The sequence below is a fragment of the Miscanthus floridulus genome, chromosome 8 (genome assembly GCF_019320115.1).
Source record: "Miscanthus floridulus cultivar M001 chromosome 8, ASM1932011v1, whole genome shotgun sequence".
In the NCBI taxonomy this organism is placed as follows: Eukaryota; Viridiplantae; Streptophyta; class Magnoliopsida; order Poales; family Poaceae; genus Miscanthus; species Miscanthus floridulus.
Window position 1 is genome coordinate 22,205,593 of NC_089587.1, and position 71,943 is coordinate 22,277,535.

A 71,943-nucleotide genomic window follows, 5' to 3' on the forward strand; every position below is an offset into this window, starting at 1 on the left:
CCCCTTCTCCTCTAGTTGAGTAAGGCCAAATCCCCTCACCCCCTATGGGAAGTCGTGCCTCCCCTTATATTTCAAGGAGGACACGGTGTACAAGTTGGTTCCTGTTCTAGTCCATGGTCTATACACCAGGTGTATGCGTCCTCTGCTGCGGCGTTGCTGGATGTCATCTTGTCATCTAGGAGGGGGCCGACAACTCCACAACTACTCCCTAACGTCGTTGCCACAGTCTAGCGCTTGACCGTTAGGGGCTGCCTGCTGTTGTGTGGCCTTTCCCACGTGAGCCTTCTCGAGGCTTCCTTGGCGAGCTTGGGGAGTTTTTTGTTCTGATATGTCACGCCCATTGCGTGACCCTACCAAGAGAGTGGCCAACAGAGCCTTGCGGCCGTTGAATGAGCAGATGGTGTAGCATTTCCATACCTATTAGGATCTAGGCACCCGATAGTTCCCTAGACCAACTTCTAGCCAGGTGTCGAGTTCATAAACCTGGGGTCCCTCATGGACCGGCTTCCCAACAAGGGCTCGGCCTAGCAGGCAACATTGCAAACAAACACGCAACTCATGGGCCGGCCCAATTACCTAAACTATAGGCTAGAAGGGCAATCCAATCACCGATCAGAAGGTCTGGCCGAGGAGGAACGACGCCCATTTCTGACTCCGGCCCACCTCTCCGACCGAAAGGCCTGGCCAAAGCACTACTTCTGACTCCGACCCGTGCCTCTGACTGGGGATGCACCAAACCCCTGCTCACTGCTCTTCTCCAACTGGTGCATTCAGAGCTAACTAGGACTAACCGACCGGGGACGCCCGCTCGGTAAGGACCAGAGAATGGATGGAGAAAGTAAAGCAGGGCGCACAAGTCAAACCGCAATACCAGGGACCGTACCCTGCGCACCTGCCAGGCACTACCCTGCGACCCTCCTGGCACGATAGAACCCAACCAGTGTTGTAGGCGCCAACATTTTCCCCTACAGTATTGTGGGCGCCATTAACTCCCATATGGTAAGGCTCTCCCCACATGCCTCTGGGCATCAACAGTATTGTGGGCGCCGGCATTAACCGTACCAGGCGAACATGGTAAAACCCCTTGCATGTCTCTAGGTATTAACAGTGTGGCAGGCGCCGACGTCTGCCATACCCGAAGAGAACAACACAACCTCTCACGTGCATCTGACATTCAACAGTATTGTGGGCGCCTACCATCATCCTATACCCACCGGCGTGGGCAACAAGGCTTAGTAGCATACATACTCTCTCCCTCTCACTTGTAAGGCCATCCTCTTCATCTATAAAAGGGGATGCGCTCTCTCCCAACAAAGAGAAGATTCATTCAGATCGATCAAGTTCACTAGTACACAATAGCAGAACCACCAGGTTCAAACCTCGAGCACACGCCCGAACACTTAGCACATAGCGAAGCTCCCGTCGCTCTTGGTCCCTCTGACCAGAGTCCGACCGGACCTCTTGTACCCCCATCTTTTTCCTTCTTGTTTGTAACCCCACTGCAAACTTCGAGCACCTGGGCTCAGGAATAAAGTCATCGACCGACTCAAACTGGACGTAAGGCACGTTGCCTAAACTAGTATAAACCATGTGTCATTGAGTGCTAGGCCACCTCCGATCATGATGTATGGCAAAACTATAAATATTTACGTGTTGGTCACTTTTTGCACAGACACCAGGTTTTGGGACGTTGGTTGTTGCCTAGGTGCTGGCCCGAGCATCGGGTAGGCGCTAGGGTAGAGGTCAAGCTAGGGCTGTCATTGTCTGGTAGCCTGGGGCTGTCACTGAGCCCCCAAGTGTTGAGCAGCAGCTAGGGGCATGCTCGGCTTGCCCTGACTACTCCAAAGGGTATGCACAAGATGGGTATAGCCCCCGAGCGATCCATGGAATCGGTCGGGGGAAGGGTCCATCGATCAGCTTCCTCTTCCCCGGGGACTTAACATACCCCTATGTTAGACTCTCATCAACATCCAAATTTAGGGACTAACAAGTTTACCAAGTAATATTGCAACTTTTAGCCCCTTGGAAGATTTAAATGATGGCTTGGACTAAATGGCACCCCTCAATTTGAAATTTGAAAGGCGTTCAATCTCAAGTGGTTTAAAATTTGATTTATGTTTTGATATGAGTTTGCGTTTCGTAGCAATAAAGTGGGATGCAATTCTAGCTAGGTGGTCTAAAGAAGATAGAGTGCTCAAGTACATAAATAAAATCATATGAGAGACACTCAACCACTATGAAAGCATCTAGTCCCTAGTGGGTTTCGGTGATTAATGATGACATAAGATTATTGTGACTAATGTGTGTTTTGTGTAGGCAATTTAAGTTAGGTCATGATAATGGTGATTGTTTGGGCAATCAATGGTTTTCATGCCCCTATCGATGGAAATCATTTTGATTTTCAAAGGTTGGACGACAAGGTTAAGGACGGACTAGTTCTAAGTGTCGATTGGTGTTGGAGAGACTTAGAGTAGTTTAGGACTTTGTTTTTCCTTTGGCCATACTACTAAGGGGGTATGAACTAGTAGGTTGACCTAGATGAGTCTAATGTGTTAGGTGTGGTGCACACTTGTCAAACTTAACACTAGGTAGCTCAGCATTGGCCCAAAGTTCAAGTGGAACAAATCCTATTCACAAAGAATTTGAATTGAAAGTGAAGAAGGGTTTGAAACATGCTCTGGACTGAGGTTCGGAGGGCACGTGGCAGGCCCCAGGAGCTTCTCAGGCGTAGGTAAGCTTCGGACCATGACTTTATGAGCATCTGAACTCTAGTGACTGGGTCCAGTTGCCTAGGGCTATCTCTAGAGCATCCGTACCCAGGGAACAGTGCTAGTCCGGACCGACTTAGAGCTGGGTCCAGAGCTTTACAAAAACATTCCAGAGAGGATATTTGGCTCTAGACCTGGGTCGGAGGGGGCGTCTGAACTATGGCCTAGGGTCTAGACCGATAACATTCAGTTCTAGCAGCAGTACTTGCACTCTAGGGTATGTTAGAGTCGCATCGAGGTGAGTTAGTCCGGACCCCTTGTGAGTCCGGTCCAGAGTTCACGCAAAAAGTGGGAATTGGCCCGCAACAGCTATGTGGTTGAGTGGGGTGTGTAAATACATCTTCTACTTGTCCAATTCCTCTCTCTTGCTCATTTGTTCAGCTGAGAAACACATTTGAAGTTCAAGGGAGTGCAAGAGCCTAGTGGGGTGATTGAGATTTGATAATCCAAGATTAAGGACCTCATTAGTGCATAGGGAGTAGCAAGTGTGCATCCACCTTCCTCATTAGGCTTGTCATGGTCAACTGAGAGTTTGTGGTTGTTAGTCTTGGTGATCACCATCACCTAAACGACTCGGTGGTGATTAGGAGCTTGGTGATCATCCGGTGGAGCTCATGGATGACCCAACTCATGGTGTGAGCGGTTGTGGGTGATACACCGCGACAGAGTGTCAAAGAATCAACCCATAGAGAGCAAGCTACACCCATGCGCTGGTGCTCCAACGAGGACTAGTGGGGAGTGGTGACTCTCCGATACCTCAGGAAAACATCACTGTGTTCCTTTCCCTCTCTTTACTTTGAGCATTTACTTTTAAGCAATTCAATTTATGTCTTTACATTCTTAGAATTGCCATGCTAGAGTAAGATTGGAACCTAGGGTACAAAACTTTTGTGCAACAGAACAATAGACAACACTTCTAGGCACAAGAGGTGAAATAGGCTAAGCGATAGAACTTAATTGTTGCGAGAAATTTTAGGTTAGCCCAATTCACTTCCCTCTTGGACATCTTGATCCTTTCAATTGGTATCGGAGCCCATGCTCCTTGAATTAGGCTTAACCGCCTAGAGCAAGATATCCCATGGGGATGGACCCCCTCCCTATTGGAAAATCCGCATGGAGTCATATCTTGAGGCCATAGATGTTGGTGTGCTTAGATCCACTTCACAAGGATTCCCAAAACCTAAGGATCCCAAAAATCTTACTCTAAGTGAGCAAGACCACGAGAAGTGGAATGCTAAGGCCAAAAACACCCTCTTTAGAGGCCTTTGCAAGGATGACTTTAACCATGTGCAGAACCATAAGAACGCCCATGCACTATGGTCGGGCATTTGTGCGCTCCATGAGGGAACTAAGAGTGAGCATGAGGAATGCTATCACCTTGTAATGAAAAAGCTAAATTCATTTGAGATGCTTCCCCATGAAAGTGCTAATGAAATGTATTCTTGCTTGAATGTTCTTGTAGAGGAAGTCAATGGGCTTGGACTCACTCAAATGCAACCATCCGTTGTTGTGAGAACAATCTTGAGTGTCCTCCCCATTGACAAGTATGGGCATATTGTGACGGTGTTTCATCAAGGTGATCTTTCCACCGCTACTCCAACTCAAATATTGGGAAAGATCAATGTACATGAGATGTACAAGCACATCACTCCTCAAGAGGGATCTTCTTCCTCAAAGAAGAAAGATTTGGCATTCAAGGCTAGCCAAGAGAAGAAGTGCAAATCAAGAGTCAAGGAAATTGCTCATGATAGTTCAGGTGATGATGAAATTGATGATGCAAGTCTTGCTCTCATGGTGAGAAGTACCGCCAAGATGCTCAAAAAGCTAAACAAGAATGGCGTCAAGTTTGATGGAAAGAAGAAGGAATTCTTCACTAGTAGAAAGAGGAAGCCCATCTCCAAAATGGATTGCTTCAATTGTTGTGATCTTGGTCATCTAGCTCATCAATATCCTAAACCCAAGAAAGACAAGTACAAGAAGAAGAACAAGGACAAAAAAATGACTCAAGTGATGATAATGAGAAGAAGAAAAACAAGCCATATAAGAAGGATGGGAAGAAGAAAGAATGCCACAAGAAGAAGAATGGCACGGCTTATATGGTTGGTGATTGGCTCATGGATATTGAATCATCAAGTGGCTCATCCGGTGATGAAAGTGATAATGACGGCACTTAGGGCTAATTTCTAGAGTTTCCCTCATCAGAAGTTCTGACGGCCATCTTGAGTTTCGACACTCAGAACTCCCAACAGGCATCGGAAGTCCCGACGTACCCTTAGTCAGCCCTAGGTTGAGGCCTTCAAAAGTTGGCTCCTAACTTCCGACCGTCGAAAGTTTCGACATGCGTCAGAAGTTCCGACGGTCCTTTGTGCACAGCCTGTCAGCATGTCCGTATTGTTACCCATATAAAAACTTGGCTGTCAAAAGTTCTGACGTAAATCGTCAAAAGTTTCGACAGACCTCTGAACTGACATTTTTGAGCTAGATCTATATATATCTCTTCTCCTCTATTTTGACTGTTACCCACTCATTCATTCACGACCAATCTTTAGACAGAACATCCTCCAAGCATTCAAAGCCTCCCTCTCTTCTCCTCTTTGCTCCTAGCTTGAAATCTTGCAAGAGTTTGAGTTGAGAGAAGGGATTTTGTGAGAGAATCATCAAAAGCAAGCTTGAGCACTTAATTTTTTCGTCAAGCCGGTTGGATTTGCATTTGTTAATCTTGGGGTTGTGCCCCTAGCCGGCTCAACATCGCCCAGGAGCTCTTGATCTGTGGGAGAACCTTGAGAAGTTTGTATTACCCTTGATTTTCTCATGAAGAACTCGAGTTGACCTTTGTGGTTACTTGGGAGAGGCAAGGAGGTGGAAGATACTCCGACCTTTATGGTTAGGTTGACAATGAGTACGTAGGTACTCCATAGTGGGGTCGCCAAACCTCGGGATAAATATTTGTGTCCCGCGTGCTTCTTGTTGTTTTGATTGCTTGGAATTATTTGTTCTTTGTTGTCTCTTCCTCTCTCTCAATGTCATTCTTAGGGTTTGGCCCCGATCTACCATTTGGAGGTGTTCCGAGGCCAAAGAAGTGGTTCAACATCTTCATCTATCTACTAGGAAGTGGGGTAAAAAGAAGATCCAAACTTGAAGTGCATTTTCTCTCCCGTTTCCTACTTTTCGTGGGTGTCAGAACTTTCGACGGGTTTGCGTTGGAACTTTCGACAGCCGTCAAGTTCCGGGCCAAACTGTCGGAACTTCCGACAAGTGCTGATCTGATGTTTCAAAGATTTTTTCAGATATGCCTATTCACCCCCCCCCCTGCCCCTAGGCATTGTAGACCCTTTCAGAAAATATGGACAATTTCAATAAAATCTTCAAGCAAGTAAAGATGTCTACATCTTCTATCATTTGGCTATGCTTCTACTAATAATTGGTTTATTGGTATACAACTCACTTCTGATAATCTGCTACTATGTTTATCATTATTCATGAAGAGTTCAACTATACATGTTTATGACTGAATTATTGAAAAATATCACCACATAAATGAGTACATATTTTTAGATCTGCTTTCAAAGTACTGCCCCGTCCCAAAAAGGTTATTGTTTTAGAAATGAATCGTCTTTTTAGGACAGAGGAAGTATCCTCTTAGAACCATCCTTTTTTTCAGGCTACGGAAAATCCTACAGAAATCTCAAGACATAAATCATCACCTTTTTTAAGTTTAATGATTTTAATCATTTTGTTGTTAGTAGTAAGATATATATATTTAAAATTCTTGCACGACAAAGAATACATCTTTCTTTTCTATGAGTTCATGGCGTATTCGCTTGATATCCGGACACAGTACCTGGCCAGCTAGATGATCCTGGCCACCTGAAGACGCTGCCAGTCATGTAAAACTTCACCACACACTCAACTAAACAACCTTTTTGTGAAGGGACATAACTAGTTTTATCTCTTTTTGTTTCAATGTGCCTCAAACATATTTGGACCTAGAATAGGTCAGCAACAGGAACCGTGAGGATGGTCATGGCTTGGCCCTAGCCTCGGCATGCATCGCAAGCCTACTCCGCATTAACTCATCTCGTCCACGTCTGTTCAGTACTGCTTAGTGAGATTAGCATCCAGTCCCACTCCACTAAGCACCTGTTGCAATCTCCAAAACACGCACCAGCCTTGCGCTAGAATCTTATAGTATTTCATCACATAAGTGACTCATCTATTTTGTATCTTCCTCTCCGAGTTACTATTTTATTGTTGTACAACTCATGACTGGCTCGTAGAAAATGCAATAACTCTTTCCCCTTAAAGTGCACCCATCTCAATAATAGTGGCTTTGGAGATAGATTAAAAAAAAGTGGCTTTAGAGATAAAATATTCAAGCAAGTACAAACATATACATCTTCTATCCTGTCCTACACTAACTCTCTAAGCATATCTTGCGCTCTCCAGAACACACACCGCCTTCAGGAGATCCTATAGAGATCTCAAGACATAAGTCAACATGTTTTTTAGACATAGACAAATGTTTTTAAATATTTTATTACTAATAGTAAGATATACTTAAATTCTAGCACGACTGACACTACATCTTTCTTTTCCACAAGTTTAGGGCATATATTTTTTTTTTCATGCCTTGGGAGGCAGTTCCTGGCTAGGTAGATGATTCTGGGCTTCTGGCCGCCTCCTGGTCCAAGCAACTTCAGCATGCGCTTAACCAATTTGTTGATGTACAACTCGTGAGCGGTTGGTTGAAACTGCAATAGCTCTTTCCTCTCAAAGTGCGTCTCAATAACAAAATAGTTTTAGAAAATTTAGACACATTCAATAAAATCTTATGCATCTTCTATTCTTTGGCTATGCTTCTATTAATAATCCGTTTATTGGTATACAACTGTCTACTGATAATATGTTATTACAATAACCATTATTCGTGAAGGGTTCAACAAGAAAATCAGACTCGATTATGCATGTTTATGACTGAATCATAAAACAACATCTCCACATAAATGACTAGAAATTTTTAGATCTCCTTTCAAAGTAGCCACTTAAAACTATCCTATTTTTTAAGAGTTACATGAAATCTTATAGATATCTCAAGACATAAATAAGCATGATTTTTATATAAATGATTTTAAATATTTTATTGTTACTAGTAAGATATATTCACGTTATAGCACGACTGCCAATGCATCTTTCTTTCTATTAGATTAAGATATGTTTGCTTCATGCCCTAGGAGGTAGTACCTAGACAGACCAATGATCCTGGCTGCCAGAAGATGCCGGTTGGTTCAGTCAATTGCACCGCGTGCTCAACCAAGGAGTTTCTTAGTGAAGCAACGTAACTAGTTTGAGAAATTTTACAATGGTCGGAAAAAAACATGAACCATCCATACAGCTAGATCGAACGGTGGAAACATAGGAGGTACTTATGTGAAAGCACTTAGTGCTATCAAAATGGTGGGGACGGTACCAAAGTAGGTAGGACCAGTACCAAAATTCATGAGCCAATTCCTAAATTTTTGTTTTACTAGGTAGTGTGCCCGTGCGTTGCTACGGGACAGTAAAACTTTTGTATTAAAAACATAAGGATCGCATAATAAAATAACAATACCTTGAAAATATTAAAGTGACATTTAATCCAAAAAGCAAAATTTGTGAAATTAACATCGTCACGGAGTGCGTGGCGTCGTAGGCTCACCGACTCGGTAAGGGCCGAGCAACAACCTTGCTCATACCTATAACAATCCAAAACTTAATGCATTAACCATGAATTTATGAGTAATCAAGTATGTTTTAGAGAAAGAAGAATCGATGTGGTAAAGATAGAAAGGATAAATAGATCAACAGAACTATCAGAATTGTCATGAACTCTTTAAGGTTTTTCCTAAGCAGCTAGTTCTCAGTTTACTATACAATGTCAAATGATTTGTGCATCCACCGGATAGCAATCTGGACACTAATAGACTTCGATCATATTAGAGAAGTTGCCAATGCCAGACCTTAATCTTTGTCCAAAAAAATACAAAAGATATGCCCTATAGCAATCGTCACCTATGTGGCCGGTGTACAGTGGTCACCAATGGTACTTCTCTTTATCCTTGGTCGCTCTTGGAGGCTGCAACTTCACGTCACCATTGAAATTGTAACATTCAACATTCAAGAAGAGAAGCACTACTGCAACATTCAAGCGGGGTATCAGCATGCTGCAAAAAATCATTGAATCACAAGGAATCTGATAGAGCAGGGAAAGCTTGCACGGGTTAGACGAGAAGAGAAGCACTGGACGTGATGGGCTGTTATGTGGGCTGAGCATGCCAGAGCTGTAGTTGTTGCTTGCCCGACTGGAGCCACGAAAGGGGGAGCCGCCCCTGTGATGCCGATGGAAAGGGGAAGGTTGAAGTAGCTAGATCAGGGGCCGCACCGCCGCCAGGGGCTGCCGAGCACGCGGGTTTGGCCAGGCTGTCGTCGGGGGCCGCGGAGCTCGATGGCCTAGCCGCACCTTGTCGAGCTAGGGAGGAGGAAAGGGAGTACCTTGTCGATCTGCTCGCTCCTCATCCCGCTCGATCTGCTTGCCCCTCATCTCGCTTAAGGCTCCTCCTGCCTGCCGACCGGATCTGAGGGGGCACTGCCACCGCCGGTGCCGCTACGGGGTGGCCACGCCATCGCCCCTACACCTTACCGCGCCTGTCTTGGGAGTCGCCGCAGGTGTCGGTGGCGCGGTGGGACAGGCCAGACCTAATGGCAGAACGTAGAACCCTGACGTCTGATACTGAACCTTCCCAGCCAGTAAAAACATAAATGAAGTTGAGGTCAAAGTCACATGCAAACATCACATTTTGAGAAAGAGTTCCTTTTCTATTCCGATACGGTGCTGCTTTACTTGCACTGATTGTGATTGGAACATGAGTCCCATCTATCGCTCCTAAGCAGTTCTACAAGGGAGAGAAGATGTGCTATTTGTAACTAGTATATATGTAAGAAAAATGTAAGAATTTTGAAATAGTACATACATTTGTTATATGTACCTGAAAGTAAGGTGCAAAATGTGGATTGGTCGATATTTTCCAATGGGTCTCAGATGATGGGGGCTTCACAAAATCAAAAGCCAATAAAGAGATTGCATCAAAGGCTACTGCGATATGTCTATGTATTGTCTCTCCACTGTGCTGAAACCTATAACACAATGTAGTAAAACTTGCATTTCGCGTAAGCATGTACATGAACATTGCTAGTTGTTCTTCTACAGTAACCCCTCTTGTACTCTTTAAAAGCTCTCTTGAACTAAGGTAATCTGCAAGTGCTTTAAAAATCCATGGCTCCATACGCAAATTATGATAAGAACGATGTGGATGGCCCTCAAGAAGTTCACGTGTATATTCTAAACCACTAAGCTTTGAAGTGTAACATGTAGTTCTTGTTCTAGTTCTGATAGAAGCTAAATATAGCGTCGAAAAAACAAGCATCATCATTTCATCATCTTCTTCTTTCTCAGATACAGTTTCATCCCTTTTATTATAATCCATATCCACTAACTGGACATATCTATCTGAATTACCTAACGAACCAGGCCATGAGAATTGAGAAAAGGGAACATTGCAAAGCAAAGCATGACCAAACAGTCTATATGTAGCACACTGCACACTTCCTCTGAAGTTATACACGTGAATGCAAAAACAACAAGAATGCAGCCTGCAGTGTTATCCTAGGCTAGTGCGGCTCTACACAAAATGCACAAGTACTTCCTCCGTTTCTGTTTTCAAATATATGACGTTTATAACAAGCTAATTACTTCATAATATATATCTAAAAAATAAAAATGGAGGGCAGGAGGGGACAGTGAGCTACTTCATAATATATGTATCTTAGATATGTCGTGTGCACTTGCACTCTAGATCAGTTTCTTTTCCTTCCACCTCTTCTAATCGCATATACGTATATGCAGTCATGCACGCACACTGTAGATGGCTTGCACACACGTTGCTTCAATTTGTTCTTCTCATGAGAAGCTGCATGCTTCTGTCAGGACCAAAATACTCGGCGTCCATACGGATACCTGCCGAAGTCGACAATGTTTGATCGAAGTTCACATGTTCTTAATGCAGCAGCTACAAATCTAGCGTACGGTAGCAATGCCATGGGAGCAGCTTCAGCATACATATCATCTACCAAACATATCTAAGATACATGTCTAATGCATAATCAGCAAAATCGATTGCTCCCAATTATTCAACCGTGCATTGGGGAAACATACAGAGCTGCCATGGAAACATACAAAGCTGAATTATTCAACTTCAATTTGGTTTCAATTTCAACCGTGCCATTTCACTCCTCATTCAGATAGGTTTCACACATAATCGGCAAGTGCAGGCAAAGAAGCATGTGCAAAACATCCAGATTAGCTCCTCATTCAAATAGGTTTCACACATCCACCATCCGACGCAAGAAGAAGAGATGGGGATTAGGAGAGAAAGGTACCTGTTGTGCGGCCGTCCTAGCCCCAATGCGATGCAGCCAGGGCCCACCGTGCTCGTGCATCTGGCCACGCTGAGGCCGAGCTCGCAAAGCTTTGTTGGAGATGGGAGGCCGCCGTGAGAGGGAGCGCCACCGGCAAGGGAGGAGCGCCGCCGTCACCGGCGAGGAAGGAGCGCCACCACCGCCGGCGAGGGAGGAGCGTCGCCGCGACCGGGAGGGATGAGCGCCGTCGGGCGTCGGGTCACGAGAGAGACGAGGGGGATTTTTCTTTTTTATTAGCCACGGTATCGCAGGGGTCAGGGTGGGCAAACGGACGAACCAAAAACAAATATCGCAGGGTCGATGCATGATTATTGTTTTCTTCTATGCATGTGGCCTCAGGTGATTGATTTGTTTCCTTCAAAGCAGGCGGTGATCCTTTGAAGAACATCAACGTACCTTCCTTCTAGAGCAGCATGATTTCGATGCATGATTATTGTTTTCTTCCATGCACGTGGCATCAGGTGATCGATTTGTTTCCTTCAAAGCAGACAGGGATCTTTCGAAGAACATCAACATACCTCCCTTCTAGAGCAGCATGATTTTGATGCATGATTATTATTTCCTTCCATGCATGTGGCCTTAGGTGATCGATTTGTTTCCTTCAAAGCAGACGGGTATCGCAGGCGTGGACAGACGGACGAACCAAAACAAATGTCGTACCAAAAAATGTCCACGTTTTGTTCTTTTTTTTTTTGTTGCAGGAGACTTAATTTCCTCGGTTAAGGGTAAATCCATAATTTCCATCTGTTCTTGGAAAGCAATCTCTAGTTTTCCCATCGCGCCTGCTCGGAGCTCCCGGTCCGCCGGTGCCGCGCCGACGGCCGCTGCTTGCGCCGCTGCCGCAACCGCTCCAGCATCTCACCTCATCCCTGCTGTTCGTAGGCTCGCCATCCGCATCCGCCCTGCCACAACACTGGACGGGTCCCCCACCCCTAACGCTCTCCCTGCTGCCGGCATGCGCACGCGCATCGGCTCATGCTTCGACGGCCGCATGGTGGCGCAGCAGCCGACATGCCCGCCCCTGGCCCCCGCACACCTGCAATGCTCCGCCAGGAACGCCATAAAGGTGAAGCATGCGCACATCCTGGGAAGTCTGGCCACCAAAAACTACTAGCAACAAAAAGATCCGGCCAACCATGCACCAACTACGCTTCTGCAGCTGCTGGCAGCTGCTGCCTTGTTGGGGCGAGCAGAATGAGGCTGTGGCGGCGGGGTTGCCAGGGCGAGTGTACAGACGTCGGCGCGTCACGGCGGCTGCGTCTGCGCCGAGCGGAACAAGCCCCAGGACACCTCGTCCCTAGCAGCTAGCGTTAGAAGGCGAAAAGGTCAATTACCATTATGCCCTAAACAATAGTAATTTTTTATATAAATAACCTTTCACAATTAAATGTCCAAAAAAATAGGAAAGACAAAAGTACCAAGAGGTACCATGGTACTTTCCCAACCATAGTAAAAGAGCTCAGCTAGTTGAACCTCTTTTGTTTCAACCTGCAACAAACATATATGCCTAGAAAAGGTCAACAATAGGAGCTGTGGGGATGGACATGGCTCGGCCCTAGCCTCGATCCGCGTTATGTGTCTACTCCACGTTACCACATCTTGCAACGTACGTCCAGTAGTGCCTAATGAATCACTAATATCCTACGTCATACCAACTCTCCAAGCATCTGTTGTGCTCTCTCAACCACACACTAGCCTCACGTTCCCCTTCAATCTCATAGTATTTCCTCACATAAGTGACTCATCTATTTTGTATTTTCTCATCTGAGTCACTAATTTATTGATGTACAGCTCATGGGTGCCTGGAAGAAACTGCAACAGCTCTTTCCTCGCAAAGCGCGTCCTTCTCAACAACAAAGTAGCTTTAGAAAATTTAGATACTATCGATAAAATCTTCTAGCAAGCAAAGAGATATACATCTTTTATCTTTTGGCTATATTTCCATTAATAATTAGTTTATTGATATACAACTCAGAACTAGAAATATGGCACTACATTAATCATTATTTATGAAGGGTTCAACAAGAAAATTACCTCACTATGTATGTTCATGACAGAATCATAAAACAAATATCGCCATATAAATAACTATAAATTTTTTAGTTCTCCTTTGCAAGTAGCCACTACTAAATACCATCCTTTCTCATACGAGTTACAGGACATCCAGTTAAAAACGGTAACACAAAAATAAGCAGATCTCGATTTTAAACATTTGGTTTATACTAATGAGAATTTATTTAAATTCTAGGAAAATTGGTTAATCTAGTATTTTTTCTCACAAGTTCAGTGATGGAAGGAGATAGTAACTCGCTGAAGTGCCTAACCATTTTTGTCTAGACATCAAACAAACACATGTGGACCTAGGACAAAGCCAAAAATAAGAACAGTGTGGATGGACACGGCCTGCCCCAGCCTCGACCCGCGTTGTGTGCCTACTCCACACTACCACGTCTCGTCAGTGTCCGTCTAGTAGTGCCTAGTTAATCACTGACATCCTGCACCAAACCAACCCTCCAAGGATCTATTGCGCTCTGTCAAACACAAACTAGCCTCGTGTTCCCCTTGAATCTCATAATATTTCCTCATATATGTGACTCATCTATATTGTATCTTCCCCTCGGTGTCATTAATTTATTGATGTACAACTCATGAGTGCCTGGCAGAAATTGCAACAACTCTTTCCTCGCAAAGCATGTGCTTCTCAATAATAAAGTAGCTTTAGAAAATATGGATGCTTTCGATAAAATCTTCAAGCAAGCAAAGAGATATACATCTTTTATCTTTTGGCAATATTTCTATTAATAATTAGTTTATTGATATACAACTCAGAACTAGTAATATGGCACTACATTAATCATTATTTATGGAAGGGTTCAACAAGAAAATTACCTCACTATGTATGTTCATGACAGAATCATAAAACGAATATCGCCATATAAATAACTACAATGTTTTAATTCTCCATTGTAAGTAGCCACTTAATGCCATCCTATTTTATACGAGTTATAGGACATCCATTTAAAATTGTAACACAAAAATAAGTAGATCTCGATTTAAACATGTTGTTTATACTAATATGAATGTATTTAAATTCTAGAAAAAATGCTTAATCTAGCTTTCTTTCTCACAAGTTCAGTGATGGAAAGAGATAATAACTAGCCGAAGTGCCTAATCATTTTTGTCTTGACGAGCAACAAACATGTGTGGACCTAGGACAAAGCCAGAAATAGGCACCACGCGAACGGACACTGCCTGGCCCTGGCCCTCGACCCGCATTGTGTGCCTACTCCGCATTACCACATCTCGTCAGCATCCATACAGTAGTGCCACCGAATCACTAACATTCCTGCGCCATACCAACTCTCCAAGCATCTACTACGCACTCTCAAACATACAGTAGCCTTGCGTTCGCCTTGAATCTCATAGTACTTCCTTACATAAGTGAGTCATCTATTTTGTATCTTCTCCTCTGAGTCACTAATTTATTGATGTATAGCTCATGAGTGCCAGGTAGAAACTGCAACAACTCTTTGCTCGCAAAGCGCGTCCTTCTCAACAACAAAGTAGTTTTAGAAAAATTGGATGCTTTTGATAAAATCTTCAAGCAAGCAAAGAGATATACATCTTTTATCTTTTGGCTATATTTCCATTAATAATTAGTTTATTGATATACAACTCACAACTAGTAATATGGCACTACTTTAATCATTATTTATGAAGGGTTCAACAGGAAAATTACTTTACTATGTATGTTCATGACACAATCATAGAACAAATATGGCCATATAAATAACTACAAATTTATAGTTCTCCTTTGTAAGTAGCCACTTAATACCATCCTATTAGGAGTTACAGGACATCCATTAAAAAAGTGTAACACAAAAATAAGCGGATCTCAATTTTAAGCATTTTGTTTATACTAATAAGAATGTATTTAAATTGTAGGAAAATTGGTCATAATCCAGCTTTGTTTCTCGCAAGTTCAGTGATGGAAGGAGATAATAAGTGCCTAACCATTTTTGTCTTGACGTGCAACAAACCTGTGTGGACCTAGGACAAAGCCAGAAACAGGCACCGAGCGGAGGGACACGGCCTAGCCCCGGCCCTCAACCCGCATTGTGTGCCTACTTCACATTACAACATCTTGTCAATGTCCGTCTAGTAATGCCTAGTGAATCACTAACATCTTGCGCCAAACCTACTCTCCAAGCATCTGTTGCGCTCTCTCAAACACACCACGTCCCCCTGAATCTCATAATATTTCCTCACATAAGTGACTCATCTATTTTATATCTTCCCTTCCTGAGTCACTAATTTATTGATGTATAGCTCATGGGTGCCTGGTAGAAAGTGCAACAGCTCTTTCCTTGCAAAGCGTGTCCTTCTCGACAACAAAGTAGCTTAAGAAAATTTGGATGCTTTCAATAAAATCTTCATGCAAGTAAAGAGATATACATCTTTTATATTTTGGCTATATTTTCATTAATAATTAGTTTATTGATATACAACTCACAACTAGTAATATGACACTACATTAATCATTATTTATGAAGGGTTCAACAAGAAAATTACCACACTATGTATGTTCATGACAGAATCATAAAACATATATCGCCATATAAATAACTACAAATTTTTAGTTCTACTTTGTAAGTAGCCACTTAAGACCATTCTATTTTATACGTTACAGGACATCCGGTTGAAAACCGTAACACAAAAAAAGCAGATCTCGATTTTAAACATTTTGTTTATACAAATAATAATGTTTTTAAATTCTAGAAAAATTAGTCATAATCCAGCTTTCTTTCTCACAAGTTCAGTGATGGAAGGAGATAATAACCAACCTAAGTGCCTAACCATTTTTGTCTTGACATGCAACAAACATGTGTGGACCTAGGACAAAGCCAAGGCACCGCTTGGAGGGACACGGCAAGGCCCCGGCCCTCGATCCGTGTTGTGTGCCTACTCCATATTACCACATCTCGTCAGCCTCCGTCCAGTAGTGCCTAGTGAATCACTAACATCTGCGCCAAACCAACTCTCCAAGCATCTGCTGCGCTCTCTGAAAACACACTAACCTCCCGTTCCCCTTGAATTTCATAGTATTACCTCACATGACTGACTCATCTATTTTGTATGTTCCCCTCTTGAGTCACTAATTTATTGATGTACAACACATGAGTGCTAGGTAGAAAATGCAATAGCTCTTTCCTCGCAAATCGTATCCTTCTCAACAACAAAGTATAGCTTTAGAAAATTTGGATGCTTTCGATAAAATCTTCAAGCAAGCAAAAGAGATATACACCTTTTATATTTTAGCTATATATTTCCATTAATAATTAGTTTATCGATATGCAACTTACAGCTAGTAATATGGCACTACATTAATCATTATTTATGAAGGGTTCAACAAGGTTATTACCTCACTATGTATGTTTTCATGAGAGAATCATAAAACAAATATCGCCATATAAATAACTACAAATTTTTAGTTCTCCTTTGCAAGTAGCCACTTCTAAATATCATCCTATTTTATACGAGTTACAGGACATCCAGTTAAAAACTGTAACAAAAAAATAAGCGGATCTCAATTTTAAACATTTGGTTTATACTATATAATAATTTATTTAAATTCTAGGAAAATTGGTTAACCCAGCATTCTTTCTCACAAGTTCAGTGATGGAAGGAGATAGTAACTAGCCGAAGTGCCTAACCATTTTTGTCTGGACGTCCAACAAACATGTGTGGACCTAGGACAAAGCCAAAAACAGGAACAACGTGGATGGACACGGCCTGGCCCTGGCCCTCGACCCACGTTGTGAGCCTACTCCGCACTACCACGTCTCGTCAGCGTCTGTCCAGTAGTGCCTAGTGAATCACTAACATCCTGCGCCAAACCAACCCTGCAAGCATCTATTGCGCTCTCTCAAACACAAACTAGCCTCGTGTTCCCTTTGAATCTCATAGTATTTCCTCATATAAGTGACTCATCTATATTGTATCTTCCTCTCGGTGTCACTAATTTATTGATGTACAACTTATGAGTGCCTGGCATAAACTGCAACACTCTTTCCTCGCAAAGCGCGTGCTTCTCAACAACAAAATAGCTTTAGAAAATATGGATGCTTTCAATAAAATCTTCAAGAGCAAAGAGATATACATCTTTTATCTTTTGGCTATATTTTCATTAATAATTAGTTTATTGATATACAACTCAGAACTAGTAATATGGCACTACATTAATCATTATTTATGGAAGGGTTCAACAAGAAAATTACCTCACTATGTATGCTCATGACAGAATCATAAAACAAATATCGCCATATAAATAACTACAAATTTTTAGTTCTCCTTCGTAAGTAGCCACTTAATACCATCCTACTTTATATGAGTTACAGGACATCCTGTAAAAAACTATAACACAAAAATAAGTAGATCTTGATTTTAAACATTTTGTTTATACAAATAATAATGTATTTAAATTCTAGGAAAATTGGTCATAATCTAGCTTTTTTCTCACCGGTTTAGATGGAAGGAGATAATAACGAGCCTAAGTGCCTAACCATTTTTGTCTTGACGTGCAACAAACCTGTGTGGACCTAGGACAAAGCCAGAAATAGGCACCGCGCGGAGGGACATGGCCCGGCCTCGGCCCTCGACCCGCGTTGTGTGCCTACTCCACATTACCATATCTCGTCACCGTCCATCTAGTAGTGCCTAGTGAATCACTAACATCCCGCGCCAAACCAACTCTCCAAGCATCTGCTGTGATCTCTCAAACACACACTAGCCTCACGTTCCCCTTGAATCTCATTGTATTTTCTCACATAAGTGACTCAATCTATTTTGTATCTTCTCCTCCTGAGTCACTAATTTATTGATGTACAGCTCATGAGTGCCTAGTAGAAACTGCAACAGCTCTTTCCTCACAAAGCACGTCCTTCTCAACAACAAAATATCTTTAGAAAATTTGGATACTATCGATAAAATCTTCAAGCAAGCAAAGAGATATACATCTTTTATCTTTTGGCTATATTTCCATTAAGAAATTAGTTTATTGATATACAACTCGCAACTAGTAATATGGCACTACATTAATCATTATTTATGAAGGGTTCAACAAGAAAATTACCTCACTATGTATGTTCATGACGGAATCATAAAACAAATATAGCTATATAAATAACTACAAATTTTTAGTTCTCCTTTATAAGCAGCCACTACTTAATACCATCCTATTTTATACGCAGGACATCGAGTTAAAAAATTAACACAAAAATAAGCAGATTTTGATTTTAAACATTTTGTTTATAATAATAAGAATGTATTTAAATTCTATGAAATTTGGTTGATCTAGCTTTCTTTCTCATAAGTTCAGCGATCGAAGGAGATAATAACCAGCCTAAGTGCCTAACCATTTTTGTCTTGACGTGCAACAAACCTATGTGGACCTGGATAAAGCCAGACACAAGCACCGCGCAGAGGGACACGGCTCGGCCCCGGCCCTTGACCCGCGTTATGTGCGTACTCCGCATTACCACATCTCATCAGCGCCCGTCCAGTAGTGCTTAGTTAATCACTAACATCCTGCGCCGTACCAAACTCTCCAAGCATCTACTGGGCTCTCTCAAACACGCACTACACATTCCCCTTGAATATCATAGTATTACCTCACATAAGTGAGTCATCTATTTTGATCTTCCCCTCCGAGTCACAAATTTATTGATGTATAGCTCATGGGCGCCCGGTAGAAACAACAACAGCTCTTTCCTCGCAAGCATGTCCTTCTCAAACACAAAGTAGCTTTAGAAAAGTTGGTGGGTTTCGATAAAATCTTCAAGCAAGCGAAGAGATATACATCTTTTATCTTTTGGCTATATTTCCATTAATAATTAGTTTATTGATATACAACTCACAAATAGTAATATGGCACTACATTAATCATTAGGGAGAATTGGTTCTGTAGCATCAAAAGATCACAAGAATCGGAAAATATCACCGAAAAAGCTCCGTCACGTGAAATACCATCGAAAGATGTAAGCGTTAACCGAAATTAGCATTTCATCACGTTCAGTCAATTTTGGGGTAACGGCCGTCATCTCCACCCGCACGAGCATGCGTTGTGATGCGCCCTTCTTCCTCCTCCGTCCATTTGCTGCCCCATGCTCTCCAGTTGTGAGCAGTGTCACCTCACCGCGCCGCCATCCGCACGCCCACGAGCACCGTGCTGCACCGCCATCCACATGTCATCCGCGAGGAGCTGGAGGTCGCCATAGTCGAGGAACCACGTGGTATGCTGCACGCGCTACTCGCTCCAGCTCCTCCAACCCCATCCTTCCTTCCTCGAGTCTCTAGCGCCTTCTTGAAGAAGGCCGCCCTCACGCACACGTCCGCCAGCGCCCCCAGCAGCTCCTCGTCGGCCTCCTCCAGGCACCGCTCCTTCACCTCGTTCCAGAGCACCAGCGCCTCCCCTGGCTTGCGCGCCATCGCGATGCCCTTCGCCAGGCTGCCGTACGTCACCACCTCCGGCTGCACGCCGCGTTCCTTCATCCTCTACCACCTGCTTCGCCGTCTCCACCAGCCCTAGCTGGCAGTACCCCTCCACGAGCATGTTCCACGCCGCCCTGTCCATCGTCACCCTGGGGTCCCGCTCCATCTCCTCGAACACCTTGTGCGCCACCTTGGGCTGCCCCGACACAGCGAACGCCTTCATCAGCGTCGTGTAGCTCACCGTGGACAGCGCGATGCTCCATGACCGCATCTCATTGAAGAAGGCTAGCGCGCCCGCGCTGTCGTCGCTGAGCACGCACCCGTCCATGAGGGTGTTGTATGTCACCACGCCGGGCTAGATGCCGGCGTCCGTCACCATCTCCTAAAAGAGCTCCCTGGCCTTGCCGATCTGTAGCTGCTGGCAGTACCCCTTGAGTAGGACGTTGTAGGTGACACAGTTGGCTGGAACTCCGGCGACGGCCATCTCGCCTAGCACGCGCGTGCGCGCGCGCCACATCGCCCGCACCGACAAGCGTTGATATCACCGTCGTGTAAGTCACATGGTCTGGCCGGCTTGCGGGTACCGTCAGCGCCTCTTGCCGCATCGCGCGCAGCACGGCCACGACATCGTCGACGCGGCCTGCGTTCATGTATCCCTTCATCAACGTGGTGTACACCCTGGCGTTGGGCGGATAAGCCTTGGGGAGCAGCGGCACCTTATCTGAGCCCTGTCCCTGTTTGGCCCCGGCAACAATGTCGTCCAGCAGCGCGGCACCCTCCTCGACGTCAGTCGCACCGGCGCAATCCATAGCGACAACCCTGAGCAGTGAGCATATGTCTTTGCGCTCTTCCCACATCGCCTGCGCGATCCTCTCCGCTGCGGTGATGTCACCGAAGCCGACGAACGAGGCGACGAGGGAGTGGAAAGTGGTGGCGCAAGGGGCGAGGCCGGAGGAGAGCATGCACTCAAGCACGCGCGCGACGAGGTCCTTTCGGCTGGCGCGCGTGCACATCTTGATGATGACATTGTAGGTGAGCGCATCGGCGGCGGCGCTCCATTCGCTCATTGCATCGAACAGCTACCGGAATCGACGGCAGTCCTCGGCGTCGGCGCAGGTGCTGAGCACTGCGTTGAATGCGGCCGCGTCGGGGAGGCAGGAGGGGTAGACGAGCTCTAGTGGCGCGCGGTGGAGGTGGCGGAGGACGACATCGAAGAGGCGGAGCGCCTTGGTGGGCGGCGTGAGGCGGGCGACGGCGGTGGTGTACGCGCGTCGGTCAGGGGGGGGAGGCCCTAACGGAGCATGTAGAGGAGGAGGGAGTGGGCGAGGCGGGCGTCGCGGGAGCGGGCGGCGGCCGCGGCCGCGGCCGTGAGGGAGAGGGAGTTGGCGTGAGGAGGTCGAGGGAGCCGCGGGCGCGGAGGATCTCGAGGGCGCCGCGGGCTTGGGAGAACGTATTGGGGCCGTTGGAATTGAAGGAGAGCTGCACGAGGAGGCGAGAGGCCGTGGTGGGGGAGGAAGGGAGGGCAGAAGGCTTCGAGGAGAAGAGTCTGTAGGCGGCATCGGTGTCGTGGGCGCGGAGGAGCGTCAGGAGGGTGTCATCGGAGGTGCCATCTTCGTCATAGTCAGGCGTGTGGGTGAGTGGCGGGGTGGAACGGGAAGTAGCTGGGGATAGGGCGGCTGGCGGATGGAGCCTCTGGTGCTGGTTGTCGGAGGGGGAAGAAGGCGAGGAACATGAGCATGAGCAAGAGCAGGTGGCGCCACCGGGGAAGGAGGGATGGGGTTGGAGGAGTTGGAGCGAGTAGCGCGTGCAGCATAGCATCCCTAGAGTACCACGTGGTTCCTCGACTCCGGCGACCTCCAGCTCCTCGCGGACAACATGTGGATGGCGGTGCGGCACGGTGCTCGCGGGCGTGCGGACGGTGGCGCGGTGAGGCGACACTGCTCACAGCTGACGAGCATGGGCAACAAATGGACGGAGGAGGAAGAAGGGCGCATCACAGCGCATGCTCGTGCGGGTGGAGATGACGGTGGTTACCCTAAAATTGACTGAACGTGACGGAATGTTAATTTCGGTTAACGCTTACATCTTTCGATGGTATTTCACGTGACGGAGCTTTTTCAGTGGTATTTTCTGATTCTTGTGATCTTTTGATGCTACCGAACCAATTCTCCCTAATCATTATTTATGAAGGGCTCAACAAGAAAATTACCTCACTGTGCATGTTCATGACAGAATCATAAAAACAAATATTGCCATACAAATAACTACAAATTTTTAGTTCTCCTTTGTAAGTAGTCACTTAATACCATCCTATTTTATACGAGTCACGTGACATCCAGTTAAAAATTGTCACACAAAAATAAGCAGATCTTGATTTTAAGCATTTTGTTTATACTAATAATAATGTAATTAAATTCTAGAAAAATTGGTTAATACAGCTTTCTTTCTCACAAGTTCAGTGATGGAAGGAGAATAGGAAATAATAACCCGTCCAAGGGCCTAACCATCTTTGTCTTGACATGCAACGAACCTGCACCTAGGACAAAGCCAGAAAAACAGGCGCCGCGCGGACCCGGCCCGGCCCCGGCCCTCGACCCTCGGCATGCCCCTCGCGTGCCTCTGCTCCGCGTCACCGCATCCCGTCCAGCCAAAAGAGCCGCGTGAGTCACTGACGTGCAGCCCCACACCAACCCTCCTGGCATCCGCTGCGCTCTCCCGAACACGCACAGCACCAGGCTGGCTCCTCCAGTCACGCACGCACTGTCCTTTCCCTTCCGTTTCCTCCGGGCACCTGGAGGGCGCTGCGCTCCCGTCCGAATCGCCCCCCTTCCTTAACCCCAGCGTCGCTTTGCTCGTGCAGCTCTCTCTCGCCGTTCTCGCTCCAAACCCCCCCGCTCCCCTCACGCTCCCCACCCACCTCCTCCTCTCGAGGCCATGCCGAGCGCCCTCAACCTGGCCTGAGCGCGAGCCCGATCCCCATTCCGGTATGGATCGCCCGCCGCATCTCGTCATCGACCTCAACGAGGCCCCGTCGCCGCCGCCGAGCGACACCCCGCCGGCGCAGGCCCCGTCGCCGCCGCGGCAGTTGGCTCCGCCGGTCCAAGCCCCGCTGCCGCTGCCTCCGCCACCGCCGCCGCAGCAGCTTCCTCCTCTGCTGCCGCCGCAGCTGCCCCTGGGTGCGCCCAACCAACAGGCGCGGCTCCAGCAGGAGGCGCTCGATGTGGTGCTTCGGTTCCACCGCCCCCTCGAGCTGAGGAATACTCCCTTTGGGCCCATAGGGAACGTGCCCGCCGGTTTGCTCCCTTGTCTTGGGCTGCCGCTGCTCCCTCTGCCGCCGCCGGCGCCTCACCCGGGGGAGGCGGGCTGTGGCAACCCGCTGCCCCCCTGCTCGTCCTGCGGCCTCCCGGAGATTCTGGGGGGAACCTTGGTCTGCGACGCGTGTGAAAGGGGGTTCCATCCCAGCTGCGTCCGCGTCTGGCCGCCTCTCCTCCCCCCGCCCCCGCCACCCGGCCCCCCTGGCGCGCGGCGGCCCCGCGCCGCTGCGAACGAGGACTGGATCTGCCCTGAGTGCGAGAGGCGTGGCGCTCGCTCCACCCGCTGGAAGCTGGGTGCAGTTGAGCTTGACATCAACGCTGCTCCGCCGGAGGACCCCGTCGCAGTCATCGCCAACGACATCCGCAGGCAGTTACTTGAGCTCTTTTTAATTATTACTATTATTGATTATATCGATAGTATATTATTGGCCATCGAACTCCTTATTCTTACTGGCTATGAGTCTGAGTAACCTGCTGCTTGCAAAACGCTGGCATTAAGCAATCGATGATGGTAAGAGTGATGAACAGCAGAGCAGGGGATAATGCGTTGAGCCTTGTTATTACTTATTCTGTTTGACTCTATGTTTGTTTTGGTGCTTGCTATTGTTATAGTCTTACAGAGTTACAGCTAGTTTGTTAGTCGCTGTGCTACAGTTTCGTTAACGGTATGTTGCCTTAGATTTTTTTTTTCACTGCTCTGTTCTAACTGTATTGCATTATTGTAGCATTGTATTTTCCTTCTGGCGTAGGATGTTTCTTGTATTTGTGTGTACCCTTTCTTGTATATTAGGTCCTTTGGGACCACAACACAGCGCTGCGTGATCAAACATAGACAATATAGGTTGCTTTCGTCTATGCAGCAAGGATACGGATACAACTATCAGTATTGGTCGGATATGGATACGCACCGATACGTGGATACGTTTAACTATTTTTCATATTAGTATTCTAAAAGCAGTAACACACTAGCAGGAACTTGAAATTCCCTGCATTCTTGCAATTGTGCTGTTCTGCCAAGTGCCCAGCCTACCCATCCAATTCTCGAAGTCCAAACTTCCAAAATCCAAATGAGAATATATAAAATTATAAGCGATTAGTGCAGAAGTAGGGCTTGTCAAATCAAGGGATGAGGCTTTAGAGGGACACGGCTCGGCCCCGGCCCTTGACCCGCGTTATGTGCGTACTCCGCATTACCACATCTCATCAGCGCCCGTCCAGTAGTGCTTAGTTAATCACTAACATCCTGCGCCGTACCAAACTCTCCAAGCATCTACTGGGCTCTCTCAAACACGCACTACACATTCCCCTTGAATATCATAGTATTACCTCACATAAGTGAGTCATCTATTTTGATCTTCCCCTCCGAGTCACAAATTTATTGATGTATAGCTCATGGGCGCCCGGTAGAAACAACAACAGCTCTTTCCTCGCAAGCATGTCCTTCTCAAACACAAAGTAGCTTTAGAAAAGTTGGTGGGTTTCGATAAAATCTTCAAGCAAGCGAAGAGATATACATCTTTTATCTTTTGGCTATATTTCCATTAATAATTAGTTTATTGATATACAACTCACAAATAGTAATATGGCACTACATTAATCATTAGGGAGAATTGGTTCTGTAGCATCAAAAGATCACAAGAATCGGAAAATATCACCGAAAAAGCTCCGTCACGTGAAATACCATCGAAAGATGTAAGCGTTAACCGAAATTAGCATTTCATCACGTTCAGTCAATTTTGGGGTAACGGCCGTCATCTCCACCCGCACGAGCATGCGTTGTGATGCGCCCTTCTTCCTCCTCCGTCCATTTGCTGCCCCATGCTCTCCAGTTGTGAGCAGTGTCACCTCACCGCGCCGCCATCCGCACGCCCACGAGCACCGTGCTGCACCGCCATCCACATGTCATCCGCGAGGAGCTGGAGGTCGCCATAGTCGAGGAACCACGTGGTATGCTGCACGCGCTACTCGCTCCAGCTCCTCCAACCCCATCCTTCCTTCCTCGAGTCTCTAGCGCCTTCTTGAAGAAGGCCGCCCTCACGCACACGTCCGCCAGCGCCCCCAGCAGCTCCTCGTCGGCCTCCTCCAGGCACCGCTCCTTCACCTCGTTCCAGAGCACCAGCGCCTCCCCTGGCTTGCGCGCCATCGCGATGCCCTTCGCCAGGCTGCCGTACGTCACCACCTCCGGCTGCACGCCGCGTTCCTTCATCCTCTACCACCTGCTTCGCCGTCTCCACCAGCCCTAGCTGGCAGTACCCCTCCACGAGCATGTTCCACGCCGCCCTGTCCATCGTCACCCTGGGGTCCCGCTCCATCTCCTCGAACACCTTGTGCGCCACCTTGGGCTGCCCCGACACAGCGAACGCCTTCATCAGCGTCGTGTAGCTCACCGTGGACAGCGCGATGCTCCATGACCGCATCTCATTGAAGAAGGCTAGCGCGCCCGCGCTGTCGTCGCTGAGCACGCACCCGTCCATGAGGGTGTTGTATGTCACCACGCCGGGCTAGATGCCGGCGTCCGTCACCATCTCCTAAAAGAGCTCCCTGGCCTTGCCGATCTGTAGCTGCTGGCAGTACCCCTTGAGTAGGACGTTGTAGGTGACACAGTTGGCTGGAACTCCGGCGACGGCCATCTCGCCTAGCACGCGCGTGCGCGCGCGCCACATCGCCCGCACCGACAAGCGTTGATATCACCGTCGTGTAAGTCACATGGTCTGGCCGGCTTGCGGGTACCGTCAGCGCCTCTTGCCGCATCGCGCGCAGCACGGCCACGACATCGTCGACGCGGCCTGCGTTCATGTATCCCTTCATCAACGTGGTGTACACCCTGGCGTTGGGCGGATAAGCCTTGGGGAGCAGCGGCACCTTATCTGAGCCCTGTCCCTGTTTGGCCCCGGCAACAATGTCGTCCAGCAGCGCGGCACCCTCCTCGACGTCAGTCGCACCGGCGCAATCCATAGCGACAACCCTGAGCAGTGAGCATATGTCTTTGCGCTCTTCCCACATCGCCTGCGCGATCCTCTCCGCTGCGGTGATGTCACCGAAGCCGACGAACGAGGCGACGAGGGAGTGGAAAGTGGTGGCGCAAGGGGCGAGGCCGGAGGAGAGCATGCACTCAAGCACGCGCGCGACGAGGTCCTTTCGGCTGGCGCGCGTGCACATCTTGATGATGACATTGTAGGTGAGCGCATCGGCGGCGGCGCTCCATTCGCTCATTGCATCGAACAGCTACCGGAATCGACGGCAGTCCTCGGCGTCGGCGCAGGTGCTGAGCACTGCGTTGAATGCGGCCGCGTCGGGGAGGCAGGAGGGGTAGACGAGCTCTAGTGGCGCGCGGTGGAGGTGGCGGAGGACGACATCGAAGAGGCGGAGCGCCTTGGTGGGCGGCGTGAGGCGGGCGACGGCGGTGGTGTACGCGCGTCGGTCAGGGGGGGGAGGCCCTAACGGAGCATGTAGAGGAGGAGGGAGTGGGCGAGGCGGGCGTCGCGGGAGCGGGCGGCGGCCGCGGCCGCGGCCGTGAGGGAGAGGGAGTTGGCGTGAGGAGGTCGAGGGAGCCGCGGGCGCGGAGGATCTCGAGGGCGCCGCGGGCTTGGGAGAACGTATTGGGGCCGTTGGAATTGAAGGAGAGCTGCACGAGGAGGCGAGAGGCCGTGGTGGGGGAGGAAGGGAGGGCAGAAGGCTTCGAGGAGAAGAGTCTGTAGGCGGCATCGGTGTCGTGGGCGCGGAGGAGCGTCAGGAGGGTGTCATCGGAGGTGCCATCTTCGTCATAGTCAGGCGTGTGGGTGAGTGGCGGGGTGGAACGGGAAGTAGCTGGGGATAGGGCGGCTGGCGGATGGAGCCTCTGGTGCTGGTTGTCGGAGGGGGAAGAAGGCGAGGAACATGAGCATGAGCAAGAGCAGGTGGCGCCACCGGGGAAGGAGGGATGGGGTTGGAGGAGTTGGAGCGAGTAGCGCGTGCAGCATAGCATCCCTAGAGTACCACGTGGTTCCTCGACTCCGGCGACCTCCAGCTCCTCGCGGACAACATGTGGATGGCGGTGCGGCACGGTGCTCGCGGGCGTGCGGACGGTGGCGCGGTGAGGCGACACTGCTCACAGCTGACGAGCATGGGCAACAAATGGACGGAGGAGGAAGAAGGGCGCATCACAGCGCATGCTCGTGCGGGTGGAGATGACGGTGGTTACCCTAAAATTGACTGAACGTGACGGAATGTTAATTTCGGTTAACGCTTACATCTTTCGATGGTATTTCACGTGACGGAGCTTTTTCAGTGGTATTTTCTGATTCTTGTGATCTTTTGATGCTACCGAACCAATTCTCCCTAATCATTATTTATGAAGGGCTCAACAAGAAAATTACCTCACTGTGCATGTTCATGACAGAATCATAAAAACAAATATTGCCATACAAATAACTACAAATTTTTAGTTCTCCTTTGTAAGTAGTCACTTAATACCATCCTATTTTATACGAGTCACGTGACATCCAGTTAAAAATTGTCACACAAAAATAAGCAGATCTTGATTTTAAGCATTTTGTTTATACTAATAATAATGTAATTAAATTCTAGAAAAATTGGTTAATACAGCTTTCTTTCTCACAAGTTCAGTGATGGAAGGAGAATAGGAAATAATAACCCGTCCAAGGGCCTAACCATCTTTGTCTTGACATGCAACGAACCTGCACCTAGGACAAAGCCAGAAAAACAGGCGCCGCGCGGACCCGGCCCGGCCCCGGCCCTCGACCCTCGGCATGCCCCTCGCGTGCCTCTGCTCCGCGTCACCGCATCCCGTCCAGCCAAAAGAGCCGCGTGAGTCACTGACGTGCAGCCCCACACCAACCCTCCTGGCATCCGCTGCGCTCTCCCGAACACGCACAGCACCAGGCTGGCTCCTCCAGTCACGCACGCACTGTCCTTTCCCTTCCGTTTCCTCCGGGCACCTGGAGGGCGCTGCGCTCCCGTCCGAATCGCCCCCCTTCCTTAACCCCAGCGTCGCTTTGCTCGTGCAGCTCTCTCTCGCCGTTCTCGCTCCAAACCCCCCCGCTCCCCTCACGCTCCCCACCCACCTCCTCCTCTCGAGGCCATGCCGAGCGCCCTCAACCTGGCCTGAGCGCGAGCCCGATCCCCATTCCGGTATGGATCGCCCGCCGCATCTCGTCATCGACCTCAACGAGGCCCCGTCGCCGCCGCCGAGCGACACCCCGCCGGCGCAGGCCCCGTCGCCGCCGCGGCAGTTGGCTCCGCCGGTCCAAGCCCCGCTGCCGCTGCCTCCGCCACCGCCGCCGCAGCAGCTTCCTCCTCTGCTGCCGCCGCAGCTGCCCCTGGGTGCGCCCAACCAACAGGCGCGGCTCCAGCAGGAGGCGCTCGATGTGGTGCTTCGGTTCCACCGCCCCCTCGAGCTGAGGAATACTCCCTTTGGGCCCATAGGGAACGTGCCCGCCGGTTTGCTCCCTTGTCTTGGGCTGCCGCTGCTCCCTCTGCCGCCGCCGGCGCCTCACCCGGGGGAGGCGGGCTGTGGCAACCCGCTGCCCCCCTGCTCGTCCTGCGGCCTCCCGGAGATTCTGGGGGGAACCTTGGTCTGCGACGCGTGTGAAAGGGGGTTCCATCCCAGCTGCGTCCGCGTCTGGCCGCCTCTCCTCCCCCCGCCCCCGCCACCCGGCCCCCCTGGCGCGCGGCGGCCCCGCGCCGCTGCGAACGAGGACTGGATCTGCCCTGAGTGCGAGAGGCGTGGCGCTCGCTCCACCCGCTGGAAGCTGGGTGCAGTTGAGCTTGACATCAACGCTGCTCCGCCGGAGGACCCCGTCGCAGTCATCGCCAACGACATCCGCAGGCAGTTACTTGAGCTCTTTTTAATTATTACTATTATTGATTATATCGATAGTATATTATTGGCCATCGAACTCCTTATTCTTACTGGCTATGAGTCTGAGTAACCTGCTGCTTGCAAAACGCTGGCATTAAGCAATCGATGATGGTAAGAGTGATGAACAGCAGAGCAGGGGATAATGCGTTGAGCCTTGTTATTACTTATTCTGTTTGACTCTATGTTTGTTTTGGTGCTTGCTATTGTTATAGTCTTACAGAGTTACAGCTAGTTTGTTAGTCGCTGTGCTACAGTTTCGTTAACGGTATGTTGCCTTAGATTTTTTTTTTCACTGCTCTGTTCTAACTGTATTGCATTATTGTAGCATTGTATTTTCCTTCTGGCGTAGGATGTTTCTTGTATTTGTGTGTACCCTTTCTTGTATATTAGGTCCTTTGGGACCACAACACAGCGCTGCGTGATCAAACATAGACAATATAGGTTGCTTTCGTCTATGCAGCAAGGATACGGATACAACTATCAGTATTGGTCGGATATGGATACGCACCGATACGTGGATACGTTTAACTATTTTTCATATTAGTATTCTAAAAGCAGTAACACACTAGCAGGAACTTGAAATTCCCTGCATTCTTGCAATTGTGCTGTTCTGCCAAGTGCCCAGCCTACCCATCCAATTCTCGAAGTCCAAACTTCCAAAATCCAAATGAGAATATATAAAATTATAAGCGATTAGTGCAGAAGTAGGGCTTGTCAAATCAAGGGATGAGGCTTTAGGCTTGGAGGAGATGGGTAAATCACTGATCCAATTCCTTTCCCCTTTGACGAGACTAATTTGACACTGCGTTGAATCAAAGAGTCTGTAGATGATTTAACATGGGGAATGGGGTAGGAATAGGCTACAAAAGACAAGAGGAAACAGCGAAGAAATCACTGGTTCACCACTAACTCGTCATCGGTTTGCCGTCGATTTATAGCTGGCATCAAATGGGCAGCGTGCACCTTGCGGGTGGCAGGTGTCACCGCGGTTGCTGCCTGCGGTTGATCTCCTTATGGGCAGGGACGCTTGGACGGCTGGCCAGGCGAGTAGGAAGTTGGACAGGCTGGTGGCGTGCGTCGCTGCAGCTGCTCCCTGCTCGAGCATGCCACCGGCTCTAGATCTCCTCGCAGGCGGGGAGAGCGGAGGGCCAGAAGTCGGGTGGCGGTGGCGGAGGCGTGCGTGTTTGCCATTGCCTTGCTTGCTACCTGGCTCGAGGCTCGTGGTGCGCATGTAAGTCTGAGGGTTATAGTGGGCCTACTCAACTAGGCCGTATCGGCAAAACAAGTCAGTATGTCGCCACCCACGTATCCAAAATTCTGTTATTTATTTATTTTCGACGATACTCCAGGGAGACATCTCCGTGCCGTATCCCACGTGTCTCCGTATCCGATACGGGATACGGGGGTGACATGACGTATCCATGCAACAGAGGCTTTCGTTCAAAACTTATAAGTTAGGCACCACAACATGTCTTTGACATGTTATGTGAGTCCCATTGTGAGTATATGGCTTACAACTACAGCTGGAGGTCGAAGATAAAATCATTTGGAAATGGAATCAGCTTATAGAGCACAGTTTTTGGGAACGTACCGACGATACAAAACAAACTCCATTTGGAAGGCGAATGTGGAAAATAAATGCAAACTCTTCGCGTGGATCCTCATCCAGAACAAGATACGACAATAATCTTGAGCTTCGAGGCTGGCCACGTCACCATGCTTGTGCTCTATGCAATGGCCCACTGAAGACCAACCACCTATGCTTGGCCTACCCCTTTGCCCAGGCGGTCTGGAGCCTTGTTACCTCTTGGGAGCACTTTGCCACTCTTGATGTGGCACAACATGCACACTTCGACACCCCAGCAGACTAGTGAGAGCATTCCCTCCGCTCGATCCCCAAAAATCGCAAGCGAGCTTTCAATAGCCTAGCTATCTACACAACGTGGAACCTTTGGAAAGAGCGAAACCGCATGATTTTCGAGAATACTTCGACACCCTAGTCGTTGGAAGGATCAAAGAAAGCGTGGAAATCTACAAAAGAGCACACTATATGCAAAATCAATAAGGACTAAGTTTAGTTTCTTATTGTTGGGGCTCCCTCGCTGGTTTGGGCATGCTTGTGTGGCTCTCTTCCCTTGATATAAAACTCTTCTCTTAATTGATAGGCAGAGCTCTTGCCATTTGCGTTCAAAAGAGAACGCGGGGTACTCTTTACTCACCACCCTGGTTGATTCCTCTTTTGGTTGGGGCATCGCCTCAATCTCGAGGTTATATTGCCTAGTTGGACGTCATCGGTGGCTTGAGCTCTTTGTATCATTCGCCGCCTTGTGTCACCATCTTGCATCCATCGCTACCGTGCATTGGGAGCACCAGAGCACTCTCTTCAATTGTCACCACAAACAAGAACCTCCACTACAAGTTGCAAGGAGCACGATGATATCCCTTGTAGGTTTTATTGTTGGGCGTCGACTCCCAGGCTATTGCATCGTATGCACTCTGCCCCTCTTATGCTTTGGCCTTATTTCGAGACGCCATAATTGGATCCTCTTTCAACGGCGCTAATTTGTGGTGTGCATGTTTTTTTAGCTTATTATATTCCGTGTTTTCAAAATCTCACTTAAGTCTCTTGCAAGTTCCCTTGGCTCATGGTTTTAATGGAGCTATGGCTGTGCCAAACAATGAGACCTTTGCCCTAGTTGCCTACATAACCACTATTCACACTCTTATGCTCGTCGCCTCTCAATTGAAGTAAGGAATGCCTTTCTCAGTGATGAGATTCATAAGGGTCTTCATGCAACAAATGTAACCCTCCATGACTCTTTCCGTAGGCTGGTGTACTGCCTATCGAAGGATTGTCATTGTCTTCGGTGCTTCATTGGCGTTGTGTTCTCTTGTGTGATTGATCTATTGTATATGAAGGATCCTCACGATTGTCAAGTTGGTGGAAAGTTGCTCTCCGAAGAATCTAGGGTACCCTTTCTTCCGATATATGGACCACTCCTTTATTGGTCATGATTGGGTGAGCTGATTAGATATTTGTTCTCCATGTCTTGATATTGTCTCTACCTTGGAGACAACTTGGTGTTGTATTCCTCTAAACGCAAATGACTTGTTGACCCAGTTGTGGAGGTGTCTTACTATGTTTTGCCAAGGCGTCGTTGAAGCAGTTGTCGTAGCTTCTTCCTGAACTGAACCATCCTTCTTTGAAGGCTGCTATCATCGTCTACGATGACTTGAGTGCTATTTACATGTCCGCCAACCTAATCACAATCTCATCGAGATAGAACCCTATATTTAGCGCAACTAGATTTCTTTTGTTTGGCATGTCCTTATGTTGTTCCCAATTCGTCGATATCTTCTCTGGAGGACAACGATTGTCACTCGAATCCTACGTCAATCACTTTGTTGATGTTGTCGATGCGACTGCATGCCATAACAATCAATATGTAGATGTTGTCGATGCGGTTGCACGTGAGCGTTAATGTTTTCCTACACAACTAAACATGCCGCAATTTCTCGGAGATCAAGATCTATTGGTACCGTAGTATGCCTAATATATCTCTTGTGAGTGTAAAGTTATCTATGTGATTGTACCTAGCTTTACACTACACGGGAGATCAAAGAAATGCAACATTGTGTTGGCTTGACTATATGGGAGATCGAAGAAATGCAAGATCGTGTTGGCTTCACTATATGGGAGATCAAAGAAATGCAACATGTGTTGGCTTTCCGCAAACTTCAATTAGCTGTCTTTGCATCTATTGCAACCCCTATGTGATTTGCCTGTTGCAAACATCCAATTATCTATTTGTTTTAATTGTGGTGAAGCCAGCGAGCCAGTGACTAAAGCTCATTGTTTATATGTTTGAGCATAACTCATGTTCATATGTAAATCGAGGATTCTGAAGCTTTGATGTCTCTATGCGTTAGCCTTGAGATGAATCTCTCTGTTTGAACACTTGGACTACTTGTTATAGCTTGTTTTAGCCTTGCATATCAAAACTTGGAGCTCAACTTAATAATCCACCATGGTACAAGTTTGTTTGAGTCTAGCTAAGTGCCTAAGGGGGTCAAATCTCCGACCCACCTTGAAGCCGCCCATAAGACATCTTTTCTTGCCCGTAAGCCACCGCACGCTCCTTCGCCTTGTTGATTGTTGTGCTGCCTGACACGGTAGGCGGCCCTAACACATGATTGTTGTGCTGATTGGTGATCCGACAAGACAGTGGCCTCTTGTGGACAGTGGATCAAGGAGGCAGAGCTCGCCCCTTGTGGGTGGACTTTGGCAAGATACAAATTGTGCGACTCCTCTTGCACGCCTCCTCTTCCTATTAACCTCCATGGTCAATAGTGGTCAATAGGGATGCAAGTGGGCTTGCCTCATTGAGAGATCTAACATTGATGAATTGGCAGCAATCCACCTTTAAGGGCATAAATGTTAATTAATGACCTACTTAAAAAAACTCGACCACAGGGGGGAACACCCCTAGACATTGCAATAAGAAGTTGTAGTAGAATTCAAATGCGGACCGGCAAAGGGAGACCCCAAACACACTGCTCTAACCAGTACAACTCGAGAGAAGCTGGTACGACCTACCTCTCTCTCACGAGTAGAAAAGAGTTTTAATCCGTGCCGTGTGTTGTAGACAAATCCACATTTTCATGGTGTGACACAAAACAAATTGACGAGTGTGGTGTGTTGTATACCAAACCACACTTTTGAGAGTTCTAGCTACAAAATTCTCTATTTAGTCTACGACTATTGGGTATTGCTAACAATATGGCATATGCAGCTAAGAACACCTTGTTGCCTTCCTCTGTTGTATCCTTAGAAAAAATATTTCTAGTTTGTTCCATTGAATCCATTAAGTCGTCTTTGCCATCATAGTTTGGATATTCGAGCTTATCATAGTAATTAACGATGTCAACTTCTATAACAACTCAATTAGGGATGGGTGAGGTCGTAAATGTGTCATATCGAGCCTTAGCTAATGCGGCCCAAAGTTGAGAAGCCCCTTTGCAATTGCCGCAAAGTGGTAGTTATTGTGCCAAAGTAAGCTTGTAGCAAGATACGTTGTGGTGTATTGCAATCAAAGGCTAGGATTATGACCTATGCTATGGAGATCATTGTGAGCACATTTGATGATACTGACAATGATCTTTGTGATGAAAGTAGGTCGCCCCATTTTGGTCAAGGGACCATCAATCTTTCTCCTAAGTCTCCATGCATCAAACAAGCCTAATGAATCTCAAGATAGCTATTTGTTCCTTTTGGACTTAAGCTAAGCTTTTTGTAGAACAATCATGGCCTTTTTGCCATTATTCTCCAGTTCTACACTAGAGCCAATGACCACACTAGAGGCCATGTGGTTCACCGGCACTCTAGTGTGACCAAGCAGTAAAGGACCATGTAGACATTTGAAACACCCAGTACGGAAACTAATTAGGAAACTGGTTGTGCTTGAGTCTTTCTTCTGATTGAGTCTCCCATGTTACTTTATGACATCGAACCTTTTTTCCCCAAGGTTGCTCTATAATTATTGTTTGTAGACATTGGAAACATTAATCTATTTGTAAGATAAATCCTTTGGAGTTGTCATGGTCTGAAGCCATGCAAGGTCCACAAGGCAACAATACTAGAGCCCCTTCAGCCGTTAAGTTCCTTTCCATTCAGGGGCGGATCTAACACCGGGTCAGCCGGGGCTCGAGCCCCCCCTACTGCCGCTGGAAGTATAGAGCCCCTCCTAAGCCCCCTACAGGTTTGTAATAATCATATAATCTTAGGGGGAGCTAAATGTAGAAAATGAGGTGGATGGATCTGATACTGTTACCTTTCTGGTCATAGTTCCACTTCCATCCTCTATTTGCTCCCATATTAGTTAACAAGGGCAATTATGTCTCCTGCAAAGGAACTTAGATGCCTAGTTGCCTACTTTCCATTTCATGATTTTTACTAAAAAAATAGTGTCACTTGAATAATATACATCTGAGTAGTTTATGGATTTGATTCATATAGTATATTGTGACATTATTTATCATTTTACAATACACCAGTGTGGTACACTTGATCATTTTCATTTTACAATACACCAGAATGGTACACCCGATTACTGGAATGACCCAGTGCTGAATGTTCTGTTCTAAGCAAAACACAATAAGCCATGGGAGTGGAACTAACAAGTACGCACAAACACTTACTGTTATAGCTGAATCAAAATCAAGTGGGTAGTCGCTCAAAATAAGCTACAAACACTTACTGTTTACAGTTCCGGTATTTTTAAACTGTGCCAGTTAGGTTGTACAGAAAACTGTTATTTTCTTGATTGTCTATTTCTGTAAACAGACTTGGGGCTCTTGGTGGGTTTCAACTCTAGCCTACCCCAACTTGCTTGGGACTGAGAGGCTATGTTGTTGTTGTTGTCTATTTCCGTAAACACAAATGTATCTTGAAATTTTTAAACCTATTCATGCCTGATTTTTGCTGTTCTGCATTCTGGTTTTGGAAGGTCCCAAGCCTTGCAGTTATTTCCATTCTCATGGTATTTGCATGAGTTAGAATTTGGTGGGATCAAGTACCTCCTATGTGCTTACCCATGGACGGGCCGGCATGCCACTTAATTTAGGCCACACAGATAGGTCCCACATTTCACTTTTTCTAATATGCATGTTGCTGAGTGATGGATCCTTCTGCCTATTCCGTTTCTATTTTAATTTTATCAACATCAAAGGATACCATCCATTATTGTGGTGATTGAATCATATTCACATGTTAGAACGATGGCATGCTCATGTACTGTTATCACTCAGTGGTTCTAAGATAGCAATATTGTTTTTCCTTGTTTCAATATCAACATTAGTGCTGTTAGCCCTTAGACATGTGCTTTTGATGTAAAATTCCTGATCAAATTGTTACATCTCATTTGGGTCCTTAGGGAAACACAGCTCAGTTCTGTTGCACAGAAAGAACTTTAATAAGGTGTCATTGTGACATGATTGTTCAACCAGGTGTTCTAACATCAAAATTGTTGTAAAGGTGTCCATACACCGAATTTGGTCAATCAGGTCCTTATATTTATTTCTTGTACACAACCAGGCCTCATCAGATTAAAAAAAAAAAAACTTGACCAGGCGGAGATTTCCCCACTGATTTTGTTCTAAAGAAGTTTGTGCCAGCCTTCGAACCTGGGCTGGTGATGGGGGTTTCATCGACCCCCAGACTTCAATGGTCTAACCATTGTAACTCTGGAGATTTGGTGGGCCTCATCAGATATACTTGCTTGAATTGGTGACGTGGAATTTGCCAATAAAATATTATTTAATTAAGGCGTTTTCTCTCGCTTTATATTGAGCTTGTAGACTGAGTCTATACACCGGCTTTCCCCTCTATATATACCCTATGCCCTCTCTCCTTGATAGAAAGAAAACCTAAGAATTACACAGAACCCCTAACTATTCTGCCCTCTCCTCCCCTGCTCCTAATCAGCGCCGCAATCCTGCTTCGGTCAACAAGGAAGTTGTAGATCTGCAAATCGGTTCAACTTGAGGTATAGATCTAAGCATAATTTTGTTTTCTAATCAGATCTGGGGTGTGAGCATAGTCACCAGAAACGGGATCGATCTGTGTTCGTCGTCCTAGGAATATCGCCCCCATTCTGGGAACGCAGGAACAATCTCGTCCCTGCCTTCACAAGTAGGGCACTGCGTTTCTTGATCCCAGTTACTCAGCCCCATCGACCCGGGGACACTGTGATTATGGGCGAGGGTGGGGAACAAGGGGGCTGTAGTTTGCGATGCGCATTTTAGGGTTAAAACTAAATTCAGAGTATCTGTGTGAGGTGTTTAAACTTGCATCATATCACCGGTATTACAGCATTACTAAGATTGTCAACTTGAGAGAGCTTTCCGTGGATCTGATCCATGTAAAAAGTTCAATTAGTTGCCTTATCTGCTTGTTTTAGTGGGTAAATCTTGCCAACAGTGGGGGTTCTGTAATGGGATGAGTCAGATTTTGCAAGTGTAAAGTGGGGGATTTAGCGTTTCCAGAAGACAACCTATTTATAGTGGCCTATCTGCAAATCCAACACCAATCCCCCACAGTTAGTGATGATTTGCAGCCTAGTGGCGACGACAACCATATCAGCATCACTGTTAGTTGCTAACTTAAAGGCTTGGTTGACGGTTGACACAAATAACTTGGTACTGGAATGTAATGGATAGTTTATTCAAGTTCAGAGACACGACCTTTGTTTTCCTAATATTTAACTATAGTGCACATCTTGTCCCTATTTTTTTATTGTTCAAGTGTCTAGACAGAAAAATTTAAACAAATTAATGTCCAGAATTGGAAGTCCTGCATTTACTACAGTAGCTTTTATTATCATCATTATTATTATGGAGCACTCCTTGTCATTGCCATGCTAGCTGTTTTTTCTTGTCAGTCTGGTTTGTTCTATGATCATCATTTACTTGAAACATCCATTCAAAGAAGGCACTTTTGATTTCCTGATATTCCATTTGCTATCTTTGGATGTAACTTGTTTAAACTTTAGGTCCTCTTTCTTACCAAACTAGCAATTATGTTCTACAAGCTGGAATGTCTTTGGTTACTCTGACAGTAACAATGCTCGTGAACTCGGTAGAAGCTTTCTGCTAAGTTCTAGCCTAATCATACAGACACTATTATCATAAGGTGGTTAATATGTTCTTGTGACTTCCGCAGGCAAAATATCTCCGATGGACCTCAGTTGACAGTTGCCAACTTGCCACATTTTGAGGGGGTTCACTTGCAGAATACTACTCTTTATGGTAAGTATAACAGATCAATCATTTACTTTTATTTAATGCAAGTGAGATTTGTTGTTTGTTAGCTTTTTAGACAGCTATATCTATCTCTGTTTATTAAAGAGGCTTTTAGACAGGGATTTGTAGTGATAACTCTCAAGCTTAAATCCTTTCAGTGAGTATGTTCAGTGCCTAGCCATTGTGTGCCCACTTCTGTATGGTTTCTGGCTTCCAAAAACATTTGGCGTCTTACTAACTTTTTAAGTGAACTGCATGGTGTTCAGTTGCATATATTATAAACATATGGTTTCAAGTGTGAATATTGGTGCAACTTGTACTAATTAGTACACATTGTTGTTGTTGTAGATGGAATGCAGTTTATGCCAGCATTTGATCTTGCCCAGTGTCTTGGCATGAGACAAAATTTTACTTCCATGGACCGAGATTTAAATGCTGATGGAAACGTATCGCAAAGGTCAGTTAATTTACGCCGAAGAAGAGATCTTCCACAAACATCAACATTACCCAAGGTTGCTGAGAACCATGAGTTAGGAAGTGCTGGCATTTCTATGGATCCATCATTTTTTAACAACGCAATCGAACAGAGTCCTAGTGAAAACAGAAGTTCCTTAAAGCCTCCAAAATTTCTTATGGAGTAACAGTAATCATCAGCCACATCATCATACAGTGAGTATCTTGCTTTGTCCATTTCAGATTCTGCTTCACCATTCAATGCACATTTTATATGTCACTGTTATTTGCAGTGTTTTAAAGGCATCGCCTAGGCGACGCCTAGGCGTCCAGGCATACCCAGCTTGCCTTGGGAAACAGTGGCGCCTTGTCGCCTAGGCGCCGCCTAGGCGTCCAGGCGTACCAAGCACTCGCCTGGACGCCTAGCCGCCTTTAAAACATGGGTTATTTGACAGTACAAATTTTTTTTGAGTCCCAGAGTTAAAGTGTATTTTCTTTTGATACTGATTTGAACTACATGCATTTGTTGTGGTGAAACTCTAGGTTGCCCTACCTGTTCAATGTAGTGATTTTTTCATTACCAGCTTGGGAGAAATTGATAATCGGACAAGTTACCATAATTCCTACCAGATATGGCCGGTTGGGTTTACATCTTACTGGCATGATAGAGTTACTGGTTCACTGTTTGAGTGTGAAGTGATTGATGGAGGAAATTTTGGACCTTTGTTTAAGATGAGAAGGTTACCATGTTCAGCATTCCAACTTCCGGATGCATCAACCACAGTGTGCCCAAATGTTGTTAGAAAGGCTGATACAATAGAAACAAGGGAAGGTAGTGGTTCGATTGAAGATACTACTAATGATGCTGATGATAATATTTCTATGCTCTTATCAGATTTCTCTGAGACGAATCAAGATTTCTTATCATGTCTCGGTAATGATATGGAGGGTAAAGAGAGTTTAGGGTGCACTAATGTACAAACTTCGAATATGACAGTGCCAGCTGTACTGTCAGATCCTGGGTCTTTCAGTTGGGCACCGACTATTGAAGCAAATATGTATGACAAAATTGGTGACTTCAGTTATGAAGGAACATCACCTTCCTCAGTCTGGAGGATGGTTTGTTGTGCTATGATGGAAGCTTGTGAAAAAATGTACAAGGAGCATGGCCATTTGGTATTATTCTGCACTCACAGTAGTGAAAAATCTTCATTTGACTATGAAAGTGGACGTCAGCGCACTGATAGTCCTTTCGATCTATTGGCTAAGTTTTGCTCATCAAATGGACCTAAGGTACCACGGTTTATAGAAAAGGAGAATGATGTGGAATCAACTTGTGCATTACTTAAAGAATGGTTGTATCCGGACAGAATCGGGTTTGATATGGAATTTGTTCAAGAATTTGTGGAATCTCTTCCTAAATCCAGGGCTTGTCCAAACTATCAGTTCTTGTGTAACAGGACTGGAATTAACTCTTCGCTGACGATTGCATGTGGCACACTGATAGCTGTTAATAAAAATAGTCCGTTGCATGGGGATGTCATGTCATACGGTAGACATGGATCTGTAGTGAGTGGGCCACAGGATCATGCTCAGCCTAGCTCTTTTAGCATCCGTGAGCTTCCTCCGGGAAATCCTATTAGCCGCAAGCTTCCACCAGAATTGGCAGGGGATGTTTTCCAGGTAGTTTTGGTTCCTGTTTCTTTCACTTGTTCCACTGTTTAAGGAAACACCTTTTTATTTGTTGTTTTCTTGGTTCTAATTCTTACAACTGGGTTGTCTGCGCTTGTAGATATTCGAGTTTCTTGGACGATTTGCTGAAATCATCGGCCTGAAAGAACTTCCTTCAATTGAGCAAGTAGAAGATGAACTCATTGACCCATGGCCGATTCACGTGAATCAAAATGACAACCAAAACTACAGAGATGACACTCCACCAATGAATTCACCTGCTAATGTCTCTACATCGTATTCGAATGGTGAATCAGGTATAACTATTGAAGAAATGGTATCTGTGTCTATTCCAGTTGAAACTTCTTCATCACGAGAAGCTGCTCAAAATAAGTTGGCTGCCCAGACACTTGGGAGATGTAGTGGTTTAGTGCTGCCTGAGATCCACCTTGCACTCTTGAAGATTCTTTTCACCGAACTTGTATCTAGAGTTGCAATTTTTGTGGATCCAAAAATTGATTTAAAGGAATCCAAATCCAGACGAGGAAGAAAAAGGGACACTGATACTCTGACAAGAGAGTTAAAGATTGATATGCTGACTGCTAACAACTTGACTTGGCCAGAGTTGGCTAGAAGATATATTTTAGCTGTTTCTTCCATGAGTGGCTGCATGGATTTATCTGATATTTCTAGTCGAGAAGGAGTGAAATTGTTCCGCTGCCTACAAGGTGATGGTGGTATCCTGTGTGGAGCTCTACCTGGGGTTGTTGGCATGGAGAAGGATGCATCGGTGAGGAGTTTTCTTCTTGTTAGCTTTATTTGCACTTCTGATTTATTTAGATATGTAATTTGTCCAATTTGTCCTGTCTCTGTCTTCAAATTTAGACAGTTTCAGTGAGTGTAGTTTTCATGCTTTGGTCATCTTTTCATCCATTTATGTTGAACTTCTTTGTTCTATGTATCAACTTCTATAATCAATACTTCAGCAGGGTGGCTGAATTCTATTGTATATGTAATATGTCATAGATTACGCAATCTGACACGTGGGAATAGTGAGCCTTCGTAGAGGGAAATAAGTATTAAAGAAAAGCTAATTTAATCTTTCTAGCCATGCCAGCATCATCTGTAACTATTTATTTTCCGAATTATACTAGCGTATTGTTCATTACATGTGTTTTTCATTATTTGTTCTATACTGCTGCTGGGGAAGATTTCGCTGGAAAAGAAGCTAGTTCTTGTCCAGCTATGTCATATATTTTTATTTTTGATATCATATATCGTAGTGGGTGCTGTGTTGCTTTGTGCTATGGTATCTATCACTCTTTGTTTATAATCCATCTCCCACAATTATGCATAGAAAAAAAATACTATGATTATCTACTTAGGAGGTAATTGTAAAATTTCTAGTTTGACAGCTATATGTGCATATCATTAGCAATAATCTTCTTGTATTTCAGCTGCTTGCAGAGGCTGAAACTTTGATATGCAATTCTTCAGCAAATGAAGGGAATAAGGTCTTTATGATGGATTACCAGGATTCTGATATTGTAGATTCTCCAGAGGAGCCTGCTAGTGACACTACATTACCAGATTGGGTGAAATCACTGGAGGCTGTGAGAAAATTGCCAACTAATGTGGGAACAAGAATAAGAAAGTGCGTTTATGAAGCTTTGGACAGAAAACCTCCAGAATGGGCAAGGAAAATTTTGGAGCATTCAATCAGTAAAGAGGTCTACAAGGGTAATGCATCTGGACCAACCAAGGTTTGTAAAGTTCCTGCTGCTACTAAGTGAGAAGAAAATTTCTTTCGTGTACTTCCTTACATTCTGCATGTGTTTACTCAAAGTAGTGAACCTTACTACATGTTTGTTCTTTTTAGTATGTCATTATATGCTATGAACTATTGGTACATCAAAGAGGTTGGTCACGTTGGCTTCAGATAGCCCTAGATATTATTTGTTTCTTAAGTGGAATATTGAGCAACCAATTTTGTTGGAATTTTATCTGGTTAGCTGGCCAAGGTTTACTACCTTGTAGAGACGCCTGTTCCCACTCAGGTGCTCTTCTAACATGCTTTTGCTTCTGTAGCTTATCTGATTAGGAAATTTGTTGTAGAAATTTAATCTGAACTTACTGCCGTCAGCACATTCTGATGAAATGTGACATATAGTTGCAAGAAGAGGAATGGCACCAGGTTGGAAGGCCATTATACACGCATTCAAACTAAGCTAAAAACAATACATTAGATTTGTCACAAAAGTTACTGAGAGGGAGGGACAAGAAATGAACTCAGCTTTGGGAAAATTATGACTACGAGATTATTGGAAAATGTACTAAAAGGCATGTTTATTTTTCAGAAAGCTGTCTTATCCGTCTTGACAGAGGCCTGTCGTACAAAAGTGCCCCAGAATACAGAAAAACCAAGAAAGGAAAGAAATATTATCTCCATCTCAGAGGCTATCTTGAAAAGGTGCCGTATTGCCCTGCGGCGTGCTATTTCCTCTGATGAATCAAAGCAGTTTGCTAATTTGCTTGGAACAACACTAACAAATTCCAATGAGAATGAGGATGAGGGCATCCTTGGATTTCCTGGTATGGTATCTCGCCCTTTGGACTTCCGCACAATTGATATAAGGTTGGCTAAGGGAGCTTATCGCGGATCTTGGGAGGCTTTTCTTGATGATGTACAAGAAGTATGTTTTCTTTGACACCTTGTTCTGTATTATTCAGTGTTGATGCATGCTATATTTTTCTTGTAATGTGCCTTTTAGGAATCTCCTTGCACTTTTATGATAGCTTGAAATGATGTGTTATTTGGTACTGTCCTCTTCTGCCATTTTCCATGAAAAATAGATAGTTGTGTTACAGTACCACTTCCACTTGTAACCTTTTGACTAACAGTTTCTTTGATTTAGGTATTTTATCATTAATTTCATGACAGTTTACTGCTATTGCAGTATGCCTTTCTGGTCTTTAATAGGGGTCTAGAGCCTGGTTTTCATAGCCAAAAATTAGTCATTATCCCTGCTTGAGCCCATGGACTGCCGCATGTATTATGACTTAATTGTGAAAGAACCCTAGTGTTGTGTTAAGTTTAATTCAGTTATGATCGCAATTTACTTATCAATCTTGCTATTTATTTCAGTAATGCAGTGATACCGATATCCATGCGCCACTTTTATTTATTTGTATTGAAATGTGATGGCTTATTGTTCACACATCTTATGATCCATTCTTTCCTCTTTTTTGAGAAAAATCTTTTAAACTATTATTATGTTAACTCATGAAGAGAGATTAATTTTTTGTTCTTTATAAGAATAGGAATAGCCCATATCTTCATGACACATGACTCCCTTTTTCTCTCACACATCATTAGTTCTGTAGACTGAGCTTTACTATGCAGTATATGCTGATGAGGTTGTCTAAGGTGGAGCCAAACTATCCAGCAAAGAAGCTGAGTCTAGAATAATGTATTTAGTTTAGTCTTGAAACTCTATTATTCTAATTCATGTGTTCAAAATATGAGCTCAGTTCAAGATATGCAACCAAAGAGATATTGTATTTTTTGGAGCGCCTTTGCTTATATCTGTGTCTAACTGAGCAGTGGAAAAAATTGTTAAATATTTTTATTTATGTGGTATTTTAAAGAGCTGAGCAATAATTTGGTCAGTTCAGATTTTGGTATTCCCCTCGCTGAGAAGCCCCTCCCTAAAGGATTTGGTATTCCCCTCGCTCAAGCTTTAGGCTCAAGGGGATGTCTTCTCCCCCGCCCCCCCCGCCCGCCCCCCTACTTCAACTCTGCAAGAAATTTCATGGTCAAGTTCAGATTATGGTGCCTTTGTGTTTACCTGCAGGTAATCCGTAATCTGCAAACTGCATTTGCTGATCGACCTGAAGTGGTAGTCATGGTTGCTGCACTGTCTGAGAGTTTTGAGTCATTGTATAAGGCAGAGGTTTGTTATTCCTATCTGTCCCTGTACGATCTTGCCTTTTATGTTCAGGGATGTGTGATTTTAGCTTACTATATTCATAAGAACCTTCCATTATGGTATTGTTGATGTGTCTTAAAGCTTGGTTTTCCAATAACTACTAGTTCGTCTCTCTTAGTTCTCTGAAGTGATTGCAAATTGTTAACAAACTCCAGAGAGTTCCTTTTGTTCTAGAAAATTCTATTTTAGCACTCGCACTTGTAAATAGACTAGAGAGATTACACTAATGCCCTTTGACTATTATACCTTAACAAATCTATGATTCCCAGTGGTAATGTTTAGATACCAGCTTTATACATTGGCCTTACTGTGAAAATTTCTGTTTATTAAGTAGTATGATCATGATTTTTTTTACTGAACGTTCCTCTACATCGTTTACTTGGTTGGTGCAGGTACAAGACCTTGTTGAGAAATTTGATAAATATCTAAGCAATGAAAATGGTAACTCAGAAATCCACCAGGAGCTACAAGATGCTCTCACAGCAGCAAACAATAAGTTACCCAAAGCACCATGGGAGGATGGTGTCTGCAAAGTCTGTGGAATCGATCGAGATGACGAGAGCGTCCTTCTATGTGATACTTGTGACTCTGAATACCACACTTATTGCCTGAACCCGCCACTGGCACGCATACCGCTTGGAAACTGGTATTGCCCGTCATGTACTTTCCAAACTCATGTTTCAGGGCAAGAACAAAAGAAGTGCCTTGGGGAGGAAGCTCATGTTTTTATTGAGAAACTCAACAAGTTAGCTGTTGCGATGGATGAGAAAGAGTACTGGGAGCTTAGCGTAGCTGAGGTCTGTCTCATCTCTTTATCTTTGAATTGAAGTGAAGTTATCGGCTCGTCACTCTTTGAATGCTTTTTATGTATTTTGTCTATCGTTTACTTAAAAGCTTTAGTGTTCCTTCATCCTAGATAAAGGAAGTGGGTGAACACGCAAATATATCCTCTTAAAGTTATTTTAAGTGCTTAAGATTTTGCATTTGTGAGATCATATGGGCACTCAAGCTTCAGGGCTTAAACTTATCAGAACTCATCCTCTAGCAGAACACTTTTTTTTTTCTTTTGTTGATATCTTCCAAGTCTTTTTCCCCAATCAATAATTAGGGATGCTTTCATCAGTTCATGGATGTGCTCCGCACTATATTTTTACTGTACTATTAAGACCCACTCTTTTTTATACAGCGCACTTTGACTGGTCACATAGATTTAGGAAATCACAGTTATGGAAGATGTTAGTTTGTGTTGTCAGCATGTTTAAATTCTTAGGAAAGAATCTAATAAGGACCGTATAGAGGAAAAAGCCATAAACGTAATCTACATGCAAGCTTTGTAATCTGCAACAAGATTACAAAACAAATAGGCCTTTGATCAGCGGGGGTTGTATTACCATGAACGCTATTTGTCATCCTATTTTCTATAGCAGATAAGTGACAACCTTCTGATATGTTATTTTGATCTTCAATTGCAGAGAATATATTTGCTGAAATTTCTATGTGACGAATTGCACAACACAGCTCTCATCAGGGAACATCTAGATCAGTGTTCAGACAAGTCAAATGATCTCCAGCAGAAATTACGTCATCTGAATTATGAACTGAAAGAGTTGAAGTATCGGGTAGAAATAAAAACTCAATATGCTGCACAAAGTAGATTGATGAAAAATGACCAAATAGGCAATAGTTCAGGACTTGTGGAGAATCAGCAGCGTGCTATGCCCACAGCATCAGAGCATCTTGAAGAGGCTGAACAGGTTAATGTTGGAGTTAACCTCAGCAACCCTGCTGAAGGGGTTCCTGCTGGGCTATTGAATGTGGGTAAACCTTGCAGTACTGACAATGGCATATCCAGCACATCTGTTACTGAAGGAAGTAAATCTTTGGGACTTTCAAAACAACCATCAGAGATAGTTACTGACCGGACCGATCGGGACTCTATTGGTGAAGGATCCAAAAGTTGTGAGAAATCATTAGGTGGCAAAAGTGGTACTTGTGATAACTTGAATGTGGGAGAGACTCATTCTGCTACAGTTATCAATGCAGCAATTGGAGATTTGCCTGATGAAAATGCTAGGGCATCGTCCCAAGACAATATTGAAACATCGACATCTAAATCGGTTGACCATGATGCTGATAACAACGAATCAAATAATTTATCGGAGAGGATTTCACAGTTGCAGGATTCAATTAGCACAGTAGAATCACAGCTGAGTATGGCATTCTTGAGAAGAGAGTGCCTGGGTAGGGATTCTGTTGGTCGATTGTACTGGGTTACAGGAAGACCTAGTAAGTGTCCTCGTCTTGTTGCAGATGGAAGCATGCTGATACCCAAAGACAGAGACATTAGCATGGTTACAAGCCATTCTCAGTCAACATTTGATAGAGGTTGGAATTCGGCATCGCTTGTTATGTATGAATCTGATGAAGAAATCAAGTGTCTTGTTGACTGGCTAAGAGATATTGATCCAAGGGAGAAGGACCTGAAAGACTCTATCTTGCACTGGCAAAAGTCTCTTTATCACCAGGCTAGTTTTCCCATCACTGATCCTCCAGTGTCCAAGTCTTCAAAGAGTGAACCACCTATGGAACTTCCAAACACCAAGGCTTTTATAGTTTTGGAGCAGAAGTATGGTCTGCAATTGGATCAGGACACTAGTGAGCTATCCAAAAAGAGAGGAAGGAAGTCAAAGTCGGGTTCTGAAGAAAGAGTATATCACTGTGACTGTTTAGAGCCTCTATGGCCTTCTCGACACCATTGCTTAAATTGTCATGAAACTTATCTCACATTGATGGAATATGAAGGGCATAATGGTGGAAAATGCAACAGCAGGAACGACTGTCCTAGTGAAAGTAAAGAAAATGATGAGCCAAAACTGAAGGGTACCAAGACTGATATAAAGAAAAAAGATCCTGTAGATCATAATTGTTCCATCAAACCATCTAACAGTGGAAAATTGGAGTCATGCCCTTATGACTTTGAAGAAATTTGTAGAAAATTTATCACAAATGATTCAAACAAGGAGACGGTGAAGGAGATTGGGCTACTTGGATCAAATGGAATCCCATCTTTTGTGCCTTCACCTGCATATTTCCTTGACCCGCCAGCTCTGCTAAATGAAAATAAAAGAAATGACGATAAACCAAATGATTGGACTTCCTCATTGGAGGAATGCCAAGCTATGTCTGCCAAAATGTCTGGGCAAGAGGGATCCCAAGTTGGTCAAGATTTTTCTGGCAATGCAGGTGATGGGCAGATGCCAAAATCTAAGAAGCCTGTTAGGGATAGTACTTCAGCCAAGGAAGCACCTTCAACAGACAAACCAACAAGATTGCTAACTGTTAATGGGGGCTTGGTTCCAGAGTCATCACTGATGCCTGTGATAGGCAGGAATTTTCATATCCTGAAGCAGCTAAAGATAAACTTGCTTGATGTAGAAGCAGCTTTGCCTGAGGAAGCATTCAGAGCCTCCAAGTCTCAGCAAATAAGAAGGCGTTCATGGCGTGCTTTTGTGAAGGATGCAGAATTAATATCATATGTACGTCACCCTATTTGTGTATTTCCAATTTACTGAATTTTTTTTAGAATAGTAATATTTGCATTTTCAGTGAGTTTCCAGGCACCAGTTTTAGTTCCTAACAAATCTCATTACTTTCCTAAGCAGATAATCTCCTACATTTTTTTTTCTTATTCCTAATTTATGACTTATTGCTCCTAATCTAAACTCCCATGCTACCTTGCATTTGAAATTTTGGATTTTACGTTAGCTGCCCTCTATGTTTGACTTAAAATGACTAGTGCATGATCTGTAGTCTCCAAACTGAGAAATAAGGCCGATAACGAATCCTAGAATTTAGGATGTAATTAGCAAATTGGCAGTGTGACAGATCCAAGTGGTAGTGGGACCTAATCTGTAATCCTGTCTGTTCCTTCTAACTCAAGTCTGGGAAATTGCAGTTTTAGTTATGCTAGAAGCCTAGAGATAATTGTAGTATGATTCAGTTACTGATTAATCATGTCTGTGCCTCTTTTAGGTGGTATTGGCAATCGACTTCTTGCAGAGCATGATAAAAGCTGAATTCCTGAAGAAAGATTGGTGGTACTGGTCCTCCTTCACTGCAGCTATCAAGACAACAACCGTATCATCGCTTGCGCTCAGGATCTACACCCTTGACGACTGCATCATGTACACAAAGGATCCTGCTCCAAACCCCGAGCCAGCTGACAATGCGAGGTCTGGAAACAAGGGGAAGAGGAAGAAAGACGCGGATTCATGAGCATCGTAATGACAGTGCTCCTGGCTATCTCTATAGATTCTATCTACATTTAGAAGCTTCTCAGTTCTCCGGCAGCATAACAACGCGGTCAGGTAGATTGGAGATGTAGATGATAGTGATACAGGTCACAACCTATGTGTGGCCTCTTACAGTAGATTCCGGTGTCCCAGCAAGGGTGCAGCCATGTTTTACCCGTTTCAGTCTTGTCCTACTTACCGGCCTACCATTGCGCGACTTCTGTTGTTGCTAAGGCTTAATCTCTGTAAATTCTGTTCGAGGGATGGCACCGGCAAGTGCTGGTGTTTAAACTGTTGCCTGATGGGTTGGTTTGTTCTAGGGGATTAGATGAGGTATGCTAGGTCGGTAGGATTTACCCCATTTCTACCCTGCTTCATTTTATTTTAGTGGCGGCAGTGGGTAGTCGTAGTTCATGTTTTTTTTTGTGCTGGGCATTGTTTGTGGATGTCCCCTGCAGCATCTGACTGCGTTAGGGAATTGATACATGACGAGTGTAATATTTTTTTTTGACATAAAGTTGTAACTAAACCGAAACTAATAATGATGAATGAAAATGAATCCCTATTCCTTTCCCCGTTTCTTCGTGTCGTAAGAGTTTGTTGGTCGTATCTGCCATTCAACTTGGATGGGCAGAAAGGTTGGGTTGAACAGCCTCCCCATCTCCGCTAGGTCACTCGCTGCCATGTTTGTTGGTTTTGATCTGGGAACTGGGAGAAGATCAACAGAGTGAGGAAGATAGGTAGGGGAATGCTTTGTGTACATCTTGAGCATAATATATTTGTGTAAAGCCATTCGATGCATTGATTTTGAGTCATTTGATCGTGAATTAATACATAACTGTACAAGAACAATAACTTGTATAGCTGTGTCTCTGTATATGTTCGGGGCTGTGATAACATGCTGGGAAGGGTGGGTGACGCCTGCGAACTAATTTGACTGAATGTTTGCAGATTAGAGTGCTCGCAACAGGCCCAGCATACGCTTGATTACTTAATGAGCTGATTACATTATCGGTGTAGATCAGAAGCGTTACATCTACGTACCTCTGTTGTAGGATAGACAGTGAGAGTTACAGAAGTCTGGCTATCATTTTGTACCACGCGTACGTAACAAAAATTGTCCCCGGCGGCATCAACGAGCGGCACATTCACTAACTATCGGCTCAGAACCGTAGTCGTTTCACCGGACCTCGAAACTCTGCTTGTCCAGGAGGACCTTCCATCGGAAACGACGGAGCAGGTGACGGTCAGGGCTGTTCGAGGCATTCTGGTCTGGGGCGAGTACGACGGCGAGACCGCCTCTTGCCAAGAGATGTGGTCTTTCTTTCTTTGATTATTTCTGTACAAAGCCCCTAGTGTACAAGTACAAGAGAGGAAAACGACAACTTCCATCGCATGCGCAGGCAAGGTGGGACGGTTTTTTGTGCATGGGAACTCTTTTATCCTTTGAACTACCTGAATGTAGGAAAAATTCATGTTTGCGATATTTTTCTTTTGAAAATAAACGATTCCGGACAATTATAAAAGTTGATTTATTCTGTGACTGAGGGATGAAAACAGCTACTGATTAAGCATGACAATTGGGAAATGGAGCATAAAGAAACGTACAGACCAAAGGCCCCGTTGTACATATATGTGTCACTACACATGTATAATGTCCACTGAATCTCAATTATTAGCACATCAGAAAAGCTCTCGAGTCCCGACACACATTCGGGAAATAGAACACAACACACCATACAAGATGGAGTATTTGGGTCTGATTGGGCAGTTGCTTGTCTGATCTTGATAGTGGAGCACTGACTGCATCAACGGGAGGCTCTGCTTTTCATGGATTCAAGCACCGGAAGCACTTCAGTTGCCAAGTCCGGAAGATCTTTCCGTTTGTCATTGCTGCATTGTAGACCTAGACGCATCATTTCCACAGCGTCTGGTTTTGACCTGTCATCCAACTCCAGTCTAGAATCCACGAGCTGTTCGCTGAGATTGTGTTCTTCTACATCATATCTTAGATTCGCTGGATCTCTCGCTATGACTAACTGCAGCAGTATGATACCCAAAGCGTGCACATCTGATTGAGGGGTCAGTCTTCTTGTTCGGATGAACTCCGGGTCAATATAGTACCTGCTACCACTCCCAAATTCAGTAGTGTGGCCAGGTGTTGCTGTATCACTTTATACTTTAAGTGACGGGCGATTCCAAAGTCGATGAGCTTGCATACGTTGTTTGCATCGAAAAGTATGTTGCCTGGTTTAAGATCACCGTGAGCTATTGGCATAGGTTTGGCACTATGCAGGAACTCAAGAGCGGCGCAGATGCTCATGGCTGCTTCGATTCTTTCTTCCCATGAGAAGGATTCTCCATTGAGACGATCTAAAAGGGTGCCGTTGGGTAAAAATTCATAAATTAGGGCGAGTCTCTTACTGCATATTAAAATTAGTGTGACCAGGTTTTCATGTCGGGTGCTTCTCAGGATCTCAACCTGCACTTTTCGGATCAGTGTTAACAACAGCATTCAAGAACGCTATTTACATTGGATAAATCTATGTGGTTTGTCGGAAGCGCCCTGTTAGAGTAACTCAAAGTCTCAAACAGACTATCTATATCCTTACTAATTACTACTAGGAATAGAGATTTTGATAAAAAAATATTATCCAACAGCTTTTTTTTAACGTAATGGTAAGAGCTCTGTCTTTCAATTAAGATAGAGAAACATAGTTTATGTATAAGCAAAGACATTTCAGATGAGGGTTTAAAGCCCCCCGAAACATGTATAGGAGGGAAACACACACCCCAAGGGGAAATAGCAGCTAAACATAAGTGAGTGCTCTCTTCCTTTGCTTTATGTCTTCCTTTATCCTTGCGGCTACTTACGGCACCGTTTCTATCTCGTTGTTGAAAATTCTCCTATTTCTCTCTTTCCAAATATTCCAAAAGGTGTAGATTACTACCCCGTTTAGTTGTCTACGTTCAGATTTTGGCACTTTCTTTACCGCCTCTTCCCACCATGCTCTGATATGTATAGGGTCTGCCTGGGGTTGTTGTTGCAGCCGAGTGAAATTTTCCCAAGAGATGATTTGATCCCAAACCGCCTTAGCAAAAAGGCAACATAGACATAGGTGAATGCCGGTTTCTAAGGGACCATTGCACAGCACACAGTGTTCTTGGTGTGGCCACCCTCTCTTTTGTAGGTTGTGCGCCGTAAGAATTTTATCTTGCACTAAAATCTAGGCGAAGATCTTGCATCTATTCTCCACTTGTGCTTTCCAAATGAGTTCAGTACGAAACAGGATGAGCAAGCCTTTGAATTGAATTATGTAAGCTGATCGGGTGGAGTAAGTCCCATCCTTGGTCCATTGCCAGATGATGGAGTCCTGAACGCCCTGTTGTTGCAGGTGCACGTCCTGAATTCGTATAAAAGAGACACACTTTTTTAATTGGTTATCAAATATAGCAATCTTATATTCTAAATCTCACTGGCCAAAGATAGAAAATGAGAATGACCCTCGTGCAAACAAGATAAAGAAAAACTATTGAAGAGTCAAAAGATATAGAAAACAATTTTTATGTAAATGACTCTTATATAATAATTTAGAGAGTGATATTTAGAAAAACTCTTGGAGTGCTCTTAAAGGGTGTAGTACATGCTTGGAGAACAAGAGCATGTTAGAAGCACTTGAGAAAAATATACTCTCTCCATCCCTAATTAAATCAACACCGAACTTGTAGAAAAAAGCATCAATAGTTTTTCAAATCAACTAGCACACTATGAAAATATATTTTATGGTGTGTCTAATGATACTAATTTGATGTTATAAGTATTTGTACTCTTTTTTACAAATTCAATAGTAATAAAAAAATATCAACTTAGGATAGCTTTAGAAATTAATTTACTTGGACGAGGGAGTACTCTACTAAGCAAAAAAAAGAGTACACCTTTATTTCAAATTATAAGTCGTTTTGGTTTATCTAAGCGCTATATATGTCGATATATAGCAAAAGAAAAAACAAAAACGACTTATAATTTGAACTTGAGGGAGGAGCACATAGCCAGTGAACGAGTTCTTCTAAGAATACGATCGAATCAGCTTAATAAATTGTCTACGTAATCATTATTTTAGTAAAACGTAGTTAGTCTGTTAGATTCTTCAGATGATATTTATACATAATATAAGATAGCATTACTTAGGAGTATTTATTATTTTACTTACCTCTTGGTTGAACTCCCGCTTTCCTTGCCTACTTCCATAATTGTTAATCTTTACAGCAACAGTTGTGTTTCGAATTTCTGCCTTGTACACACTGCCATATCCGCCCGTGCCCAGATGCGTCCCATTATCTTCTGCGTCATCTACCTCTGAAGGATTGAAGTCGGTGAACATTGCTCTAAGCTGCAGGCATTAAACAAAAATTGCATGAAGAGAGTTTTCGATTTGATTTTTCTAATAATCGCGCTGGGATGAGAGATCATACGGCAAAAATACACTTGGAATTACTTGGGGACAAATCCACGTCATAAAGTGCGTGAGCACAATGTAACTAAACTTTTCCGCATTTCGGAATCATTCAACAGCTACATTGTTTAGTCTTTTAGTTGATTTATAAAAATAGTACCTGTATAAAACATAAAAGTTTATTCGCGTGGATAGTTTAGTAGTAATAATTGCAAGCACATTTATGAGCAGATGTAGCGTTGGGTTTTGAGGTTCTGGGTTCTAGCAAAGAAAGAGAAGATAAGCTGGGTGGGTACAATACACTGCAGGGTAGTGTTAACTAGCACGTGCTACCAACTGGTGCTCGAGCTTGCTCCTCGAACTTGTCCCGAGTTCCCATCCAGGTCTTAGTATTTTTAAATTGCACATTTAGCTCCCTAAACGTATCCTAAGTTCTCATCCAGGTCCTGGTATTTTTAAATTGTGCATTTAGCTCCCTAAACTTGTCCCAAGTTCTGATATAGGTCCTGATACTTTTAAATTGCACACTCAGGTGCCTAAAGTTGTATTGTTCTACCATTATGGTACATCCACCCCTGCACCATCGTCCTCACCTTCGCCAAACCGCACATGCCCGCCTTACCCACCTAGCCACGCAGCGCTGCACCATACTCGACCTCCTACCCCGCGGTTGCCTATGTTACATCATCAGTGTGTTGCCACAGCCATGTTACCACACTAGCCCATGTCATGCCCGCCGCACCGCCATGCCGCGTGCTGCACTTACCCTACTGCACTACATCGATGGCCCTATCATTGTCGAGGGAGGTGAGGAAGGCTGGGAGTGTGGGAACTAAGTGTGAAGAGATGGTGAGTATGAGCATGAGCTCCTGCTCGACGAGGGACCAGAAGGAGTGTGGTGGTGGCTGTAGTGGTGTTAAATGCGATTGCCGCGAGGCAAGGGCCGATGCTATGGTGAGGTGGAGCAGGAGCGAGTCAAGTAGAATCGAGGAGGGCCATAGCAGCGAAGGCTTGGCTAGGACATGTGGTAGGGCAAACACGGCAAGGACGGCCAAGCGACGAAGAAGGTCCTAGGAAGCTAGTTCTCCACATGCAACCAAGTGTGCGGGGGAGGGGATGGACCGGAATGGTACAATATATACTACAATTTTAGGGAGTTGGGCGTGTATTTTTGAAGTACTAGGACGAGAATTTGGGACAAGTTTAGGGAGCTAAATGCGTAATTTGGGACTTGGATGAGAACTTGAGATAAGCTTATGGAGCTAAACGAGCAATTTAAAAGTACCAGGACCTGGATGAGAACTCGAAACAAGTTTAGGGTGCTGAATGTGCAATTTGAAAGTACTGGGACCTAAATGAGAACTCGGGACAAATTCGAGGACCGCCAGCGAAATTTACTCATCTTTTCGTACTTCAGAGCTTCTAGTTGAGCAAGGTCGAGAGAAAGAACTCGGCTTGCTGAGCAATACTTTGGAGTGTTTTGTGTCACGGAAGTTCACAGGTGAAGTGTCTAGCTTTAGAAAATTCAAGAGTATACACTGTAGCTACTGTGATAAGCCTGTGCTGAACTGAACAACACGTCCTCCACCCTGGTGGTTGGGGGTGTGTGGTGGGGTTGCAGAGAGTGTGCAGTATGTATAGCTAATACATTGTGCATGATTTTTTGCTGCAATAGTAGCGTGATCAGCACCACTCCATTGTTGCAGCCTCACCACTTTGTCTTCCCTGTGGCACCACCGCCTTAGACATCCTGGTCTCTTCGCCCTTGCAACTCTTCAGCACATGTCGGCCATCACTTGCAATAGAAGCTCATGTTCCTTGTGTCATGCCTGAGTGCCTGTCAGCTTGGAAAGCATATGCTACTACCATTTAGTAGTCCCACTTTTGTTACTTCTGCACCCTTGATACATTGTAATGTATGGACATCTTTAGTTCTTAGCACTTTCGGCTATCAATACTATCTTATTGTGTTTCCTGATGATTACAATCACTTCTGCTAGCCGATCCGGATCCCTTTAAGCCACAAATCTGACGTGCATGCACCACCATATTGTTGATTTTACTGCCTATGCTCACACTCAGTTCCGTGGCATTGCTTTACGTCTTTCGTGCCTATACACTTCGCCACAAAACAGCAAGGCAAAGTGCATGTTTCGTAGTTCATACCATCGACAACATTATCTGCACACTTGTAATCCACGTGTCCATGCCTCTGCCCTATTGGGCTGAAGCTTTGGACGCTACCACCTACTCCCTCTGTATCTAAATATCAGTCGTTTTCGTTTTTCGAGAAACAATTTTGGTTAAATATATATTAAAAAAATATTAATATTTATAATATATAATTAGTATCATTGAAAAGATCTTTGAATCTAGTTTTTTTAATAAATTTATTTGGAGATACAAATGTTGCACGTATTTTCTACAAATTGAGTCAAACTAACGGCACGCACATTAATGGCAACCATTATTTAGGGACGGAGGGAGTATGCGCTAAACCGGGCCGAGCGTGCGAACCCAAGCGGCAGGGGCAAACGAGTCAAAATTCCATCCCACGAGCCGCAACGTCTTCCTTTCGCGCAAACGACTACGACGCCAGAACGTCATCTAAAACAGATACGGAGGGAGTATGCGCTAAACCGTTTACTGTCCTCCTCCATTCATTGTTATCACGTCTCCGGTCTCCTACCACTCCCCCTCCAGAAGTTCTTAGATTAATTACTCCCAACCTTCCCACCAGTTCCCTGTGTTGGAGTTGGCTTCTTGTCCACTTGACCACTTGTCCTCGTCGTTTTGTCCACTTGACCACTTGCAGTCTCCATCCGTGTCGTCGCTGCTGGGTCGTCGCCCTGCTGCCGCCTGCCGGCAGCTGGCCTCGCCCTGTGCCAGCGGCCAGCTGCGATCGCCCGCCGCCCCATTTGCCGTGTCTTGCTGCGGAATATAATCAGCCATCACACCGCCCGCCTCCTCGCGTCCATTCCGTCTGCCCGTGCGTATATGAGGACATGCGGTTCCCCTTCTGTGGGACGTGTGCGCTTCCTTGGTTCGTCTTCCGCGAGGCGCTAGGTAGTGCGTGGGCGGTTCTCTTCATGCGCTATTCGTTTTCAGTCCAACTTACAATATTTTTTCTCTCAAACAAATCAGCTTCAACTGGCTTATCAGCCGCAAAAACTACCAGCTGAACAGGCCCACATGTAGGTCACTCGAGTCCTCTAACTTATCGTCCTAACAGATCGAGCAGCTACCGATTGCATTTGCATAGACCAAAAAAAAAGGAAAAAGAAAAGTGCTAACAAAAGCCCTATTTCTTGAGCATGTGACATCATATATAGAAGAGAAAATTTCTTATTTGGCCCTGGTTTAAAATTGTCTTTCTTCCTTGGCCCTGAAACAAAATTTCTTTTCCATTTGGCCTCACTCGAAGTTTCGTTTTCCAATCTGGCCTTACCGTCATCTCCCGCCTCTAACACCGTTAAGTGGCACATAAAAAGACAAAACTGCCCCTGAGACATTATGAGAAACCAAAGGTCACCCAGGCAGCATAACAACATAATTTTGAGCACTTTGAATCCAATTTTCGTAACATAAAAATTTGTGTTATGAAAATTGGATTCAAAGTGCTCAAAATTATGTTGCTAGGCTGCCTGGGTGACCCTTGGTTTTTCATAATGTCTCAGGGGCACTTTGGTCATTTCATGTGCCACTTAACGGTGTTAGAGGCGGGAGATGACGGTAAGACCAGATTGGAAAACGAAACTTCGAGTGAGGCCAAATAAATAAGAAATTTTGTTTCAGGGCCAAGAAAGAAAGACAACTTTAAACCAGGCCAAATAAGAAATTGCCCCTATATATAGAACCGTAGCGTAGCCTAACTGCTGCACAAAACACTATGTGGCTGCGTTCGCTCCAACTGCTGCAGCTGTTATTACTACTCTCTGCGAGAGGAAGCTGCAGGTAATCTGTGAGGGGGAGCTGCAGCTGCAGAATATAGCTACCGAACAAAGGCCCACGCCCATAGTTTCCCCTATGGTAATACCATACTGGTGTACTACCTACCATACCAAACGTATATATTATCCCATTGTAGCGAAGATAATCGTGTCAGTTAGCTGTCAATAATTTGTTGGTAAAACCATTGTCAGATATAGTCTATATTATATATGTACTACTGGAAAAATATTGAAGAGCAGAACAATTGACGGCCACTTATAAGTTATGCATTGTTTTCTCTTTTTTCAACTTATATAAGTCATCAATCTTTTGAAATTGAGGGTCTATATATCATGGTCAGAAGTTTTGTCTAGCTACTTTTTTTGAGGGAAAGTTTTGTGTCTAGCTATACTTACTGTCGATCTTTCCATGGTTGTGTAGAACACGCCGATATGAAGCTCTTTGATCTCCCCACGGCCTCGAGTACGACTCACAACATCGTAGTATATTGCACCCTGTGCAAGAGTAAATTTCCCAGTACCACCAACAATAGTCCACTCACCCTTGCCAATTTCATTGTGAATCATCCCTTCTACTACAAGCGTGGATCCCGGATAGCTTGATTATATATGTAAAGGTCGTGCAAAATCCAATCATGAGATACCAAGGGCAGAAACTCAAAACAGAAGATCCATATTTAAAAGGGTGCGTACCGTACCTTGAGTCGTGCATGAAGACTATGTTGCAAGAAAGCATCCAATTATGTGGTGCGTCCATGCTTGCCTGTATATGATGGCCTCGTGCTCGAGCGACGATGTTGGCTCTTGAGGGATCTGGGCCATCATAGATAGGCCAATCATTAACCACAAACACGCCAAAGTTTCCGGCAAGACTTGGGTCACGGACCACGTTTTGGTTTTGCCTTGCCCCAGCGTACTCCTGATCCAAATACAAGACGAGATAGAGCTGCTCTTGCCTCAAGGCATGTTGCAAAGGAGCTGTTTGGGATAGCAGATTAGCCATGGCTATGGGTCTAGGCTTGTACGAATGACTAGGTAGAGTCAGAGGAACAAATGGAAGCTCCCCCAGTTAATTAATAATGTGCTGACGAGGGAAATGGGGCTTGTTCGTATAGATTGATACAACCAAGCCTATATATAGATGCTGACAATTTATAACAAACTCAAACTCAACAACTTATTTTGAACTACGAAAAGTATCACACGCTTCAACCTTGCTAACTTACTCATGCGGACCCTGCCAAGCCGAAATCACTGCTTTGCACGCGTGCAGGGGTGAATCTAGGGTTCTCCAATAGGTTTTTAGACATGTCCAACAGTACGAGTTAGTACTAGCTCTAAGATGATAAATATAAAGCAGAGAGGCAGTAGTAAGCATTCCTAAACATCACCCTATAAGAGAGGGATGCATCATGAACTGTGCGAGACTATTTTTTCAGTCCAAGCTAGTCTCTTGCTTTTTGCACTATTTAGTGATTAAAAAATTGATTCAGCTCTAAGCTAGACCGTACCACTGTAGACGCTCGATGGAGGGAGGAACCAAGGAAGGCGGTTGCTCATCCAGCACCTGACAGGCCGGCACACCCTCGTGAGTATCTTGTTGATGAGAGTCTAACATCGTATGCTAAGTCCCTAGGTCGAGGACACCACAGTCCAGTTAACCCCCCCCCCCCCCCCACTCCTAGACCGACTCTCCAAATCGGCCAGAGGTTTGGGGGCTATACCCATCGAGTATGCTGGTGCATACCCTTAGCTAGAAGGTGTTAGAATTGTAGAATTGGTACCTCTGTGTGTAACCCATAGATCCGCCCTGGACAATAGCGTCGTGACCTCGCGGACACCAGTGTCGAGGCAGCTCCGGCTCGGTGGCGAGGTACAGTGGTGGTCCAGAGGGGCCGGTGTAGACCTGCAGGGGCGACGGCGGTGGTGGGGACATCCCGTCGCTGGCAGCACTACTTTAGATCGGTTTTAGGGTTTCTCTGTTGAGTGGGTGGCGGCTCCGATGAACCTCGTTAGTTGAGCCCAGTTCTCCACTCCTCTATATATATGTGTTGTGCGATAGGGGCCCACCAACCAGTTAGGGTTGGGCTCCCCCGATCAGGGAGCAGAGACAAGGGCCCAATAGGCCGTTGGGCCTATTGGTGGAGATCAACTAACATTCTCCCCCTTGATCTCATTCCATCTTTCACTTTCATATCATTTACTTTTGTTCATTCCATTACAGATTAGCTCATAGAGCATGTCTCATCGTCACGGTCCATTGCCGATAGACTTAACAGCTACAACTCACTACTCTGTTTTGAAATAGATACTTATCTTTGGGCCTTCTTTTGTCCAGGAATTTTATAGGCTTTCTCTTAAACCCATGCTAGCTACATGTTCTCTGAACACCATGTCCTCTGAATATGTTGGGTGGTAAGCCTTTTGTAAGCGGATCCGCGAGCATCCTTTCTGTTCTTATATGCTCAAGACTTATGACTTGATCCCAGACTTTATCTTTCACAACATAATACTCTATGTCAATGTGTTTGGTAGCACCACTTGACTTATGTTGTGAGCATACTGTACTGCCAGATTATAATCGCAGTATTACTTTAAGTGGTCTATAGATGTCGTCAACCACCTTCAAACCGGGTATGAACTTCGTTAGTTAGTTCACCTGCCCGTTGCCTCATAACACGCTACAAACCGTCATACATTGTGGACGATGTAGTGACAGTTTGCTTTGAGCTTTTCCATGAAATAGCTCCCCTTTGCAAGATGATAGAAAATCCACGTCTGGATATGCATTCACTCTCGCATAATCAGAATCTGAATATCCCACCATGTGGAGTGAATCAGATCTTCTATATGTCATCATGAGGCCTTTCGTTCCTTGCAAATAATGCAAGACTTTCTTTACTAATTTCAGTGTTCTATTCCAGAATTGCTCTGGAATCTGCCAAGTAAAACCCGGTAACAAATGCCAAGTCAGGGCGCGTACATACTTGAGCATGTTGCAAGCTTCCGACAGCTGAAGCATATGGAACCACTTTTACTTTATCGATTGAGCTCATATTGGTTCCTGGGGCATTTAAAATCCCCATATCTGTCGCCCTTGACTATAGGAGCAGGTGAGGGACTACATTTGTGCATACTAAATTTCTTTAAGATCTTTTCCATGTATGCCTTTTGTGACAGTCATTATACCCTTTTTCTTCTATCTCGGTGAATCTCGATCCCTAGAATGAACAAGGCTTCGTCAAGGTCTTTCATATCAAGTTTTGAGGACAAAACTTCTTTGTCTCCTGTAGTAGACTGACATCACTACTAGCAAGTAAGATATCATCCACATACAGGACAAGGAAGATAAACTTCCCATTCTTAAACTTTGCATAGACACAATTGTCCTCTACATTCTCTTTTAAAAACCCAAAATTCTTTATTGATTGATCAAACTTCAAGTACCACTGTCTTGAAGCTTGCTTTAATCCATAAATGGATTTCTTTAGGCGGCATCCCATTCGTTCTTTTCCTTCCATGAAAAAACCTTTCGGTTGTGCCATGTAACCATTTTCCTCCAAGTCTCCGTTGAGAAATGTCGTCTTTACATCCATCTGATGTAATTCTCAATCGTAATGTGCCACTAATGCCATTATGATTCTGAATGAAACTTTACCTGAGACTAGAGAAAAGGTCTCATTGTAATCAATCCCTTCTCTTTGCATAAAGCCTTTTGCCACAAGTCACACTTTATATGTCTCTATATTCCCTTGAGAGTCATGTTTAGTCTTGTAGACCCATTTATAGCCTACTGTTTTGACTCCTTTAGGAATTATTTCCAAATCCCAAACTTTATTGACATTCATCGATTTCATTTCATCTTCCATGGCCTCAAGCCACTTTGATGAATGATCACTTCTCATGGCTTCTTCAAATGAGGTGGGATCATCCTCCATTTGAAATTCCTTAGTGTTATACACTTCATAATCAGCAGAAATAGCTGATTTTCTAACTCTTTGAGACCTTCTAGGGGCCTCCACATTTGGCACATTTACTGTTTGAGGCTGTTGTTCCTCCCCCTCATATGTGGCAATAGGTTCTATAGAATCCTGAAGAACAGGTTCCTCGTCGTCATTCATTGTTGCCACAGGTGGGATAACAACATGTGCTGACACCACAATATCTAGCACTGTCGGTACAGCTATAGCAGGTAGTGAGAAAAATGACTCATGAATCATTAGAGTGGACGTATACACCCGCTTCACTTCAAGGACAATTTCTCGAGCTACCATGCTCCCCCTCATCTTTTCATCCTCTAGGAAAACAGCGTGTCTCGTTTCTACAAACTTTGTATGTCTCTCTGGACAGTGGAAAACAAAAACCTTTTGACTTTTCTGTGTTGCCAATGAAATGGCACCTTACTGTTTTGGGATCTAACTTCCCAATGTTTGGGTTAAATACTTTAGCCTCAGTAGGGCTCCCCCACACACACGCAAGTGGTTTAGTGAGGGTACACTTTCTGTCCACAACTCATACGGTGTTTTGGGCACCGATTTACTTGGTACTCTTTTGAGAATATGAATGGGGTTTTTAACGCCTCCATCCACAGGCTCAACTGTAAGGTGGAGTAACTTATCATACTGCCCATCATATCCATCAGGGTACGATTGATTCTTTTATCTACTCTATTCTGCTGAGGTTCACCTGGTATAGAATACTAGGCTACTATGCTATTCTTTTAGGGTATGCCGACCACAGTACTCCCCCACGGTCAGACCTGACTATCTTAATCTTTAATATCTTGAATTTATCCAGTACATCTTTTCTTTCTTTGATTGGATAAATATAGCCATAATGGGAGTACTCATATGTGAATGTTATGAACGAATCATAACCATCCACACTCTTTATAGGAAAACTCATCACAGATGTCTGTGTGAATAATCTATAAAATTCCTGCGCTTCGTTTGTCATCTTTCTTTACATACTTTCCTTTTATGCATTCTCTGCATTGTTCTTAATCTGAGAGCTCTAATGGAGGAAGAATATCATTCTTAACTAGTCTTTCTATTCTCCCCCTCGAAATATGGCCTGAACGATAGTGCCATAATTTCGACAACGCATCGTGAGCTCTCTTATGCCACCATTTCCAGAGTAACACTCTGTCACTAGCTGCTTTATCAGCTGGGTAGCATATGTCTTTGAAGAGCCAGTGAACTGACTCTTTATTCTATCGAGGTACTCGGTGACCGTGTCACATTCTAGGATTGAACCCACAATTGCAGGCTCAATCGTGTTCTTAATCACAGCCAAAACATTTCTGGTTGGCAGTGACACACTTCCTATGTTCAAAGTCATAGGACTATCTTTTGGGATTCAAAATCCCTCTCTTTAGTTGCCCAAGTGGCATCGTTCTCTTTTGTCTCCCTCATCGGTGCCACAAACTCAGTGGAACACGATGGGGTGACTACCCAGTTCACCTTAGACAAGATGAAAACCAGGTCAAAACTTTTGTTAACATAAAAATAACACCATTTTCATACCTTGATTCCAACGTTGGTCAAAATCAAAACATACAACTATTCTTATACACTAATTCTACATCACCGTTGGGCAGAAATAGAATTAATGCTGTTGGGGGAGCCCATACGGAGTATGGGTCAACTCCCCCTCGAAGAGGCCTAATGAAGGAATAATGGCGGAGGCCTAGCCGGTGGAGGCTCTCCCCAAGACGGCGGAGGCCTAGCAGGTGGAGGCTCTCCTCAAGACGACGGAGGCCCGGCCGGCGGAGGCTCTCCCCAAGACGTCGGAGGCCTAGCTGGCGGAGGCTCTCCCTAAGACGGCGGAGGCCTAGCCGGCGGAGGCTCTCCCCAAGACGGCGGAGGCCCAGCCGGCGGAGGCTCTTCCCAAGACGGCGGAGGCCTAGTACAAGAATGACGGTGGAGTTTCTCCCCGGGATGGTGGAGGCTCTCCCCAAGACAGCGGAGGCCAAGCGCAGTAATCATGGCGAAGGTGTTCCTCAGGGCGGAGGAGGCCCATCAAGGAACGATCAGGTCAGCAAGGCATACGTGGGGACAGTTGATGGGCCTCTAGTGGGCGTCGGCTTAGGCCCAAGATGAAGACATCGCGAGACGGTGTGATGAGAACACCCCTGAGGTTAGACACTAGGGCTGGAATATTCCTGGAATGTACCGTAGCAGTTGAGGGGCACTGTTGTAAACTCTGTAAAGTGGTAGTTGAGCCCTATAAATAGGGAACACTTGTAACTGTGAGAGGGGGTTTTTTTGGTGAAGCAATTATGAAACCCTAGTTCTTGTGAGTCGGTACTTGATCCTCACTCTCTCCTTCAGGCAGAGCCTGAGCCAAAGCCCGAGTTCAGAGCATCGGCCAAAGCCGAGGGCCTCCGCCCCTTTCTCTTACTCCTACTTGGCCAAAGCCTACTGAATCCCTCGTTTAGCGACCTTCTGTCTAGAGCCTCCAACAGAGGATTTTGTCCGACAGGAGTACGCTGCGTTCAGAGACCTTCGCCCGTCTTAGGCGGAGGCCGGCCTCCGCCTATCTCAGGCAGAGACCCCGACCTAAGACGAAGGCCTCCGTCCACTTCCCACCCTTGTTAGAAACCGATGTTTCAACAGTGGCGCCCACCGTGCTCGGCACGATTTTTTTTTTCTCGAGAGTTGAGAGTTGAAACCTTCACGTCAGTTTCATAAAAAAGAATCCCAAAGACCTTCGGGTGCTCAACCTTGGCACCAAGCTTTCGGCCTCTATGCAATGGAGGTTCAACTACGTGGGATGTCATTCTAACAGCCTTCGCACCTCAACTACGGTTCAGATAAGTCAGCTTTAATTCATCAAAAACCCTTGTTATAGCAATCGCAGATCTGAGCCACTCACCTGCTACCTTGCTACATCCGATAATCCAATAAGCCACGTCCTGGTTTACAGGACCTCTGGGTCTCCGAGCTCCAGAGTCTGGTTTGCACCATTGCATGCAACATCAACTTCTTAGCGTTAGCCTCCTCTCATTTTCTTAACAAATGCATTGCTACTTTCATTTCTAGTGTTTGTTGCTAACAGCAAATGTGTGGAAATAAAGTCACAAGCTAATAGGCCAGGCCTAGGCGACCTCCACCATACAAAACGTCATCCACTCCACCGTCTCCACACTCACCTTCGACGCCCGGGCACCCGTGTCCCGGAACACCTGGACGCCCACAACGACGGCGCCCCCAACCTCGACGACGCCAATGGTTCTGTGGTGCTCATGACCTTTTGCGTGCCACACTGCCGTGCTCGCTGTGCACCCATCAGGCAGCGTTGCGCTCGTCGTAGGCCGTGGCCTAGGCTCGCCAACGCTCAACCTCCTTCAAGATGCGCGGCGTCGACTGCTAAAGTCGGACAGCCCAAATGCCAAAGCAAAGGCTCTACCTGCTACGACAGTTCACCTCCGGCCAGCAAACACATACTGTACCATCGTACGAAGGCCAGATAAGTAACGTATACTCATATACTCTCTTTCCAATTCAGCAGTAATTATTGCCTCACCATTAATCCCACACGATACCAATTCGTACACCTAGTCTGCTTATAGTCATGATGCACCTACATACAGTAACTGTGCAATGCTTCACTAAGCTTTGTCCACAGTACAAAGATGTGCAGAGTCTATATAAGCCTTCCGAGATTTAGATCATACAGGGCAGTCCAACACATACATCCATGAGTTTTCTTTGTTACAAAACATACATCATCTACGAGTCCCAGACCTTTTGACAAAAATATATAGCCTCTGGCTAACCAATAGAGCACGCATAGCGTTCCCATTGTTTGCCTGCAGGTAATCAAGTGACCACTACATCACCATAGCAAGCACTGCCAGCGACCTAACGTGGTCGTCGTCCTTAGCGTCTACGCCGGCCAGAATGCAAGCCCAAAGGCTGGCATCGCATCGCCCAAGAAGCCGTTGGCACAACCAAAAAGGACCAGTACACGAAGGCTTTGGCCCAGCGACCTCCGCACGGGTGCGGAGGCTGCATCCTTCGCCACAACTATGGAACAACTCCAGCCACGTCAAGAAGTGAAGGGGGCCAACTGATTTTATCCGCAGCTGCCGGCCCAGCATGCTGTCAACGAAGGATTTGACCTCCGACGCAAACCGCAGCTAAGTTGCTTATCTTTTCGCAACTTCGAATTCTTGAACTACAACACCAAAGGTATAATCCTAACAAATTTTGCCCTTGTCATTTATTTTTACACATTCTTGGTCTAACCTCTGCCTCTCGAGGCAAATTTCGTAAACCAACATTCATGTACAACTTGTCACCAGTGTGACCAAAAAAGTTGTTGCAGCCTTTGCCACATCAAAAGCATGGCCTGAGTGGTTATACATGCTTGGCCTAGGCCCGGCTAAACTTAAAATAATTTTTAACTTTTGTCGAATCTTTTTTTTACTAACATGCAGGTCACCAGCACTGTAAGTATCTCTTACCATCCCAACCTAACCCCTCACATAGAGCACATTTGTCTTGCTGTATGAACGTTTCCACCATCTCAAAATACATTAGGGTACATTAGTTAGTAGTCCCCATAAAACTTAGCCTTCGATCAGTCAGCAGCCGCCGTCATCAGTCAGTGAGCAGCCTTCGATCAGTGCAGCCTCCTTTATCAGTCAGTGGGCAGCCTTCGATCAATTAGCAGCCTCCGTCATCAGTCAGTGGGCAGCCTTCGATCAGTTAGCAGCCTCCATCATTAGTCAATGGGTAGCCTTCGATCAGAGCAGCCTCCGTCATCAGTCAGTGGGCAGCCTTCGATCAGTGCAGCCTCCGTCATCAGTTAGTGGGCAGCCTTCGATCAGAGCAGCCTCCGTCATCAGTCAGTGGGCAGCCTTCGATTAGTCAGTAGCCTCCGTCATCAGTCAGTGATCAGCCTTCGATCAGTTAGCAACCTTCGTCAGTCTTTGGCCTTCGTCAGTTTGGGCCTTCAACAGTCATGGTCTTCATGAGTTAGTGGACTTCACCTATTATTGGTTTTTAGCAACCTCCATCAGTCATAGGCCTTCGACAGTTAGCAAACTTTGTCAGTTACTGGCCTTCATCAGTCAGTTGGTTTCCATCAGCAATAGACCTTCAGCAGTGACTAAACCTTTGCGCCGTCTAACGCTAACACTTTCTCTCATTTTTGCAGGTTGTGTTATTCAATCTCTTTCTTAAGTATTTATAATATGCATCAACACAATGTTATTGTGTATAACCTTCGTAGGGAACTGATTACTTATATATTCAATACTAGTTACATCTATACCCGTGCAGGTCCTCAAATGACAGCCTTCGCAAGCTATCTGAACTATAACCCTCTCATATAATGCAGAGCTTATCTTTTATTCAAACTTTACCATCATTTTTGCAGGATGCATAATAACTTTACACCTTTTAAATATTTTTGCGCAAATGCTATCATTCTCATCATCGCATACATATATTGCGTAAGTACATTGCAATGCATGGCCCGGGCCACCCAGAAGAAGTCCCGAGAATACACGGGCGCCATGACTCTATGCATCAAAATCCTGGAAGAAGTCCTGAAACAACACGGGCACCAGGTCACGAAGCTAAGGCTATCGTGCTAAGACATCAAAATCCTAAAAGAAGTCCTGAAACAACATGGGCACCAGGTCACGAAGCTAAGGCTGTCGTGCTGAGACATCAAATCCTAGAAGAAGTCCTGAACCAACACGGGCACCAGGTCACGGAGCTAAGGCTCTCGTGCTACCTTCATGTATCATATAAATGACTAACCATCTTTTGCAGCTAGTGGGAAAGCCAGTGCCTTTCCGAGTGTCGAAAGACTTGCAAAGCAAGTCGATATTCGACGAAGCTATAATGCCCAACCTAAGTCCATAAAAATGCAGGAGATCAACTCAGTTGCATTTTTATGACTTCTCCGGCCTTCGACATGCGGCGTCAGCGTCTATGTAGGCATCGCCTTCGCCAAGCTCTTCGGCATGAGGGGCTCCACAACCATCTTCGGTAACTTCACCAACATTGCCTCCGCCAAAAACACCTTTTGGCCTTCGCCAAGCAGCTTTGCAGGAGGACCTTTGGCAAAACCATGATAACTAGCCTCCGCCAACGCGACGGCATGAGGGGCTTCATCGACACCTTCATCGTGTACAACAACATCGCCTCTGTCAAACAACTTTTGCAATATGGCTCAAGAACCTCCGTCGACACCTTCGACACCAAGTTCTACAACACCTTCGTCGACGTCTACATCGGCAAACTTGGTTCTGAACACCTACTTCCACTACTACAACTGTGTCGCCTACACCAAGCATCACTAAGGACCTAGTCACAAGCACTAGCCAAGAGGGGCTAGGGAAGCACGCGGACCAGCTTCTCCAGGGCATCAAGTCTTTTTGCCTGGTGCTCGTGAGCAACGGTTTGAAGGCATCACAACAACCTTCTACCTCGACTACTACGACTATGTCGACTACACCAATCGCGGCTAAAAACTCGGCCACAAACGCCAGCCAAGAGGGGCTAGGGGAGTGCACCGGAGGACCAACCACTCAGGAGTGTGAGGCCTTTTGTCTGGCGCTTGTGAACGAAGATTTATTTGAAGGCCTCCACCCAAAGAAGGATCGGAGATGAAGACCTCCGCCTGAAGAAAAGACGAAGGCCTCCACCCAAAGAAGGATCGGAGACGAAGACCTCCGCCTGAGGAAAAGACAAAGGCCTCCACCCAAAGAAGGATCGGAGACGAAGACCTCCGCCTGAGGAAAAGACGAAGGCCTCAACCCAAAGAAGGATCAGAGACGAAGACCTCCGCCTGAAGAAAAGACAAAGGCCTCCACCCAAAGAAGGATCAGAGACGAAGACCTCCGCCCGAAGAAAAGACGAAGACCTCCACCCAAAGAAGGATCGGAGATGAAGACCTCCGCTCAAAGAAAAGTCAAAGACCTCCGCCCAAAGAAGGATCGAAGATGAAGACCTCCGCTCGAAGAAAAGTCGAAGGCCTACGGAGGCCAGCACGCCAAGATGATACCAGACTCGGAGGTAAAGACCTCGGAGATGAACACCTACGAAGGCTTTGGAAGCAAAGGCCTACGCATCATGAAGGCACTAGAGGTGAAGACCCCAGAGATGAAGACCTGGGGAGGCCTCGGAGGCGGAGACCCGCACGCCGAGATGACACCAATGGCGGAAGACCCAAAGGTGAAGACCTCTATACCGAGAAGAGACACAGATGAAGGCTCATACAATCGGGCCTTAGAGACACACCTGCGCGCCAAAAAGACATCAGAAGCAAAGGCCTTAAGGATACAGACCTACGCATCATGAAGGTCCCAGAAATGAAGACCAGAGCACTGAGCGAAGCCGATGAACCATGCCATAGAAGCAGCAGAAGGAGTCGAAGGCCATAGATGAAGAAATCTGGAAGATAAAGGCACCCAGAGCTGAAAGCCTAAGGAATTAGTGCATGTATAGGTTAGAGTCATGCGCGTGCTCTTTTCTCCATGCCCTTTTTTCCCACAGGGTTTTTGTGATGGAGTTTTTAGCGAGGCGTGCATGAATGGGTTGCGGAGGGCAATCCTCGCAACCAAGATCTGGGTTGTATAGTGCCTCTTCTTGTATGAACATCTACCAGGTCATGTAGTATCATCCATAACCTAGTAGCTGAGGGGCTACTGTTGGGGGAGCCCATATGGAGTATGGGTCAACTCCCCCTCGAAGAGGCCTGATGAAGGAATAATGGCAGAGGCCTAGCCGGCGGAGGCTCTCCCTAAGACGGTGGAGGCCTAGCAGGCGGAGGCTCTCCCCAAGACGGCGGAGGCCCGGCCGGCGGAGGCTCTCCCTAAGACGTCGGAGGCCTAGCTGGCGAAGGCTCTCCCCAAGACGGCAGAGGCTTCCCCCCCAAGACGGTGGAGGCCTAGCCGGCGGAGGCTCTCCCCAAGACGGCGGAGGCCCAGCCGATGGAGGCTCTTCCCAAGACGGTGGAGGCCTAGTACAAGAATGATGGTGGAGTTTCTCCCCGGGACGGTGGAGGCTCTCCCCGGGACAGCGGAGGCCAAGCGCAGTAATCATGGCGAAGGTGTTCCCCAGGGCGGCGGAGGCCCATCAAGGAACGATCAGGTTAGCAAGGCATATGTGGGGACAGTTGATGGGCCTCTAGTGGGCGTCGGCTTAGGCCCAAGATGAAGACATCGCGAGACGGTGTGATGAGAATACCCATGAGGTTAGACACTAGGGCTAGAATATTCCTGAAATGTACCGTAGTAGTTGAGGGGCGCTGTTGTAAACTCTGTAAAGTGGTAGTTGAGCCCTATAAATAGGGAACACTTGTAACTATGAGAGGGGGGTTTTTTTGGTGAAGCAATTATGAAACCCTAGTTCTTGTGAGTCGGTACTTGATCCTCACTCTCTCCTTCAGGCAGAGCCTGAGCCAAAGCCCGAGTCCGGAGCATCGGCCAAAGCCGAGGGCCTCCGCCCCTTTCTCTTACTCCTACTTGGCCAAAGCCTACTGAATCCCTCGTTTAGTGACCTTCTGTCTAGAGCCTCCGACAGAGGATTTTGTCCGACAGGAGTGCGCTGCGTTTAGGGACCTCCGCCCGTCTTAGGCGGAGGCCAGCCTCCGCCCATCTCGGGCGGAGACCCCGACCTAAGATGAAGGCCTCCGTCCACTTCCCACCCTTGTTAGAAACCGATGTTTCAACAAATGCATAAACCATTAACTTTCACAATTGTTCTTACACACTAATTCTACATCACCATTGGGCAGAAATAGAATTAATGCATAAATCGTTAACTTTTACAACTGTTCTCATACACTAATTCTACATCACCGTTGGGCAGAAATAGAATTAATGCATAAATCATTAAAATTAATATATGTTCTTATACACTAATTCTACATCACCATTGGGCAGAAGTAGAATTAATACATAAATCATTAAAATTACTATATTGTTATTAACAACGTTGGTCAGAAAATAACAACATCATAATCCATGACAAATCTCTTTTTCTCCAATTAAATATCACTTTGGTTCAAAATAACTGGAGAATCAATAATTTCTTTAGCAGCAGAAAACTCACTTTTTCTCCAATTGAATACAACGTTGGTTCAAAATAACTGGAGAATAAACAACTTCTTTAGCTGTGGAAAAACTCTCTTTTTCTTGAATTTTACCCACAGGGAAAATTGATTTTCCTATTTTCTTTAATACATTAATCATTTTTCAGGAAATAAACATTTACTGGAAAAACTTTCTTTTTCTCCAGTTAAATATCATGTCGGTTCAAAACACTGGAGAATGTACTTTTTCTTTAGCAGCGGAAAAAACTTTCAATCAATTTCTTGAATTTTACCCACAGGGAAAATTTACTTTTTCTATATTTTCTTTTGAGCCAATTTCCATTTTTTTTTCAATTTTCTAGAAAAAGAAAAAATTCGAAAACGGGCTCCTTCTTCACTATTTCGGCCCAAGACTGGCAAAAGCCGGCTCGGCCCACACAGCTGCGCGGCACCCGACCGCACCCAGGCCGCAACCTGGGCCTGGGCCAGCAAAGTGATTCGGCCACGCGTGCCCGCCTGGGCCGCGAGTTGGCCCATTTAATCTTGGTCGTTCATCCAGCATCGGACGGCCAAGCGTCGATTTCGCTCGGTTAAAAACCCCGACGCCACGCGCCCGGGGCAAAACCCTAGCTTCATTCTTCCCGATGCTCTCTCTCTCTCTCATCGCCTCTCTCTTTTCTCCTCAGCGCAGCACAGCCGCCACCGAGCGACGAGCAGGCGAAAGAGCGGACGGTGGAGCAAGGCAGCCAGCGAGGCAGCCATGGCGCCGTCGCTGGCCCCCTCGCCAGCACGCGTGCTCCCCAACGGGTGAGCACACCACCGTCGAGTGGCCTGGCCGCGGTGCCCCCTTTGCTGAGCCCGGCGAGCAGCTGCCCCGGTTCGTCCTTTCTTCTCCCACACCGGCGAAAGGCCGGCGAGGTAGGTCCACCCCTTCCCCCTTCGGATTTGGATCTCCTTTTTCTCTTATCCGAATCTGATAGGTGGGGATTAGGGTTTAGGTCTAGGGTTAGGGTTCGTGTGCCGACCCTGTTCTTTTCCCCTTCCCCTTTTGGATTTGAATCTCGTTCCTCTTTTCCGAACTGGTTATAGATCTAGGGTTCAGAATCCGACCTGTCATCTTTTCTGATTTGTCTTTGTGATCTTTCTTTTTTTCTTTTTTTTTTCTTTTTGGAGTTCATCCGAATGGATCTAGGGTTAGGGTTCGTGTGCCGACCCTGTTCTTTTCCCCTTCCCCTTTCGGATTTGAATCTCGTTCCTCTTTTCTGAACTGGTTATAGATCTAGGGTTCGGAATCCGACCTGTCATCTTTTCTGATTTGTCTTTGTGATCTTTCTTTTTTTTCTTTTTTTTTCTTTTCGGAGTTCATCCGAATGGATCTAGGGTTAGGGTTCGTGTGCCGACCCTTGTTTCTCTTCTTCTTTCTTTTCTGTTTTCCTTTCTTTTCTTTGATTTCTTTTCTCTTTTGGAGTTCATCCGAATGACTTTCCCTTTTTTTCCCTTTCTCCATGCGAGTTAGGGTTAGGGTTCGGTTGAACCCGGATTCTTTCCTCTTCCCCTTCTTCTTTTGGGATTTACCCGATTTGGGATTGGGGTTAAAATTAGGGCTAGGTCTTAGGGTTTGGCCAAATCCGAACCCACTCTTCATCTTTCCTTAGATCCGAACTGGATCTGTTCGGTTCTTTACTTTTGTCGTGCGCCGTCGAACGGTGCGGCTTCTTTCCCCCACGCACGGTGGCGGTGATGACCAGTAGACCGTGATGTCCGCCACCCCGGTCACTCTTTTCTTTGCTTTTACCCGGTTAGGGTTAGGGTTACACACTTGTAACCTGTCTCTGGTACCATTGTTAGAATCGTAGAATTGGTACCTCTGTGTGTAACCCGTAGATCCGCCCTGGACAATAGCGTCGTGACCTCGTGGACACCGGTGTCGAGGCAGCTTTGGCTCAGTGGCGAGGTACAGTGGTGGTCCAGAGGGGCTGGTGTAGACCTACAGGGGCGACGGCGGTGGTGGGGACATCCCGTCGCTGGCAGCACTACTTTAGATCGGTTTTAGGGTTTCTCTGTTGAGTGGGTGGCGGCTCCGATGAACCTCGTTAGTTGAGCCCAGTTCCCCACTCCTCTATATATATGTGCTGTGCGACAGGGGCCCACCAACCAATTAGGGTTGGGCTCCCCCGATCAGGGAGCAGAGACAAGGGCCCAATAGGCCGTTGGGCCTATTGGTGGAGATCAACTAACAGAAGGAACATGGCTTGGCAGCCTAGAAAGTGTCCCTCCCCAAGGAGGCCCTCGATATCAGAGGAGCAAGCCCAAGAAGGCGAGCGCCACCATCACTC

General features: G+C 45.6%; 3 protein-coding genes and 2 pseudogenes across 3 annotated transcripts; 2 read left to right on the forward strand and 3 right to left on the reverse strand.

Annotated features, from left to right (window-relative positions):
- Positions 1-16,131: 16,131 nt before the first annotated feature.
- Positions 16,132-22,749, reverse strand: LOC136468685 (pentatricopeptide repeat-containing protein At3g09650, chloroplastic-like; annotated as a pseudogene).
- LOC136475950 (vegetative cell wall protein gp1-like) lies at positions 22,470-24,103 on the forward strand. Its single transcript, XM_066473606.1, has one exon. The coding sequence runs from the start codon at positions 22,756-22,758 to the stop codon at positions 23,551-23,553; it is 798 nt and encodes a 265-aa protein (XP_066329703.1). The 5' UTR covers positions 22,470-22,755; the 3' UTR covers positions 23,554-24,103.
- Positions 24,104-24,929: 826 nt separating this feature from the next.
- Positions 24,930-27,047, reverse strand: LOC136468686 (pentatricopeptide repeat-containing protein At3g09650, chloroplastic-like; annotated as a pseudogene).
- Positions 27,048-28,031: 984 nt separating this feature from the next.
- On the forward strand, positions 28,032-48,744 carry LOC136475949 (methyl-CpG-binding domain-containing protein 9-like). The gene is given in 12 exon segments (XM_066473605.1): positions 28,032-28,910; positions 37,663-37,748; positions 38,091-38,380; positions 38,382-38,411; positions 38,739-39,878; positions 39,988-40,656; positions 41,324-41,629; positions 42,224-42,559; positions 43,721-43,819; positions 44,248-44,652; positions 45,328-47,391; positions 47,888-48,744. Coding segments are annotated over 12 exon segments (6,363 nt in total). The 5' UTR covers positions 28,032-28,215; the 3' UTR covers positions 48,131-48,744.
- Positions 48,745-49,955: 1,211 nt separating this feature from the next.
- On the reverse strand, positions 49,956-57,554 carry LOC136468687 (U-box domain-containing protein 33-like). Its single transcript, XM_066467170.1, has 5 exons — positions 57,250-57,554; positions 57,026-57,149; positions 52,359-52,538; positions 50,369-50,629; positions 49,956-50,186 (listed from the first exon to the last, which is right to left on the reverse strand). The coding sequence occupies exons 1-5, from the start codon at positions 57,552-57,554 to the stop codon at positions 49,956-49,958; spliced, it is 1,101 nt and encodes a 366-aa protein (XP_066323267.1).
- Between the last annotated feature and the right edge of the window lie 14,389 nt (positions 57,555-71,943).

What these genes read in the sequence shown, in the direction of transcription:
- LOC136468687 (XM_066467170.1), bottom strand. Translation starts at nt 57,554, where the DNA reads ATGGCTAATCTGCTATCCCAAACAGCTCCTTTGCAACATGCCTTGAGG. An exon ending in GTGCAATATACTACGATGTT is followed by an intron (nt 52,539 to 57,025) that starts GTGAGTCGTACT and finishes TAATGCCTGCAG; the next exon opens with CTTAGAGCAATGTTCACCGA. An exon ending in AGCGGGAGTTCAACCAAGAG is followed by an intron (nt 50,630 to 52,358) that starts GTAAGTAAAATA and finishes CGAAAAGTGCAG; the next exon opens with GTTGAGATCCTGAGAAGCAC.
- LOC136475950 (XM_066473606.1), top strand. Translation starts at nt 22,756, where the DNA reads ATGGATCGCCCGCCGCATCTCGTCATCGACCTCAACGAGGCCCCGTCG.